The sequence below is a fragment of the Salvelinus namaycush genome, chromosome 22 (assembly GCF_016432855.1).
Source record: "Salvelinus namaycush isolate Seneca chromosome 22, SaNama_1.0, whole genome shotgun sequence".
NCBI classification, from domain to species: Eukaryota; Metazoa; Chordata; class Actinopteri; order Salmoniformes; family Salmonidae; genus Salvelinus; species Salvelinus namaycush.
Window position 1 is genome coordinate 7,074,760 of NC_052328.1, and position 63,434 is coordinate 7,138,193.

The 63,434-nt window shown below is 43.9% G+C and overlaps 1 protein-coding gene across 3 annotated transcripts; it reads right to left on the reverse strand.

Annotated features, from left to right (window-relative positions):
- Window positions 1-11,535: 11,535 nt before the first annotated feature.
- On the reverse strand, window positions 11,536-37,841 carry LOC120017501 (suppressor of fused homolog). 3 transcript variants are annotated; one of them, XM_038960292.1, is made up of 13 exons: window positions 37,467-37,841; window positions 36,900-37,034; window positions 25,490-25,626; window positions 22,732-22,874; window positions 22,512-22,597; window positions 22,326-22,398; window positions 22,012-22,168; window positions 19,447-19,549; window positions 18,786-18,920; window positions 18,397-18,535; window positions 18,241-18,309; window positions 13,296-13,433; window positions 11,536-13,083 (listed from the first exon to the last, which is right to left on the reverse strand). In XM_038960292.1, the coding sequence occupies exons 1-12, from the start codon at window positions 37,616-37,618 to the stop codon at window positions 13,344-13,346; spliced, it is 1,419 nt and encodes a 472-aa protein (XP_038816220.1). In that variant the 5' UTR covers window positions 37,619-37,841; the 3' UTR covers window positions 11,536-13,083; window positions 13,296-13,343. The 3 variants fall into 3 exon arrangements, with proteins under 3 accessions (XP_038816220.1, XP_038816221.1, XP_038816219.1); XM_038960293.1 differs by having other exon boundaries at window positions 11,536-13,433; window positions 22,012-22,165; XM_038960291.1 differs by having other exon boundaries at window positions 11,536-13,433.
- Window positions 37,842-63,434: the final 25,593 nt, after the last annotated feature.

The window sequence follows — 63,434 nt, forward strand, 5'->3', positions numbered from 1 at the left end:
CCTTTTCCAATGACCAACAGCCCCACACCTTAAACAGGACTCATAGAAGCGTCTCTTTCAGCGCTTCTATGGCTTTAAGCTTCTCTTCCCCTAGCCCCACTTTACAGGGAAAATCGGGGCCGCCGGTCAATAGTTAATATTCCAAAACCTCTACCGACGGTGTCCAGGGTGTTAAGGTCTTCACTCCGGGCTATAATACACGCCTTTCATTAACTATTTTCCAAGGTAGTGATATCCACGTCCCGGAAAGTAGTCACGGTATTGGTACCTATTAATTGGTCACGGCACTTCATACTTTGTATTAGTGTAACGGCAGTCTATTTCGTCCTCCTCATCGGACGAGGAGAGGCGAGAAGGATCGGAGGACCAATGTGCAGAGTGGTAAGTTTCCATGATATTTAATATACACGAACACAATACACGATACAAAACAACAAACGAACATACCGTAACAGTCCCGTGTGGCACAAACACGGACACAGGAAACAAACACCCACAAACCAAACGTGAAACCCCAGCTGCCTAAGTATGATTCTCAATCAGGGACAACGATTGACAGCTGCCTCTGATTGAGAATCATACCAGGCCGAACACAAAATCCCAACATAGAAAACACACATAGACAACCCACCCCAACTCACGCCCTGACCATACTAAATAAAGACAAAACAAGGGAAATAAGGTCAGGAACGTGACAATTAAAACCAATACTATAGCGTGAACAAATGTTTTACTGGAAAATACGGATGACCTAATGTCTTTTTCCAGTGTTGCGCCTCAAATATCACTGTTAACACACAGTACCAAAATTATTCAGTTGTCTTCCTAAACATTTTAATGCAACATGCAACCATTTCAAAAGATTTACAGTCCATATAAAGTTAATTAATTAATTAGGCCCTAATCTATCGATTTCAGATGACTGGGAATACAGATATGAACCTGTTAGTCCCAGATACCTTTAGAAAAAAGTTGGGGCGTGGATCAGAAAACCAGTCAGTATCTGGTGAGACCACCATTTGCCTCATGCAGTATGACACATCTCCTTCACATAGAGTTGATTGTGTCCTGTGGAATGTCGTCCCACTCCTATTCAATGGCTGTGCGAAGTTGCTGGATATTGGTGGGAACTGGAACACACTTTCGTATACATCGATCCAGAGCATCCCAAACATGCTCAATATGTTACATGTCTGGTGAGAATGCAGGTCATGGAAGAACTGGGACATTTTCAGCTTCCAGGAGTTGTGTACAGATCCATGCGGCATGGGGCCGTACATTATCATGCTGAAACATGAGGGGATGCCGGCGGATAAATGGCAGGACAATGGGCCTCAGGATCTTGTCACGGTATCTCTGTGCATTCAAATTGCCATTGATAAAAGGCAATTGTGTTCATTGTCCATAGCTTATGCCTGCCCATTCCATAACCCCACCGCCACCATGGGGCACTCTGTTCACAACATTGACATCAGTAAACCGTTCACCCACACAACGCCATGCACGCTGTCTGCCATCTGTCCGGTACATTTGAAACCGGGATTAATCTGTGAAGAGCGCACTTCTCCAGCTTGCCAGTGGCCCATCGAAGTTAAGCACTTACACGCTGAACTTGGTCACGACACCGAACTGCAGTCAGGTCAAGACTCTGGTGAGGACGACGACCAAGCAGATGAGCGTCCCAGAAAAGGTTTCTGACAGTTTGTGCAGAAATTATTCAGCACACCCACAGTTTCATCAGGGTGGCTGGTCTAAAACGATCCTGGAGGTGAAGAAAACGAATGTGGAGGTCCTGGGCTGGCGTTTACACGCGGCGTGATTACACGTGGTCTGTGGTTGCAAGGCCGGTTGGACGTACGGCCAGATTCTCTAAAACAATGTTGGAGGTGGTTTATGGTAGAGAAATGAACATTCAATTCTCTGGCAACAGCTCTGGTGGACATTCTTGCAGTCAGCATGCTAATTGTATGCTCTGTAAAAACTTGATACATCTGTGGCATTGTGTTGTGTGACAATTAGCCCAAACAGATATATTTGACTAAAACATAATAATTTCAAACCATGCCTACATTTGCATACAATCACATAGAGATCTCTATGTGTGGGAATATTTTGGAACAGATTTGCTGGTGTTTTTACAGTCTTTTATGTCCAACAAGTCCAGCACCCAGTGACACAGGAAAGCCAAGACAATCATCAAAGACCTCAGCCACCAGAGCCACGGCCTATTCACCCCACTAACATCTAGAAGGCAGAGACAGTACAGGTGCATCAAAGCTGGGACCGAGAGACTGATAAACAGCTTCTATATCCAGGACATCAGGCTGTTAAACAGTCATCACCAGCCGGCCTCCGCCCAGTACCCTGCCCTGAACCTTAGTCACTGTTACTAGCCGGCTCCCACCCAATAATCTACCCTGCGCCTTAGAGACTGTTGCCCTATGTACATTGTCATTGAACACTGGTCACTTTAATAATGTTTACATACTGTTTTACCCACTTTATATGTATAGTATATACTGTATTCTAATCATGGCTCATCCTATATAACTACATTTGTACACACATTTCCTGTTCATATACTGTATATACAAATTCCTAATATTGAGTTGCACCCCCACACCTTTTGCCCTCAGAATAGCCTCAATACGTCGGGGCATGGACTCTATGGTGTCGAAAGTTAGCTGGATGTCCTTTGGGTGGTGGACCATTCTTTATACACATGGGAAACTGCTGAGTGTGAAAAACCCAGCAGCGTTGCAGTTCTTGACACAAACCAGTGCGCCTGGTACCATACCCCGTTCAAAGGCACTTAAATATTTTGTCTTGTCTTCTGAATGCCACAAAACGCAGAGCGCTGTCTACTTATCAGAAAGTTGTACACAAGCAACTTCATCCGGATCGGTCTACACATTTTAAAGTTTGAATGGGGTTTCTAGTGTGTGTGTGTATGTGTGGAGTAGACTCCTCTCAGAGATACTGCTGGCCCCTGTTCTACACAGCTGGCCAGAGAGAGAATGTGAAAAGGAGAAAGGAATGGGCAAAGGATGTAGGGCAAGGTTCAGGGCCAACATTACTATGACTTGAACCCGGAGGAGAGGGATGTAGAGATGGATATAGGGGTGGGGGATGTAGGGGTGACGACTGACACTCCCTTCCATAGAAATCCAAGAAAAGAAAGAGAGAGGAGGGAGGAGTGTTGCTATGCAGTCTTGACGTGTCACCTTCTTAAAAATGTGTCTGTATGTGTGGGCGTGCAACCTTTTGTCCCCCATTTCCTTATTCATAAAGTCTGAGTAGTCCCGAGGGGTCAGGGGCAGACATGAATGAACCAGATAATATCCTGTTGCTACATAGGCCTACACACACACACAGTCACCACTTCCTGTTTGACTGATGACATCACCAACCCTAACTCATAGCACTGGGGTGATGGGGAAATGCTCAGAAGAAAGTGAAGTTTTCACAAATTTCCATAGACCTTGTTAGCCCACTGAGGTAAAGCTTGAGAACCAACATGAGTCTTTAGATATCAGATGACTAATTTCACGAACCACCGCTACTATAATGACACACTCAGTATGCTTTATTTCTCGATGCATCGGTGTAGATCTGACATTTACATAAAAAAATATGCAAACTTCAAGAGCATTCTGTCGGGCCGTATCGCCGCCTGGTAAGGCAACTGCATCGACCACAACCACAGGGCTCTCCAGAGGGTGGTGCGTTCAGCCCAACGCATCACCGGGGGCACAATGCCTGCCTTCTAGGACATCTACAGCACCCGGTGTCACAGGAAGGCCAAGAAGATCATCAAAGACCTCAGCCACTCGAGCCACGGCCTGTTCACCCCGCTACCATCTAGAAGGCGGAGACAGTATAGGTGAATCAAAGCCGCGACCAGGAGACTGATAGAAGCTATTTATCTCCAGGCCATCAGGCCATCAGGCTGCTTAACTGTCATACCCTGCCCTGAACCTTTGACTAAATTACTAGCCGGCTACTACCCGGTACTCTACCCTGCACCTTAGAGACTGCTGCCCCTTTGTACATAGTCATTGAACACTGGAAACTGTTGAGCATGAAAAACTCAGCAGCGTTGCAGTTCTTTACACAAGCCAGTGCACCTGCACCTACTTCCATACCCCGTTCAAAGGCACCTAAATCTTTTGTCTTGCCCATTCACCTTCTGAATGGCACACATACACAATCTATGTCTCAATTGTCTCAAGGCTTAAAAATCCTTCTTTAACCTGTCTCCTCCCCCTCATCTACATTGATTGAAGTGGATTTAACGTGTGACATCAATAAGGGATCATAGCTTTCACCTGGATTCACCCGGTCAGTCTATGTCACGGAAAGAGATGGTGCCCTCAATTTTTAGTATACTCAGTGTATACACTAGGTGGCCAGTTTATAAAGTACACCACCATGTTCATGAAAACGGTTCGCTCCTACAGATAGTGAGTCACGTGGCTGTAGTGTGCTATATAAAGAAGGCAGTTAGGCATCAAGTTACTCTTGGAATGAACGTTAGAATGAGGCAAAACGAGTGACCTAAGAGACTTTGAGTGTGTTGTATGATCCTCGGTGCCTGGTGCGCCGGTTCCAGTATCTAAAAAATGGCAGGCTCCTGGGCTTGTCGTGCACAAGTGTCTCGGGTTTACCAAGAATTGCGTGACAAACAAAAAACATCCAGTCAGCGGCAGGCCTGTGGGCAGAAAAAGCTAATTGATGAGAGGTCGAAGGAGAATGGCAAGAATCGCGGAAGCTAAGGCCACAAACAGGCAAATAATGGCACAGTACAATAGTGGTGTGCAGAACAGCGTCTCGGGAAACTCATTGGTCATTGTGACGAATGGGCTATTGCAGCAGACGACTGCACCGGTTTCCACTCCTATCAGCTTAAAACAAGAAGAAGCGGCTCCAGTGGGCATGCGATCACCAACGCTGGACGATTAAGGAGTGGAAGAGCGTCCCCTGGTCCGATGAATCCCGGTTCCTGTTGTGTCATGCTGACGGCAGAGTCAGGATTTGACATAAGCAGCATGAGTCTATGCCAACATCCTGCCTGGTGTAAATGTTACAGGCTGGTGGCGATGGTGTAATGGTGTGTGTAATGTTTTCCTGGCACCCTTGATACTAATTGAACAATGTTTCCATGCCCCAAAGAATTCAGAACGTTCTGGGGGCAAAGGGGGTCCAACTAGATGGGTGTACCTAATAAACTGGCCACTGAATGGATTCAGAAAGTATTCACACCCCTTGACTATTTCCAAATGTTGTTGTGTTATCAAGTGGGATTAAAATGGATGTAATTGTCATTTTTTGTCAACGATCTACACAAAATACTCTGATGTCAAAGTGGAGGAAAAATGTAAAATAAAACACTGTAGTAACCTGGTATATTTATCTTTACCAATATATGGCAGTATTGACTCAAGACGGGGGTTTGCTTTCCGCTATCCGTAGTCGTTTTCTGTGTCTGCCATATATAACCATGCTTGAAAAAGCCTCTGGTAGCTTACGCCAGGTGCATAAGGGGATGTTATTCTAAGTTACAATTAAATACTAAAACCGTACTTACGTGTACGGTGTCATCAATCTAAGAAGACTCTTAAGATACTACAAACACTAATATATAGTGCTTTCGGAAAGTACTCAGACCCCTTGACTTTTTACACATTTTGTTACGTTACAGCCTTATTCTAAAATTAATGAAATAAAAACATTTCCTCAGCAATCTACACACAATACCCCATAATGACAAAGCGAAAACATTTTTGCAAATGTATTGAAACAAAACAGAAGATAGACAGAAGCTCCATAGAGCTCTGAGACAGGATTGTGTCGAGACACAGATCTGGGGAAAGGTAACAAAAAATGTCTGCAGTATTGAAGGTCCCCAAGAACACAGTGGCCTCCATCATCCTTAAATGGAAGAAGTTTGGAACCACCAAGACTCTTCCTAGAGCTGGCTGCCCGGCCAAACAGAGCAATCAGGGAGAAGGGCCTTGGTCAGGGAGGTGACCAAGAACCCGATGGTCACTCTGACAGAGCTCTAGAGTTCCTCTGTGGAGATGGGAGAACCTTCCAGAAGGACAACCATCTCTGCAGCACTCCACCAATCAGGCCTTTATGGTAGACTGGCCAGACGGAACCCACTCCTCAGTAAAAGGCACATGACAGCCTGCTTGGAATTTGCTAAAAGACACCTACAGACTCTCAGACCATGAGAAACAAGATTCTCTGGTCTGATGAAACCAAGATTGAAATCTTTGGCCTGAATGCCAAGCGTCACGTTTGGAGGAAACCTGGCACCATTCCTACGGTAAAGCATGGTGGTGGCAGCATCATGTTGTGGGGATGTTTTTCAGCGGAAGTGACTTTGAGACTAGTAATGATTAAGGGAAAGATGAACGGAGCAAAAGTACAGAGGGATCTTTGATGAAAACCTGCTCCAGAGGGCTCAGGACCTCAGACTGGGGCGAAGGTTCACCTTCCAACAGGACAATGCAGGAGTGGCTTCGGGACAAGTCTCTGAATGTCCTTATGGCCCAGCCAGAGCCCGGACTTGAAACCGATTTAACATCTCCCTAGTGACCTGAAAATAGCTGTGCAGCAACACTCCCCATCCAACCTGACAGAGCATGAGAGGATCTGCAGAGAAGAATGGGAGAAACTCCCCAAATACAGGTGTGCCAAGCTTGTAGTGTCATAACCAAGAAGACTTGTGGCTGTAATTGCTGCTAAAATTGCCTCAGGAAAAAGTATTTTGTCTTGAAGAATCTATGCGTAATGCCAGGTAAATGAATTCTAAAGAGGTAGTTTTAATTTGTTTTCTGGCCAAACATTCCTTGCAAACTCAGAAAACCTTGGGGGGTTTTTAATCTCGTGAGACATGTTATGTTGTTTTATTATGAAATAGATTTACGTTTTAAGTCTTACTCTGAAATAGATTTATACAATGGACGAAATGGAGAAGGGGTCACGAGAAATTAGCATTGGGGTTACCAAAACTAAAATTAACTTAACATTTTTTTAGTTCATGAACATGAAGAGCAATGTGGTGCGGTGGATATGGAGAATCATGGGGAAAAGAGACCAGTGAAGGCGTCATTATCTCGCCACCGAGTCTAAAGGGTGGTACATGCCAAATAAGAGATACATAAACAATGGGGTGGATTAAAACAAACGTTTAATGATTGGAGTGAGGACAGTGGATTTACCATTATCAAGTTTGGTTTATAATTAATACTTTTGGATTGCTGATTAAGATGTAACATACATAGTGAATGCTAACGAAATGTACACTTTCTTTTCCAGAAGAAGAGGGGGATTCATTATCTCTCTTTGGAATGTTTCCTGAGACTATGGTCTTGGGGAGAGCAGTTAGTGATATTAGGCCGTTTTATAAGTATAAAAGTCCCCGGATTAGTCCGTAGAAGGGGCTCCCAGATAAGAAAGGCCTGTTCGTGTGTATGTTTTTGACCTATGGTTTACCACACACACACACCAGCTTGCACACACCACTCACCAGTTATGAATATTTGTTATTGCCGTTAATACCGTGGGATTTATTGTGTGGGGTCTTTTCAATTTGGTTTTAAACTGTGTACGTAGAATGATGGAAATGTTTGTAAATGGTTTCTGAAGAACAGTGAAATAAAATACTTAATGGTGTTGAATGACCTGTGTCCTGAATTTCTGATGATGCCTGATCAACCTCGCTAGAAATGATCGAGTCAGGTGGGATTTAATTATAATATGAAGGAGTGACATCAGTGTCTAGTCTATTTCACCATTACCTTACGGGATACCATTATTTCCTTATGGAGTTATCAAGAGTTGTAATGCTAAGTTGATTGGTTATTCTAATTTGTTTATTTTTTAGTTAACAGTGTCGTTTGTTTTTGAATCACGATGTGAATCATGTGTTCAAAGGGGAAATTACCAGTTCCCTGGAGCCCTGGCTCTTTGGTAAAAACACAAATGTATTTTGTTCAGTCTGCATATAGAAGGGAAAATATATGTTAACAAGGGTTGACAGTTACTCCAAATGGATTCAGATCTGTGTATTGCTGATTTCCTTTTTGTTTCGATACAAATTTCACCAGATTGGGTCTGCTGGATTGTTGGGATTTCCCTGATGAGTTGGAGTTTTAACTCCCTGATCTGGTAACTCTTCAGAGAGGTTGCCAGTAATATAAGGGCGTATGAACTAATTTTGAAAATGGTTTCAACAGTATGTTGTTATGCTCTTTGACATGTCTTAGAGATAATGGTATTAAGAAAATTGGGAATGTAATAATTTATCATACAGTGAATGGACGATCTGAATTTCCAGATTCAGAAGTGTCTTAAACTGTTGTTTTGCTCTGTCCTCTCTCAAGTAATGGCAAGGGTGGCGTCAGATGGTGTCTTAATTCATGGAAGGGATCATTTGACCACGAACAGTGTGTGAACCTCAAAACCCTCCCTAACCGGTTGAAGAAAGAGCGACAAAGGCGTTCAATACGACAGTGACTTTTAACACTCCTACCTGTGACCTGAGTCCGAGCCATAAACCTGGGTACGTGCGGCAGGAGTGCGCCATGAATCCTGAGACCATGAATGTGGAGTGAGCATAGAGAGAGAGATCACATTCAAACTTGTATAATACTGCTTGCATACTGGTGTAAAAATAGACCAGACAGAATGATGGTGGTGGCTCAGGTGAGAGACTCGTGTACTTGGGAAAAACAGATTAATTTATTTGGATATCAAATGTGACAGGCAAAAGTTACATGTGTGTCGTTGGGAAGATCAACTGTAACGCTATCTGAAGAAGAACCAATGAAGACACGCTAGAAGGATAAGTGCCGGGAGAAGAGGGGGGTGGTCAACCGTGCCCGTAATTGTTTAGTTGGGGTGTCAGGTTTATTAAGGAGGAATGCACACTGAGAAATTCATAGTCATTTATACTAAGAATGCATTGAGATACCGATCTTTCATTACCATGCCACTCGCAACAGGAAAACATGGACAAATGGGGGCTGTAAATGAGAAGAGTTATTACCGGTAACATATGGTCCCATTTGTAAATGTACATTGAAACCGTGAGGATGTGTGCTAGGTAGAGGGGCTTGAATTCGAGTGATAGACTCAAAGTAAAGCACTAAGGACTGTCATTCTAAATTTGGGTTGGATAATTTATCAAATGTTTTAATTATGATTTGGATACAGCGAGAGAAAGCACTGCTCTCAAACTGTGAGGGGTGGGTGAACTGCTCAACTGAGGGACCTTACAGATAATTGTATGTGTGGGGTACAGAGATGAGGTAGTCATTCAAAAATCATGTTTAACACTATTATTGCACACAGTGAGTCTACGCACACAGTCTATGAATACTTTTTGACATTTCAGGTTTTCATTTTGAATTAATTTAGAAAAACGTATAATCCTGAATGAATTGTGACTTATGAGTGAGAAAGTTAGAGGCATAAATATCATTCCCCCCAAAAACGCCAACCACCTCTGTTATTGTAATGTTGAGATGTTAGCATGTCTTGGGGGTATGATTTTTGTGCGTCTAACTTTCTCACTCATTATTCACAATTCATTTGAGACTATCCATAATCATGGTAGCATCCACATTAATGTAAGTGTTAAGAAACATATATTCTTATTTACAATAAAAGTGACTCCAAAATTACACAATACATTATTTACCATTCATTTCTATTGATGACAAATTACCTGAAACACAAACAAAACAAACAAAAAATGCATCCAACAAGTTTGTAGAGTCACAAGCATGATGTAATCATTGCTTGCTAGGAATATGGGTCCAAATACTTAACTTTTGACTACACGTAAGTGAATTTGTCCCAATACCTTTTGTCTCCTAAAATGGGGGGGACTGTTCAAAAAGTGGTGTAATTTCTAAACGGTTCACCCGATATGGATGAAAATACCCTCAAATTAAAATTGACAGTCTGCACTTTAACCTCAAAGTCATTGTATCATTTCAAATCAAAAGTGCTGGAGTACAGAGCAAAAATAACAAAAAAAAGTATGATTTTTATACCTGGAGAGACAGAGGTAGACTGCCTGCTTGTCTCAAACCACACAGTTCTAGGATCAGACAATATCCCTAATCCTAACCTTATCCATCAGGGGGATGATATACAGTATCTGACCCTTGACCAATGGTTAGTTTCAACTTCTACAGGCCTACTTCCTGCTTCCTTGCCACTTACAACTTTTTCCACCTCTTGATGACTTACCCGTAGGTCGTTGTGCCTGACCTCCGCGTCGCAGACAGCGTGTCCATCGCTGGAGGAGCAACGGGAGAAGCAGCAGTACTGACATACCTGCTCCACCTCGCAGTGGAACATCCGGTATTTGTTGTGCCATTTACACCCACCGACAACTTCTCACCTGAATGCATTACATTTTTGTTTTAAGGTGTTGGGCAAAGTCTGAAATCGGGGTTGGGAGTTACCCTTTAAAATAACAACTCATCTGCAAAATATCAGACAATATATGGCTCTGGGGCAACTCATCCCAGATTCTCATTATGATACCCAGGGGGGTGGAATCATATGAAAGTTATCTTTCTGCTTCAGTCTTTGTTCCTAAGTAGGCCTACCACTGTGAATGCATGTATCAGAGCGTCTCAAGGTGAAAATACTACAGAGGAAATCATTGGTAGATTCGCAATTGTTTTTTCTCAACTCCTCCATCCTCCTTTGGAAAAAGTTCAAAGGTAATCGAGGAGAGGGAGCGAGGAGAGGAAATGTAAGAGGAAATCCTTCACTAGCGGGTCATCATGCAAATTACATTTACAGGGGTGGAATCCCAAAATAAATGTGTTAAGTAGTAAACAAATGTAGCTAGTTGTGCTAGACATTTTATAGATAAAATGTATATTTTATATGCTACTTATTTTAAATATATGGATGCTTTTCTCCTCGGACAAAACAGGAGCTGATTCAAAGGGCGCGGCAGATTTCAAAACTCTTCCACGAAGGACTCTCTTGTGCTTCCTCGGCAGGAAGAGGCAAGGAGGACACTCCTCCATTCACCTACTAGCCAATTGACACCCTCCTAGACCACTTATTGGTTTCCCAGTCACAAAGTAAAGGAGGACGGAGTCGTCGACAAGAGGATGAACTTTTGCCCAATTGAGAATCTCCCATGTCAAAACAATACCAAAATATTCAATACACCTTTCTACATATCTAATTATATACTCAATATATGGAAACAATTAAAGAGATTCACCGGTACTTTTGGATACTTCTCAGCCAGTCATTCTGAAATTAGTGCCCAAAAGCGGTTACCGAAAATTGCATAGTTCATCACGTGTAGATATGCGCACCACGTTATTGCTCCCTCTCTCCCTCTACAGTGGATGCATCATGTGCATCTTGCTGGCTCTCACTCATATTTAAAAAATATATATATATACTTCGTAGTTACCAAAGCATGTCTTCCATTTATTTACACCGTAGTATGTCAATAGACCATTAGACCAAAAACCACTGACGTTAATGTACATTTACGTTTAATGCACTTGTGATTACATAGAAACAGGCAGTTCAGTAATTCATTCACTCATTATAAAATAACAGTACTACAAAACTCACCTTTCAAAAATGCCCTAATAAAAAGCTCTTTTACATTTTCACTCAGGAATAGAAACAGAAAGACATAGTAAAATACATAGTGAACAGGAGGCCACTGTAGAAAGAGAAGAAAGAGTTACTTAGCTCATGTTGACTATCTAGCTATGGAATGCAGTCATGGCATTAGAGATATCTGGGATGCTGTATGAAGACCGAGGCCCTTGATTGAAACCGATGTACATTAAAATACAGGAGCAGTAGGCAGTGGATAGTCTAGACAATACATTTAGTCTAAACACAAAGGCCTTGGTAGACTGAAACGGCAGCGAGAGTCAATCTACGAGAACACAATTCATGTAACAGTTGACACGCATTGTGACAGTGATAAAAGGACAAAGTATCACAAGTTTTGGCTTTGGTATCAAAACTAAAAGAATGAGTTCCCAAGAAAGTATTGATCAGAAACGTGGAGTCGACCAAGGGTTTGACAAGTTCTATTGGCCTCCTAAAAACAAACACAGAGATGGGGGGAATTAGCGTGAGTTCTATCAACTCCGATTCAATTAAGGACAAGAAACACAATACAGTAACTGTTAATCAGTGAGAAAGTTATACTAAACTTTGTGTGGCCACATGGGACGTTCTATGATACACTCTCCCGTGTTTCACTCTCTCTCAGCCCTTATAAAAACTCTTACAAACACAATCTTTCCACCGATAGTAGTTAAGTGGTCGTAGAGCTTTAGCCATACATTTCATGAGCAAGTCACAGAATAGGGTAATCTTGATCTAAATCAAATGAAGGGAAAACAATAAACACAAAAAATATTACTCAATAAAATAATTGGTCTCTCTTGGCAAAGAGGGAGAACTAAGATTTGACAGACACAATAGAATGAGAGGATTATGTGGTTTGATTGATTTTCACAGAGTCGGCATCCAAAATGGCACCCTTTGCCAGGGGTCAAACTTTTCTTGCCCAGACAAAATAAAAATAAGATCTCATCAGGTGAACGATAACGGCAAGGAGAGATGATCAACAATTAAAAATGAATCGATTTGGTATCGTTTTTCATCATTTTTTACCTCACCAGTTATAATTAGCGACATTCATGAACACATTGAAATAAACAAAATTCCACTGAAACAAACATATGTTTGAACTAAATCAACTGACACTGCATCTTTGCTTGTGTTACAAACTTATCGACTCTAGTGGATGTCTCATAACTAGACATTTGACCCATTCACAAGGCATGGCAACCACGTCTCATCTAACAAGGCAGCTATTTGGAGAAACAGGTTTCCAGAACATTTACAGATGTTTCTAAAGGGTTGAAAAACCCAGTAGAAAAAGGTGGGTTGGACAGAAGGCAGTAACAGTCTACAGTCAAAGGAAGATGTGATAGACATCCTGCAGTAGCTGGGTCAGGTTCTCTCGCCCTGGGTATACAAGGCAGACCAGAGCCCCTGGAAAAGAGCATGGTTGTGTTCAGTAGGCACAAAATGAGAGAGAAATGTCCGAAACGTGTGTGTTACAGGAGCTACTATCTGAACATGTCCAATATAAAAAAATAAAAACTTGCTTTCATATTCTGTTGCAAAACACTTTGCTACAATTTGTCCTAATGAACATGACACATTTAAAGGCTGGGTGAACAGGTCCATCCATGGGAACTGACTGTGTAAGGAGGTCCAGAGTATTCTGAAAAGAGGAGTGGATCCCAGTCTCACTGCAGAGGGTTGTCAAACACAGAGTCAGGCAGGACCGAGATCTTCAGTTTCTTCTCTGGCCAGCTATATTCTTTCGGTAACTTGGTCTGGAAGGAGGAATCAAAACAGGAGAAAAACATTTAATGATAGACCCAGAACAAAGTTAAAATTCCAGAAACTTTGCAGGGTTTTTCCTTCCCTGGTTATTACCGTAATCCTCAAACCAGGATTTCTGAAAAATCAAGGAACTTTTCTGTAATTTTGCAACCGTAATATTACAGAACAGCTTCTTTATAGGCCGAGGATGCAGATCCATAGGTAGTCCCCCCCCGGAAGCCTTCCCAAGAGCCAGAGATCCTAATCACATTCGGCGCATGCATTTCTTTACCTCTACTTTATGCACACATGTTCATGGTCACCCTCCCTTCACATTTCTCACCGTCAATCGTGAGTGATAATTCTCCAAGTTTTACTGGTGAAACGTCCATGCAGCATCTGCATACCAAACTTTTGACCTCAATCAGTTTCATGGAAATATGCATTTATGAGTGTTGATTTGAATTATAGTGCATTCGGAAAGAATTCAGGACCTTGACTTTTTCTACATTTAGTTATGTTACAGCCTTATTCTAAAATATATTAAATTGTCCCCCCCCCCCAATCTGAACACAATACCCCATAATGACAAAGCAAAAACAGGTTCCTAGAAATGTTTGCAAATGTATATACAGTACCAGTCAAAGGTTTGGACACACCTACTCATTCCAGGTTTTTTTTTTTTTTTTTTACTATTTTCTACACTGTAGAATAGTGAAGACATCAAAACTATGAAATAACACATATGGAATCATGTAGTAAGCAAGAAAAAGTGTAAAACAAATCAAAATATTTCATATTTGAGATTCTTCAAAGTAGCCACCCTTTGCCTTGTTGACAGCTTTGCACTCTTGGCATTCTCTCAACCAGCTTCACAAGGTAGTCACCTGGAATGCATTTCAATTAACAGGTGTGCTTTGTTAAAAGTTAATTTGTGGAATTTATTTCCTTATGTCAATCTGGGAAATTTCAATAACTTTGCAAGTTTCTTCATGTGCAGGTCGCAAAAACCATCAAGTGCTATGAGGAAATTGGCTCTCATGAGGACCGCCATAGGAAAGAAAGACCCAGAGTTACCTCTGCTGCAGAGGATAAGTTCATTAGAGGTACCAGCCTCAGACATTGCAGCCCAAATAAATGCTTCACAGAGTTCATCAACATCAACTGTTCAGAGGAGACTGTGTGAATCAGGCCTTCATGGTCGATTTGCTGCAAAAAAAACCACTACTAACGGACACCAATAAAAATAAGAATTTACTTGCTTGGGCCAAGAAACACAAGCAATGGATATTTGACTGGTGGAAATCTGTCCTTTGGTTTGATGAGTCCAAATTTGAGATTTTTGGTTCCAATCGCCATGTCTTTGTGAGACGCAGAGTAGGTGAACGGATGATCTCTGCATGTGTGGTTCCCACCGTGAAGCATGGAGGAGTCTTGAGTCAATAATTATTCAACTCCTTTGTTATGCCAAGCCTAAATAAGTTCAGGAGTAAAAATGTGCTTAACAAGTCACATAATACGTTGCAGACTCATTCTGTGTGCAATAACAGTGTTCAATATGATGTCAGAATGACTACCTCATCTCTGTACCCCACACATACAGATAACTGTTACCGTCCCTCAGTTTAGCAGTGAATTTCAAACACAGATTCAACCACAAAGACCAGGGTGATTTTCCAATGCCTTGCAAAGGGCACCTATTGGTAGATGGGTAAAAAAATATTTAAAAGCAGGCATTGAATATCCCTTGCTGTTGGTGTTAATTACACTTTGGTGTAATTAATTGTGTTAATTACACTTTGGATGGTGATCATTACACCCAGTCACTACAAAGGTAAAGGCGTCCTTCCTAACTCAGTTGCCTGAGAGGAAGGAAACCGCACAGGGATTTCACCATGAGGCCAATGGTGACTTTAAACATTTTATTGGCTGTGATAGGAGAAAACTGAGGATGGATCAACAGCATTGTAGTTACTCCACAATACTAACCTAATTGACAGAGTGAAAAGGAAGCCTGTACAGAATACAAATATTCAAAAACATGCATCCTGTTCGCAACAAGGCACTGAAGTAATACTGCAACAAAAAAAATGTGGCAAAGAAATTTACTTTTTGTCCTGAACATTAAGTGTTGTATTGGATTTGCACCAAACATAACACATAACTGAGTACCACATTCCATATTTTCAAGCATAGTGGTGACTGTATCACGTTAAGGACCGGGGAGTTTTTCAGGATAAAAAAGAAACGGAATGGAGCTAAGCACAGACAAAATCCTAGAGGAAAACATGGTTCAGTCTGCTTTCCACAAGTCACCAGGAGATCAATTCACCTTTCGGCAGGACAATAACCTTAAACACAAGACCAAATCTACACTCGAGTTGCTAACCAAAAAGACAGTGAATATTCCTGAGTGGCCACAATACAGTTTTGACTAAAACCGTTTGAAAATCTATGGCAAGACCTGAAAATGTATTTCTAGCTATGATCAACAATCAATTTGACAGAGCTTTAAGATTTTTGAAAATATATATACACTGCTCAAAAAAAATAAAGGGAACACTTAAACAACACAATGTAACTCCAAGTCAATCACACTTCTGTGAAATCAAACTGTCCACTTAGGAAGCAACACTGATTGACAATACATTTCACATGCTGTTGTGCAAATGGAATAGACAAAAGGTGGAAATTATAGGCATTTAGCAAGACACCCCCAATAAAGGAGTGATTCTGCAGGTGGTGACCACACACCACTTCTCAGTTCCTATGCTTCCTGGCTGATGTTTTGGTCACTTTTGAATGCTGGCGGTGCTCTCACTCTAGTGGTAGCATGAGACGGAGTCTACAACCCACACAAGTGGCTCAGGTAGTGCAGCTCATCCAGGATGGCACATCAATGCGAGCTGTGGCAAGAAGGTTTGCTGTGTCTGTCAGCGTAGTGTCCAGAGCATGGAGGCGCTACCAGGAGACAGGCCAGTACATCAGGAGACGTGGAGGAGGCCGTAGGAGGGCAACAACCCAGCAGCAGGACCGCTACCTCCGCCTTTGAGCAGGAGGAGCACTGCCAGAGCCCTGCAAAATGACCTCCAGCAGGCCACAAATGTACATGTCAGCATATGGTCTCACAAGGGCTCTGAGGATCTCATCTCGGTACCTAATGGCAGTCAGGCTACCTCTGGCGAGCACATGGAGGGCTGTGCGGCCCCACAAAGAAATGCCACCCCACACCATGACTGACCCACCGCCAAACCGGTCATGCTGGAGGATGTTGCAGGCAGCAGAACGTTCTCCACGGCGTCTCCAGACTCTGTCACGTCTATCACATGTGCTCAGTGTGAACCTGCTTTCATCTGTGAAGAGCACAGGGCGCCAGTGGTGAATTTGCCAATCTTGGTGTTCTCTGGCAAATGCCAAACGTCCTGCACGGTGTTGGGCTGTAAGCACAACCCCCACCTGTGGACGTCGGGCCCTCATACCACCCTCATGGAGTCTGTTTCTGACCGTTTGAGCAGACACATGCACATTTGTGGCCTGCTGGAGGTCATTTTGCAGGGCTCTGGCAGTGCTCCTCCTGCTCAAAGGCGGAGGTAGCGGTCCTGCTGCTGGGTTGTTGCCCTCCTACGGCCTCCTCCACGTCTCCTGATGTACTGGCCTGTCTCCTGGTAGCGCCTCCATGCTCTGGACACTACGCTGACAGACACAGCAAACCTTCTTGCCACAGCTCGCATTGATGTGCCATCCTGGATGAGCTGCACTACCTGAGCCACTTGTGTGGGTTGTAGACTCCGTCTCATGCTACCACTAGAGTGAGAGCACCGCCAGCATTCAAAAGTGACCAAAACATCAGCCAGGAAGCATAGGAACTGAGAAGTGGTGTGTGGTCACCACCTGCAGAATCACTCCTTTATTGGGGGTGTCTTGCTAAATGCCTATAATTTCCACCTTTTGTCTATTCCATTTGCACAACAGCATGTGAAATGTATTGTCAATCAGTGTTGCTTCCTAAGTGGACAGTTTGATTTCACAGAAGTGTGATTGACTTGGAGTTACATTGTGTTGTTTAAGTGTTCCCTTTATTTTTTTGAGCAGTGTATATTTTTAAATGGGCAAATGTTGTACAATCCAGGTGTGGAAAGCTCTTAGAGACTCTTAAAGACTCACAGCTGTAATGAATGCAAAAGGTGCCTCTACAAAGTACTGACTGAATACTTGTGTAAATTAGATATTTCAGTTTCAATACATTTGCTACAGTTTCTAAAAGCACATTTTCACTGTGTCATTATAGGTTATTGTGTGTAGATAAGTGGAAAAATTTAATTAATTTAATCCATTTTGAATTCAGGATGTAACAACAACATGTGGAATAAGTCAAGGGGTATGAATACTTTCTGAAGGCACTGTATTATGCCTACACTAGTGCACAGTTGAATTTTGGCCACATTAAAGAAAAATGCAACCACTCGCACAATCCATAAATCTCCTAAGAAAATGTGGTGTTTTTGTATTACAGTAATCTTATATTGTATTATATTCTCTTGTGTAGAATACTATCGTTGATCACGTAGACATTGATTGAGCTTTGATCTAACTTGATTAAACAAACACCATTCTCAATTCATCACACGGAGTAGCCTGTTCTCTGAGCAGACGAACGAGTAGAGCAGAGTGTGCTGTGCGTAAAGTAGAGAATCCCACACATGCGCAGAAGCTTCGTACCTTCAGCTGTCGGGAAGAGGGTTCCAGAGAACTCGGATCCGCAGCCACTCCATTCTTTATATTAACCCTGTAAAGAATGGTAAAAGGTGTTTCCCTCACCTCCTCTCGAGTGTTGAGCTCCGATAGGTCGCCAAGCATCTGTTCAACAAACTCTTCAGTCAGCAATATCTGAGGAGGAGATATGGTAACATAAGTACATGCAGCAAGTATGCACTTGAAGCAGTGTGTACCAGGAGCCAGTGTGTGTGTGTTTACCTGTAGCCAGGGTCCATGTGCTGCGTACGGGTGTTCCTCAGTAGCAAAGGCCCCCTCCACTCCAGTGGATACGAAGGTGATGGCCGTGTCTCCATTTATACTCTTATAGGTGAAGTGTCTACCATGGAGCAAACGACCCCTAATCATGGAAGATGACCAGCACAACAATCATTAAACGTCACTGAATACATACTTGTATGTAAGAAGTCTGCTGGATTGGAGAACCTGCTTCTTCTCACCCTTCGTCTCTCTCTCTCACACGCCACTCCCAATCTCACCCGCTTTCACACACAAAGGGCTCAGATGACCCTGGTCTTGTTTTAATGTAATCTGTATGTATGTGGGAAGACCCAGACTCACCCCCAACTCCAGTGTGTGTGTGTGTGTACCTGAGACAGAGGGGCAGCAGTGTTCCTGACTCCTGGTTGAATTTCAAATGAACACTTTCCAGTTGTCTGGTACGAACTAGCTCGTGAGGAACGATGGCCGCCGAACTCTCACTCTCCAGACTGTCCTTACGACTTCTAGAGAAAGAAGGGGAGTCAGAAAGAGATTTAAATGACCACTTTACGTTCAGGGGAAACAAGTCCCATGGTGGCGTGTAGCTCCCTATAAAGTGTGTGAACGAGTTTGCTGTGGAACTGGACATGTGCATAAGCACCTAACCCCTCATCTCGTCTTTCTCTTACCTGTGATACGGCTGGCGCTGCAAATGGCCATTGTTTGTCTACGGAGAAACCAGGGGGCGAATTCTACCACATACAATTTCACACACCTATCATGTGTTGTTCAATGTCCCAATACTGTGTGCACACTTGGGTCTCATGGCGTGGTCTCTGGCTGGGTTAAGGGGAGGTGTGTGCATGTGTACAGTCTACTCTAGAGAACACTACAAAGGAGGGGGTGAAAGCTGTTGATGTGACATCACCGCTTGAGAGGAAAGAGAGAAAAACAAGAGTGGCGTGTGTGTGCCTCAATGCTGACTCAGAATGAACATTTAGAGCGGGAAAGTGAGTAAACAGCAGCTGCACTGCGCGGGTATGTACTCACTGAGGCCTGTCGTGTCCTTGTTTCTGGGAGTTGATAGGGGGTAGTGCTGATTTGGTGTTGAACTCCAGGCCTTTCCTCAGGGCTTCTCTGATCTGCTCGGTATCTGCAGTGGACAAACCATTGGGTTAGTTGTTGGACATACAGTAACATTAGGACACAAAATCACTCCGTAAGGAGCAATAGATTTGCTGCAAAGAAACCACTACACCAATAAAAAGAAGAACAGACTTGCTTGGGCCAGGAAACACAAGCAATGGACATTAGACCGGTGGAAATCTGTCCGTTGGTTTGATGAGTGGAAATTTTAGATTTTTGGTTCCAACCGCCGTGTCTTTGTGAGACGCAGAGTAGGTGAACGGATGATCTCTGCATGTGTGGTTCCCACCGTGAAGCATGGAGGAGTGATGGTGTGGGGGTGCTTTGCTGGTGACACTGTCAGTGATTTATTTAGAATTTAAGGCACACTTAACCAGCATAGCTTCCACAGCATTCTGCAGTGATATGCCATCCTATCTGGTTTGCGCTTAATGGGACTATCATTTGTTTTTCAACAGGACAATGACCCAACACACCTCCAGGCTGTGTAAGGGCTATTTCACCAAATGAGATGGTTTGGGATGAGTTGGACCGCAGAGTGAAGGAAAAGCAACCAACAAGTGCACAGCATATGTTGGAAATCCTTCAAGACTGTTGGAAAAGCATTCCAGGTGAAGCTGGTTGAGAGAATGCCAAGAGTGTGCAAAGCTGTCATCAAGGAAAAGGGTGGCTACTTCAAATATATTTTGACTTGTTTAACACTTTTTTGGTTACTACATGATTCCATGTGTCATTTCATAGTTTTGATGTCTTCACTATTATTCTACAAAGTAGAAAATAGTAAAAATAAAGAAAAACCATTTAATGAATAGGTGTGTCCACATGTTTGACTGGCACTGTATGTATGTATGTATGTATGTATGTATGTATGTATGTATGTATGTATGTATGTATGTATGTATGTATGTATGTATGTATGTATGTATGTATGTATGTATGTACAGTTGAAGTCGGAAGTTTACATACACTTAGGTTGGAGTCATTAAAACTATTTTTTCAACCACTCCACAAATTTCTTGTTAACAGACAGATTATTTCACTTAAAATTCACTGTATCACAATTCCAGTGGGTCAGAAGTTTACATACACTAAATTGACTGTGCATTTAAACAGCTTGGAGAATTCCAGAAAATGATGTCATGGCTTTAGAAACTTCTGATAGGCTAATTGACATCATTTGAGTCAATTGGAGGTGTACCTGTGGATGTATTTCAAGGCCTACCTTCAAACTCACTGCCTCTTTGCTTGACATCATGGGAAAATCAAAAGAAATCAGCCAAGACCTCAGAAAAAACAATTGTAGACCTCCACAAGTCTGGTTCATCCTTGAGAGCAATTTCCAAACGCCTGAAGGTACCACGTTCATCTGTACAAACAATAGTATGCAAGTATAAACACCATGGGACCACGCAGCCGTTATACCACTCGGGGAGGAGACGCGTTCTGTCTTATAGAGATGAACGTACTTTGGTGCAAAAAGTGCAAATCAATCCCAGAACAACAGCAAAGGACCTTGTGAAGATGCTGGAGGAAACAGGTACAAAAGTAATTATATCCACAGTAAAACAAGTCCTATATCGATAGAACCTGAAAGGCTGCTCAGCAAGGAAGAAGCCACTGCTCCAAACCGCCATAAAAAAGACTACGGTTTGCAACTGCACATGGGGACAAAGATCTTACTTTGGAGAAATGTCCTCTGGTCTGATGAAACAAAAATAGAACTGTTTGGCCATAATGACCATCGTTATGTTTGGAGGAAAGGGGGGAGGGGGGGCTTGCAAGCCGAAGAACACATCCCAAACGTGAAGCACGGGGGTGGCAGCATCATGTTGTGGGGGTGCTTTACTACAGGAGGGACTGGTGCACTTCACAAAATAGATGGCATCATGAGGAAGTACAATTATGTGGATATATTAAAGCAACATCTCAAAACATCAGTCAGGAAGTTAAAGCTTGGTCGCAAAGGTGTCTTCTAAATGGACAATGACCCTAAGCATTCTTCCAAAGTTGTGTCAAAATGGCTTAAGGACAACAAAGTCAAGGTATTGGAGTGGCCATCACAAAGCCCTGACTTCAATCCTATAGAAAATTTGTGGGCAAAACTGAAAAAGTGTGTGCGAGCAAGGAGGCCTACAAACCTGACTCAGTTACACCAGCTCTGTGAGGAGGAATGGGCCAAAATTCACCCAACTTATTGTGGGACGCTTGTGGAAGGCTACACAAAACGTTTGACCCAAGTTAAACAATTTAAAGGCAATGCTACCAAATACTAATTGAGTGTATGTAAACTTCTGACCCACTGGGAATGTGATGAAATAAATAAAAGCGGAAATCACTCTACTATTATTCTGGCATTTCACATTATTAAAATAAAGTGGTGATCCTAACTGACACAACCCAGGTCAGATCTATGAGGGCCCATTAGAATTGTATAGGGATATAAGTTAGGTGTGTGTGTGTGTGTTATACCTTTCTCCGACAGTCTTCGTGGCTGAGATCCTATACAGATGGAGCGGCTGTCCTCTTCATCCTCGGACGGTCGGCTGAGGTCGTCCCACACACACTTTGCGCTCACGCCACTCAAGTTGGATCCCTCTGTCTCTATACCCTGGTCCACACGCTCCTGCTTAGGATGAGCAAACACACACGCAAACCTTAACACTAGCCCACACACACATTAACGCACACTCAAACACATTGTGGGGACTGAACCAGCAGGTGGCGCTGTTTGAATGAAAATACAATTTGAATTAATAGACAAAAGTAACTCATCAAAGCCTTACTTGTAAATGCGGGTCGATGTCAAACATGGTCTCTCCTCTCCTCATGTCAGTTATCAACCAGGGTCCTCCGGCACTGAACACAGACGGCATGGAGGAGAAAAGAGAATCATGGACTCGGTCACACTGGGTTAATGTGAAATAAGACTGGTAGTCTGGGCAGGGAGGTATCTCATATTTCAAACTCACACATGGACCCCTCGGAGAAGCTCCAGTATTCCCTGGCCGTTCCACTGTTGGGCCGCCTGCAACTCTTCTGTACACACACCCACAATCTACAGAGAGGAGAGGGAGTTAACACACAGAAAAAAAAGAAAGAGGGTAAAAGAACACACACAGAAGGCCATTATAGACTCAACGGAGGGAGTTGAGGGGGTAGACCGGAGAGCCTGGGGCTAGATTAGCTCACCTGCAGGAAGTTGACCAGGCCGAAGGGTGTGTGGACCGGCGATATCTGGGGGTCCTCAGTGAGCAGCATGTGTTGGATACGAGACTCACTGTTGTCCAGGGGACTGTGCCACGATATGTGGTCTCCACTGCAAAATGTGTTTTCTACAGGAGAGAGGAGAGACATGGATGTCAAAGACAACTCTGTGATATATTGGAAAATACGTTACAGTTTTCTCATCACTAGTCTAACAGCAAACGAGAAAAGACCATCAGACTTTTCTTTCAGTCTGATGGTAAGAATGATAGGAGAAAGTGAGGAAAAAAGGGAGTGTGTGTATACAGTGCATTCGGAAAGTATTCAGACCCCTTTACTTTTTCCAGATTTGTGACCGACCGGCTCAATTCTGCCTTATGTAGCAACTTTTAAACTGTGTTTTTTTACATTGGATAAAAGGAGAGACTCAGAGCTAGAACATGGTATATCATACACTACAGTTGAGGAACAATGGGAAAGTAATTCTGCTTTGAAAGTTGATAAACTTGTAACCTCACTTTCCAGAAAATGGCCCTTGAATGTTTTGGTACACTTACTGAAGAACTCTTCTTTGTCTACACCCATTGAGTATCGTTCACACCCTCTTAAGCTTTAACCCCACCCATCTCTAAGTATTTACATGCGAGGCCATTCACTAAACAACCAAAGATTTCAAGACTAAAGGCTGGTTTATACTACGGGTGTGTTCGTAAATTTAATTTGGAGCGCAAGAGTGTGCTCTGGGCGTTCGAAAACTAAGAGCGTTGTCAGATCGTCCGTTCGTAAATTCAGAGCGCTTCAATCTCGGAGCGTTCAGACCTAACAGCAGTAGTCAAGCACCCAAGCTAACTGGCTAAAGTTGGCTAGCTTGCTAGCTACTTCCAGAACAGCTCACTCTGACCATTTTACTCACACTAGCAGAGCTGGTTAGGCTGTTTTATGTGATCCAGAGTGTTGGAGCCTGCAACTGTGCTGCTGGCAACAATTGAATTATACTTTTTTTGCCAACGTTTACTGACACTGGCCATATTCAACGGGTGTTGAGCGTTCATAAATTCTAAAGTTATTCTGCACAGTCAGTGCTCTGAAATCGGAGTAGATAGCTGGTAAATTCGCTCTGGCTACGTCTATCGACAGTTGTTGCAGTGACATCATGAACATTCTATTGAAATGGTTACTTGCATAGTGGAGTCCATTGTTTAGATATTTAGCTAGCTAGCTAAACAATGAACCATAATCCCAACTCATAACATTACTACTCTGCATGAATCTGTAGGTAGCTAACCAACAAGGTTCATTGTTAGCTAGCTAACATTAGGCTATAAGTAGCAATGCAAATGGCTCTGAGATATGAATAATATTACTGCACAGATCATACACGTAACGTTAGCTAACAAGCCAGCCAGCTAATGTTAGCTAGCTAGCTAACAGTACATTAACTTGAAAACGACTTCGATGAAATGTGTAATATATGAAAATGTAGCTAGCTAGACTATCTTACCCGTAAACATGGAAGGACGCTTCTCCCTCTCTATCACGGATGCCATGGTTGACCTTAGAGCGAAAAGTCTTTCATACAACAGCCTTCTATGTTGTCTTTTCGACAATCAAACGCCAGAATTAGCTATCATACCCTAATTACACTGATTTAAAAACTCGGTCCTCCTGAAAGTGGAGAGCAACCCTTATGCAGTTGTACTATGTGATATCTTTCCAAAAAAGCCGTGTTAAAAAGGATTACCTACACATACCGACTAGCTCATGTTATCGACAGAAGCGTGCTACATGGCAGACCAATCCGAACTCATCTCTCGGCATGTCCAGCCCACTCATCTCAGCCAATCATGGGTGAGGTGGTATACTCCTCAATGCCATTGGATGAATAACGGAACATATTCCAGTCTGTTCTAGGAAAACAGTCCTGTAGTGTAGCATCCACGTCATCTGACCACTTCCGTATTGAGCGAGTCACTGGTACTTCCTGCTTAAGGAGGATAGAATCATGGGCAGATTTGCCAAATGGAGCGCGGGGGAGAGCTTTGTATGCATCTATAGTCGGCAGCGTAGCCTAGTGGTTAGAGCGTTGGACTAGTAACCGAAAGGTTGCAAGATCGAATCCCCGAGCTGACAAGGTACAAATCTGTCGTTCTGCCCCTGAACAAGGAAGTTAACCAACTGTTCCTAGGCCGTCATTGAAAATAAGAATTTGTTCTTAACTGACTTGCCTAGTTAAATAAAGGTAAAACAAAAATAAAATAAAAATCTGTGTTTGTGGAGTAAAGGTGGTCTAGAGTTTTTTTCCCCCCTGGTTGCACGTGACATGCTGATAGAAATGAGGTAAAACGGATTGAAGTTTGCCTGCATTAACTTGTCCCCGGCATTTACTTCTATTTGGCCGTTATTCTACCAGGTAAGCTGACTGAGAACACATTCTCTTTTACAGGCTACATGAGGAAGTTGAGGTGGAGAAGCAAGGCGTTGAAAGGAGTCAATTGGAAGCTGGAGTGCTCCCTTTAAGCGAAACGTCACTGACGTAGAGCGACATAAGGTTACAAATATTGACATGCGTCAAACTCTCAATATGGGGGTAGCGGAGCCCTCTGTGCTGTGTGTGGTGGAGAGTAACAAAACGGTCCGAGCGCCGGGTTTATAATTGGTGGATAACTGACCATCTCCCATCCTTCCTTCCGTAATTACTAAATCCCTTGCACACTAGACACAAACACAGAGCCTGGGTTCTTACCTGATTGGAAGACGTAGCGGGCCAGGCCCTGCATGAGTTCAGCCGGCCAGGTAGGGGGTGCGGTCTCTCCCACCTCTCTCTTCAGCCTGAACGTCAGCTCAAAGCCAAAGCCACTGGGGCCTTCCTGACCTGTAAACCTGACAATACACATATGGAATACACACACTTAATTCAAGCTGTCTAACCCACCTCTCTCTTCTGGTGTGCATGTGTGTGTCTTCCTCTCAAAAATAACAAACCCTGGGCCGTCCTTATTTGACCAAGAGTCAACACAACCCACGACAACACAAACCCAATACAGATTAGCCTTCCCGTTAGCTTAATTCCATTACTCCAATAGGGATGTGACAAATGAAAAAAGTTCTTAACGTTTAAACTATAAGAACATTCGTAAAATTACACATTAATTCACAATGCAACGGTTTGGGTCTCTTCCAAATAGTTAAACATTGCACCTGTACTACCATTACTGTACCTCACTTCCACCGCGCAAAGTTTACATTTCCTTGTCATTTAACTTCTCAAAGTATTCGCCTTCCTCTGTCATTTTTCCAACTGTTAACGATGGTAACGTAGTGAAGAGTCTACTCCAAAATAATTGATTCCTTGCGCATCAACTCCAGTCATGTGCATTTTACAGGGTTTGTAGGTCTTTTTCAAAGCACTAAAATGTATTTACAAGGACCATCAATATGTAATAGTTCCTATTATGCAATTGTTTCTAGTCGCCACCAGAAGGCAGTATATCACCACAACCTAATAAAAAAAAAACACTATTCATCTACTCAATAATACAAGTTTCACTACATAGTGAGGCAAAAAAGTATTTAGTCAGCCACCAATTGTGCAAGTTCTCCCACTTAAAAAGATGAGAGAGGCCTGTAATTTCCATCATAGGTACAATTCAACTATGACAGACAAAATGAGAAAAAAAATACCATAAAATCACATTGTAGGATTTAAAAAAAAATATATAAAATACATTTTACCCCCTTTTCTCCCCAATTTTCGTGGTATCCAATCGCTAGTAATTACTATCTTGTCTCATCGCTACAACTCCCGTACGGGCTCGGGAGAGACGAAGGTCGAAAGCCATGCGTCCTCCGAAGCACAACCTAACCAAGCCGCACTGCTTCTTAACACAGCGCGCCTCCAACCCGGAAGCCAGCCGCACCAATGTGTCGGAGGAAACACTGTGCACCTGGCCCCCTTGGTTAGCGTGCACTGCGCCCGGCCCGCCACAGGAGTCGCTGGAGCGCGATGAGACAAGGATATCCCTACCGCCCAAACCCTCCCTAACCCGGACGATGCCAGGCCAATTGTGCGTCGCCCCACGGACCTCCCGGTCGCGGCCGGCTGCGACAGAGCCTGGGCTCGAACCCAGAGACTCTGGTGGCACAGCTAGCGCTGCAGTGCCCTAGACCACTGCGCCACCCGGGAGGCCTACATTGTAGGATATTTAATGAATTTATTTGCAAATTATGGTGGAAAATAAGTATTTCGTCAATAACAAACAAGCAAGATTTCTGGCTCTCACAGACCTGTAACTTCTTTAAGAGGCTCCTCTGTCCTCCACTCGTTACCTGTATTAATGGCACCTGTTTAAACTTGTTATCAGTATAAAAGACACCTGTCCACAACCTCAAACAGTCACACTCCAAACTCCAATATGGCCAAGACCAAAGAGCTGTCAAAGGACACCAGAAACAAAATTGTAGACCTGCACCAGGCTGGGAAGACTGAATCTGCAATAGGTAAGCAGCTTGGTTTGAAGAAATCAACTGTGGGAGCAATTATTAGGAAATGGAAGACATACAAGACCACTGATAATCTCCCTCGATCTGGGGCTCCACACAAGATCTCACCCCGTGGGGTCAAAATGATCACAAGAACGGTGAGCAAAAATCCCAGAACCACACGGGGGGACCTAGTGAATGACCTGCAGAGAGCTGGGACCAAAGTAACAAAGCCTACCATCAGCAAGGGCATTGAAGATGAAACGTGGCTGGGTCTTTCAGCATGACAATGATCACAAACACACCGCCCGGGCAACGAAGGAGTGGCTTCGTAAGAAGCATTTCAAGGTCCTGGAGTGGCCTAGCCAGTCTCCAGATCTCAACCCCATAGAAAATCTTTGGAGGGAGTTGAAAGTCCGTGTTGCCCAGCAACAGCCCCAAAACATCACTGCTCTAGAGGAGATCTGCATGGAGGAATGGGCCAAAATACCAGCAACAGTGTGTGAAAACCTTGTGAAGACTTACAGAAAACGTTTGACCTCTGTCATTGCCAACAAAGGGTATATAACAAAGTATTGAGATAAACTTTTGTTATTGACCAAATACTTATTTTCCACCATAATTTGCAATTAAATTCATTAAAAATCCTACAATGTGATTTTCTGGATTTTTTTCCCTCATTTTGTCTGTCATAGTTGAAGTGTACCTATGATGAAAATTACAGGCCTCTCTCATCTTTTTAAGTGGGAGAACTTGCACAATTGGTGGCTGACTAAATACTTTTTTGCCCCACTATACATGAGTGATAAGTCAGTAATGATGAAGTTGACTGATTTCCTTATATGAACTGTAAATCAGAAAAATCTTTGAAATGGTTGCATGTTGCGTTTATATTTTTGTTCAGTGTACATGATAATATTAAATTGTCTTTATAAATAAATTGTCTTTATATTTCACAAAATGTTAGGTCCCACAGGCTGTCCCAACACAATGACATGGTAGTGAATTCTGACAGTGTAACAGGCCCTTAGTTGACTTTAAAATATTGTATTCTATACCCATTTGAAGAGAAACAAGTTACTAATGTGTTTGAAAAGATGAAAGACTCTCTCTGGGGCCTCAAGTTTGGGTACCACTGTACTACTAACCTAGGCTCTCTGTGGTGGCCACCAGCTGCATTAAGTACTGCAATGCATCTCCTCCTCATGGACTGCACCAGATTTACCAGTTCTTGCTGTGAGATGTTACCCCACTCTTCCACCAAGGAACCTGCAAGTTCCCAGACATTTCTGGGGGGGAATGGCCCTAGCCCTCACCCTCCGAGCCAACAGGTCCCAGACGTGCTCAATGGGATTGAGATCTGGGCTCTTTGCTGGCCATGGCAGGTCACTGACATTCCTGTCTTGCAGGAATTCACGTACAGAACGAGCAGTATGGCATTGTCATGCTGGAGGGTCATGTCAGGATGAGCCTGCAGGAAGGGTACCACATGAGGGAGGTCTTCCCTGTAACGCACAGCATTGAGATTGCCTGCAATGACAACAAGTTCAGTCCGATGATGCTGTGACACACCGCCCCCAGACCATGACGGAACCTCCATCTCGATCCCCCTCCAGAGTACAGGCCTCGGTGTAACGCTCATTCATTGGACGATAAACGCGAATCCGACCATCACCCCTGTTGAGACAAAACCGCGACTCGTCAGTGAAGAGCACTTTTTGCCAGTCCTGTCTGGTCCAGCGACGGTGGGTTTGTGCCCATAGGCGACGTTGTTGCCTGTGATGTCTGGTGAGGACCTGCCTTACAACAGGCCTACAAAGCCCTCAGTCCAGCCTCTCTCAACCTATCGCGGACAGTCTGAGCACCGATGGAAGGATTGTGCGTTCCTGAAGTAACTCGGGCAGTTGTTGTTGCCATCCTGTACCTGTCCCGCAGGTGTGATGTTCAGATATATCGATCCTGTGCAGGTGTTGTTACACGTGGTCTGCCACTGCGAGGACGATCAGCTGTCCGTCCTGTCTCCCTGTAGCGCTGTCTTAGGCGTCTCACAGTACGGACATAGCAATTTATTACCCTGGCCACATCTACTGTCCTCATGCCTCCTTCCAGTATGCCTAAGGCACGTTCACGCAGATGTGCAGGGACCCTGGGCATCTTTCTTTTGGTGTTTTTCAGAGTCAGTAGAAAGGCCTCTTTAGTGGCCTACGTTTTCATAACTGTGACTTTAATTGCATAAGCTGTTAGTGTCTTAACAATCGTTCCACAGGTGCATGTCCATTAATTGTTTATGGTTCATTGAACAAGCATGGGAAACAGTGTTTAAACCCTTTACAATGAAGATCTGTGAAGTTATTTGGATTTTTACTAATTATCTTTGAAAGACAAGGTCCTGAAAAAGGGACATTTCTTTTTTTGCTGAGTTTAGTAACCCATTTTGTGATTCTAGCTAGCTTAATTTCAGCAAACTGCTCCTGCTGAGGTCAGGCTCCGTTCAACTTTAGCTTCTAACGTCATCTTTCTAGCCAGCTAGTTATAGCTAGCTACCTGGCTAATAGCCAGAGCCCTTGAGCTGCCTAGCTAGCTAGACATTGACTGAATTATCAGCGACTATTTACCAGTTATACACTTATTCTCGAGAGTCAGGGGTTTTTGTTTGGGGGATGTCTGTTGAAACGGCAGGAGTCGAGGTATCTCTCGCCACTGTAGGCCTGGGCTAAGGTAGTTCGTTTCACATCTTGGCCTATGTCGTGGGTGGAGTTTTCCATTGGGCAGAGTGGTGAATGAATGCACTGCTAACAAGAAAAATCCGGGGGAGCAGGCAAACATAATGAGGATACATGAATCATTCATGATTCCACTCATTCACAGAGGGAAGCGCGATTAGAACTCAGATCAAGAAGCCTTCTGAGCGTTGATCAACGCTGGGAACACAATAAAAAGTGGGTAAATGATAATTAACTAAATAAAAAGTTGAGTAAACTAATTTACAAATAAAAAGGTGCATATATGGCATTTACTCTCCACTAAATCCCTGGTTGGGTCTGGCAAAACCCATTAATAAACATCAATTTCCTGCCAGGCAGGATTGAATGTACATTCCAGCTGTCAATGTGACGTTTGGCGGCGCCTAATCAGTCAGTTCTGTACCTGCCTGGCTGAGTGGCAGTCTGGGTGGATTAAGCGAGCTCACCTGGCAACCAGCGTGCAAAACACGTGAGGAAATAAAACTTGGTTGGCTGCCTGGAAATTAATTTGCAAGACCAATACATTTCTAATATTTTCCATATTAACATATTTGATAATTTTCTGTTCTCCATTTTAATTCAAGTAGTTTTCAAGAACCAACTTGAGAAAATGTCTGATTTTCAAGGTACATGAATTTCAGAGTTTAAGCACCTTGTGCAAACTAGAGGTCGACCGATTATGATTTTTCAACGCCGATACCGATACCGATTATTGGAGGACCCAAAAAATCGGATAGCGATTGAATCGGCCGATTTTTTTATTTATTTATTTATTTGTAATAATGACAATTACAACAATACTGAATGAACACTTATTTTAACTTAATATAATACATCAATAAAATCTATTTAGCCTCAAATAAATAATGAAACATGTTCAATATGGTTTAAATAATGCATTAAACAAAGTGTTGGAGAAGAAAGTAAAAGTGCAATATGTGCCATGTAAAAAAGCTAACGTTTAAGTTCCTTGCTCAGAACATGAGAACATATAAAAGCTGGTGGTTCCTTTTAACATGAGTCTTCAGTATCCCCAGGTAAGAAGTTTTAGGTTGTAGTTATTATAGGACTATTTCCCTCTCTACCATTTGTATTTCATATATCTTTGACTATTGGATGTTCTTATAGGCACTTTAGTATTGCCAGTGTAACAGTATAGCTTCCGTCCCTCTCCTCGCCCCTACCTGGGCTTGAACCAGGAACACATCGACAACAGCCACCCTCGAAGCATCGTTACCCATCGCTCCACAAAAGCCGCGACCCTTGCAGAGCAAGGGGAACAACTACTTCAAGGACTCAGAGCGAGTGACGTCACCAATTGAAACGCTACTAGCGCGCACCCCGCTAAATAGCTAGCCATTTCACATCGGTTACACCAGCCTAATCTCAGGAGTTGATAGGCTTGATAGGCATAAACAGCTCAATGCTTGAAGCATTGCGAAGAGCTGCTGACAAAACGCACGAAAGTGCTGTTTGAATGAATGCTTACGAGCCTGCTGCTGCCTACCACCGCTCAGTCAGACTGCTCTATAAAATATCAAAGCAGACTTAAATATAACATAATAACACACAGAAATACGAGCCTTAGCTCATTAATATGGTCAAATCCGGAAACTATCATTTCGAAAACAAAACGTTTATTCTTTCAGTGAAGTACGGAACCGTTCCACATTTTATCTAACGGGTGGCATCCATAAGTCTAAATATTGCTGTTACATTGCACAACCTTCAATGTTATGTCATAACTACGTAAAATTCGCAACGAGCCAGGCGACCCAAACTGTTGCATATACCCGGACTCTGCGTGCAATGAACGCAAGAGAAGTGACAATTTCCCTAGTTATTGCCTGCTAACCTGGATTTCTTTTAACTAAATATTTAGGTTTAAAAATATATACTTCTGTGTATTTATTTTAAGAAAGGCATTGATGTTTATGGTTAGGTACATTCGTGCAACGATTGTGATTTTTTCGCAAATGCGCTTTTGTTAAATCATCCCCCGTTTGGCGAAGTTGGTTGTCTTTGTCAGTAAGAAACGGTCTTCACACAGTTCGCAATGAGCCAGGCGGCCCAAACTGCTGCATATACCCTGACTCTGTTGCACAGAACGCAAGAGAAGTGACACAATTTCCCTAGCTAAAAGAAATGCATGTTAGCAGGCAATATTAACTAAATATGCAGGTTTAAAAATATATACTTGCGTATTGATTTTAAGAAAGGCGTTGATGTTTATGGTTAGGTGCACATAGGTGCAAAGACGGTGCTTTTTTCACGAATGCGCTTGTTAAACCACCCGTTAAACCACTCGGCCATGATCAGTGTCCAAAAATTGCGATTACCGATTGTTATGAAAACTTGAAATCGGCCATTCCGATTAATCGGTCGACCTCTAGTGCGAACCCTGATTTTAGTCATTTGTTTCACCGACTGAGATATGGGTTTGACCTACTAGCGCTGGCCGCAATGAGTCCTACAGCTGGATCAATAGCATTGCACATTCCTCCGGCTCAGCGACTCCAGAGACATGATCTGACCACCAACTATCTGCCATATACGCACAGGAAAATAGATCATGAGCATAAAGAAACAAAATACATGTTTAGAACAGCTAATTTATCGCATGGTCCAAGAATGACTGCAATTAATTGATTATTGAATTTTATGGACACAGCTTTGTAGAACAAAAACAGTGCCTTCAGAAAGTATTCAGACCCCTATACTTTTTCCACATTTTGTTACGTTACAGCCTTATTCTAAATTTAATTAAATTGTTTCCCCCCCTCATCAATCTACACACAATGACAAAGCAAAAACTAGTTTAGAATTTTTTGCAAATGTATCAAAAATAAAAAACTGAAATATCACATTTACCTAAGTATTCAGACCATTTGCTCAGTACTTTGTTGAAGCACCTTCGGCAGTGATTACAGCATCGAGTCTTCTTGGATATGACCTACAAGCTTGTTACACCTGTATTTGGGGAGTTTCTCCCATTCTTCTCTGCAGATCCTCAAAGCACTGTCAGGTTGGATGGGGAGTTTTGCTGCAGAGCAATTTTCAGCACTCTGGAGCAGGTTTTCATCAAGGATCTCTCTGTACTTTGCCGGTCTCCCAGTCCCTGTCGTTGAAAAACATCCACACAGCATGATGCTGCCACCACAATGCTTCACGGTAGGGATGGTGCCAGGTTTCATCCAGACGTGACCCGTGGCATTTAGGCCAAAGGGTTCAATCTTGGTTTGATCAGACCAGAGAATCTTGTTTCTCATGGTCTGAGAGTCTTTAGGTGCCTTTCATGTTTTTTTTTATTTTTAATACATTTGCAAACACTTCTAAAAACCTTTTTCACTTTGTCATTATGAGGTATTCTGTGTAGATTGCTGGGGAAAATACATTTTTGAATAAGGCTGTACCATAACAAAATTTGACTTGTTTCAAGAAACTAGGTGTATGTCGCGCGTCACTACTTCACAGGAGTGCCATTTGAAGGTAAACATGAACTTTCATAACAAACTTGTTTAAGGCACATTTTAGAATAAGTAACAAAATTTGGAAAAAGTCAAGGGGTCTGAATACTTTCCCGAAGGCATTGTACACAGCCTCTGCTTAACAAACTCAAACTCATCGTTTGGGGGGCTGCAGTTCGCAAACGACTGATTGTCACCATGCCTGGTTACCCAGGCTCCGGCCAAACGCTATGCCACAGACGTTACTTTCTTCTCTGCAGCAGTATGTAGCGAACGACGGTACGAGTCGTCAGGCTACTTTTCACCCTCACGGCAGTCAAGCAATGCATTCCGCCAAGAGTCGTTCACAATCTAGTCCGGTTGCAGCCACAACTGGACCTTGTTTCAAACGTATTAAGAAATCATCTTATTTGTATGCCTAGCAATCAATACTTTAGAGTCTAAGCCCGGAGGGGGAGATTGTTTTAAAAGTCATACCAATGCTCACAGAACAGGGCTCCGGGCAGCCGAGCGGAAATGGAGGAGAACTCGCCTCCCTGCGGACCTGGCATCCTTTCACTCCCTCCTCTCTACATTTTCCTCTTCTGTCTCTGCTGCTAAAGCCACTTTCTACCACTCTAAATTCCAAGCATCTGCCTCTAACCCTAGGAAGCTCTTTGCCACCTTCTCCTCCCTCCTGAATCCTCCTCCCCCCCCCCCCCCCCCCCCTCCTCCCTCTCTGCGGATGACTTTGTCAACCATTTTGAAAAGAAGGTTGACGACATCCGATCCTCGTTTGCTAAGTCAAACGACACCGCTGGTTCTGCTCACACTGCCCTACCCTGTGCTTTGACCTCTTTCTCCCCTCTCTCCCCAGATGAAATCTCGCGTCTTGTGACGGCCGGCCGCCCAACAACCTGCCCGCTTGACCCTATCCCCTCCTCTCTTCTCCAGACCATTTCCGGAGACCTTCTCCCTTACCTCACCTCGCTCATCAACTCATCCTTGACCACTGGCTACGTCCCTTCCGTCTTCAAGAGAGCGAGAGTTGCACCCCTTCTGAAAAAACCTACACTCGATCCCTCCGATGTCAACAACTACAGACCAGTATCCCTTCTTTCTTTTCTCTCCAAAACTCTTGAACGTGCCGTCCTTGGCCAGCTCTCCTGCTATCTCTCTCAGAATGACCTTCTTGATCCAAATCAGTCAGGTTTCAAGACTAGTCATTCAACTGAGACTGCTCTTCTCTGTGTCACGGAGGCGCTCCGCACTGCTAAAGCTAACTCTCTCTCCTCTGCTCTCATCCTTCTAGACCTATCGGCTGCCTTTGATACTGTGAACCATCAGATCCTCCTCTCCACCCTCTCCGAGTTGGGCATCTCCGGCGCGGCCCACGCTTGGATTGCGTCCTACCTGACAGGTCGCTCCTACCAGGTGGCGTGGCGAGAATCTGTCTCCTCACCACGTGCTCTCACCACTGGTGTCCCCCAGGGCTCTGTTCTAGGCCCTCTCCTATTCTCGCTATACACCAAGTCACTTGGCTCTGTCATAACCTCACATGGTCTCTCCTATCATTGCTATGCAGACGACACACAATTAATCTTCTCCTTTCCCCCTTCTGATAACCAGGTGGCGAATCGCATCTCTGCATGTCTGGCAGACATATCAGTGTGGATGACGGATCACCACCTCAAGCTGAACCTCGGCAAGACGGAGCTGCTCTTCCTCCCGGGGAAGGACTGCCCGTTCCATGATCTCGCCATCACGGTTGACAACTCCATTGTGTCCTCCTCCCAGAGCGCTAAGAACCTTGGCGTGATCCTGGACAACACCCTGTCGTTCTCAACTAACATCAAGGCGGTGGCCCGTTCCTGTAGGTTCATGCTCTACAACATCCGCAGAGTACGACCCTGCCTCACACAGGAAGCGGCGCAGGTCCTAATCCAGGCACTTGTCATCTCCCGTCTGGATTACTGCAACTCGCTGTTGGCTGGGCTCCCTGCCTGTGCCATTAAACCCCTGCACCTCCGTACCTTCAGGCTCTGATCAGGCCCTACACCCAAACAAGGGCACTGCGTTCATCCACCTCTGGCCTGCTCGCCTCCCTACCTCTGAGGAAGTACAGTTCCCGCTCAGCCCAGTCAAAACTGTTCGCTGCTCTGGCACCCCAATGGTGGAACAAACTCCCTCACGACGCCAGGACAGCGGAGTCAATCACCACCTTCCGGAGACACCTGAAACCCCACCTCTTTAAGGAATACCTAGGATAGGATAAAGTAATCCTTCTAACCCCCCCCCCCCCCCCCTAAAAGATTTAGATGCACTATTGTAAAGTGGCTGTTCCACTGGATATCATAAGGTGAATGCACCAATTTGTAAGTCGCTCTGGATAAGAGCGTCTGCTAAATGACTTAAATGTAAATGCAATGATTCCGTGACACTTGTGGGGGTCGAAGAGCAAAACGGAGAACACCATCGTGTTCGTGAGAGTCTCATCTCTCCATGGAGTGGTCATAGTAGTTTGTGGGCCTAACCATAGTAGATCATGGGCCTAATAGCCGTAGCTCGGCCACCTTGCACCGCAGATGCTGAAGGCCGCCATTGAGACACAGCCCCATGCAAAAAACAGATATCTCTATCTTAGTCAGATTTTTACATTATGTATTATGCAAATTAGATTTGATCAGAATTTCTTGGCTTTTAATGTCTTGCAACTTCAGTAAAGCACGGCCTATCATCAATGAATAGGCTAGGAAATTCTAAAACGCAACAGACCGAAAACTGAACACACACTCGGCATCATTAGCGAAGAGAAAGAGCAGGTGGGCCAGCGCGAGGCTGTATTGCATTACTGGAAACCAAGACTATTCTGAGGACGGGTCTCCCAGTTTTGAGTAGCATAATTGCCTTTTTGTAGCAGGTTAGGAGAACTTACGCAGCAGGGTAGGAGAATTAGGTTAAGGTTAGCTAAAATTGTCCCCGACAATCAGGCCTGCCCAGAGAACGGTCTTGGTTTCCACTAATGTGATGCTGCCAGCACAAGGGAGAAAGAGGAGGGGGCAGGCAGAAAGAACCACGGTATGCCTATGTCTTGGTAATCTGTATCTCATCTTGTATGCCTCGTAAATTCACCAGAGTAGCCTAAAGTTTGCCTCTTCCTCTCTGGTTTTATTTAAATTACACCACTTTCCTGAGGTCTTTCTAGACCTGGAGAAAGTTGTGTAATTTATATAACAGAAAATAATATGTTCAGCGCTGGCAAGTCTAATCAAGAACACTACAAACGGGGGTGAAAGCTGTTGGCTTGACATAACTGCTTTAGAGGAACAAGAAAAATACAAGTGGAGTGTGTTAGTGTCTCAATGTTGATTCTGCAGGATGATACAAAGGAGTGAAAATGAGTTAACAACAGCTGCACAAACCATGTGTGTGTGTTCTTAGTAACCTGGTCTGATGGAGCTTTAACCTGACGTACAATACTTACTCATGTACTCGGTTGTCTCCATACAGGTCACTGAGTCCGAAGCTGATGTAGTGCCAGTGCTCCTGTACATCCTGCGCTGCACAGCCCACGTTACGGTACATACTGATGTAGTCCAATGGATCAGGACCCCCTAACCTGTAGAGACACACCACTGATAAGTGCGATCTGCAATATTTACTCCCATTTTAAATAATTATATAACCATTGATTATTTAATGTCTAATAAGCTTAGGACAACTATCTAATAGTTGCACTCACAACCCAAAATATGAGGCGATTTACACACCATTGTTTGTTTACAAACTCTGTAGGCGTTTAGTGGTTAATGTTAAATTTCTCCAGCCCCATTCCTCACTGGTAATTTGGTCAACAATAAAGAGTAATCACATCACATGTTTTCTCTGACTAGCAAGCTAGGTAACTAACCGTAGCGTTTTCAACATATATTATGTTAGCTAACGTAACTAACAACATTGCAATCCAAGTTAGCCTAGCTAGCTTTCGAGGAATCCAACGTTGTTGCAAAGAAATGTATCCATAATAAGACGTCGTTAGCCATCTCCTCACCAGTATTTGACAATGGCTGTAACTTGTAAGGGGTTGGCCTGGTCGGGGTAGAGGCGCCTGCATTCCCCGTAGATTGCCTGCAGACCCGGGGGGAAGATTGACGCCAACCCAGGGGCTGCTGCTGGTCCGTTGATAGGCCGCACCTCGTCCATCCCAGCTTTTTTTAAAATGTGGTAATACCTGAAAGGGCGACAGAAATTACTTTCTTCGCGAAGATAAGAAAGGGTCCCTTGGTTTAGTGTTGGTTGATGAAACAGTCCCTGTATTTTTTGTTTTTGTTGATATTGCTTCCAATATGTTTTTTTTACTATCGGCCCCCTGTTCCTTGCCCTACTCAACTGCGTGACTTGTTGCTCGCTCCACCTATGAAAACTTTCCCTCATTGGTTGGAGCTGTTGAAAGGAAGGGAGGAACGGCTTGAGTGACATTTGCTTAATCCAATCAAAGTGCCAGTTTTTGGTAGGCGGATCCAAATACAGAGTTGTGTTTGGCTAAATAATTGTCAATCAATATGTTAGAACCTGTTTAAGACCTGTTTAAGAGATTGATGGATTTAAAAACTATCCCCAGTTTTTGATCGTATTGAAATGTATCATATTGTGTGTGTGTTTATTAAGTTGCAGTTATTTTCTCACCTATGCCACATATGATATTTGTTTCCAATACAGAGTTATTTCCAATGTAAATTGACTGTGAAAATAAGTATTATCTTTTAAAGCAAAGACCTGGGGAAGAGTTACAGGTGGGAGGAGAAGTGATGAATGCGCCAATTGGAAGCTGGAGTTGAATAGGTGGCCATTATGGCATGAGGACCAGATTGGTAATTTAGCCAGGACCCCAGGGTTAACACTACTCTTTTTAGGATAAGTGCCATAGGATCTTCAAATCAAATCAAATGTTATTGGTCACATACACCTGTTTAGCAGGTCTTATTGCGGGTGTAGCAAAATGCTTGTGTTTCTAGCTCCGACAGTACATTAATATCTAGTAATGTCTAACAATTTCACAACATATCCCCAATACACACAAATCTAAGTAAAGGAATGTAATTAAGAATATATAACTATATATGGACGAGCAATGTCAGAGCGGCATAGACTAAGATACAGTAGAATAGTATAGAATACAGTGTATACATATGAGATGAGTAATGCAAGATATGTAAAAAATATTAAAGTGACTAGTGTTGCATTTATTAAAGTGTCCAGTGATTTCAAGTCTATGTATATAGGCAGCAGCTTCTATGTGCTAGTGATGGCTATTTAACAGTCTGATGGCCTTGAGATAGAAGCTGTTTTTCAGTCTCTCGGTCCCAGCTTTGTGGCACCTGTACTGACCTCGCCTTCTGGATAATAGCGGGGTGAACAAGCAGTGGCTCGGGTGGTTGTTGTCTTTGATTATCTTTTTGGCCTTCCTGTGACATCAAGTGCTGTAGGTGTCCTGGAGGGCAGGTAGTTTGCCCCAGTTGATGCGTTGGGCAGACCGCACCACCCTCTGGAGAGCCCTGCGGTTGCGGGTGATGCAGTTGCCGTACCAAGTGGGGATACAGCCTGATAGGATGCTCTCAATTGTGCACCTGTAAAAGTTTGTGAGTGTTTTAGGTGCCAAGCCAAATTTCTTCAGCCTCCTGAGGTTGAAGAGGCGCTGTTGCGCCTTCTTCACCACACTGTCTGTGTGGGTGGACCATTTCAGTTTGTCAGTGATGTGTACGCTGAGGAACTTGAAGCTTTCCACCTTCTCCACTGCGGTCCCGTCGATGTGGATAGGGGGTTGCTCCCTCTGCTGTTTCCTGAAGTCCACGATCATCTCCTTTATTTTGTTGACGTTGAGTGAGAGGTTATTTCCCTGGCACCACACTCCCAGAGCTCTCATCTCCTCCCTGTAGGCTGTCTCATCATTGTTGGTAATCAAGCCTACTACTGTTGTGTCGTCTGCAAACTTGATGATTGAGTTGGAGGCGTGCTTGACCACGCAGTCATGGGTGAACAGGGAGTACAGGAGGGGGCTGAGCACGCACCCTTGTGGGGCCCCAGTGTTGAGGATCAGTGAATTGGAGATGTTGTTCCTACCTTCACCACCTGGGGGCGGTCCATCAGGAAGTGCAGGACCCAGTTGCACAGGGAGGGGTTCAGCATTCTTACATAGGTATTCTTGTCCAGATGGGATAGGGCAGTGTGCAGTGTGATGGTGATTGCATCGTCTATGGATCTATTGGGGTGGTAGGCAAATTTAAGTGGGTCTAGGGTAGAGGTGATAGAAGTGAGTGCTACGGGGCGATAGTCATTTCGTTCAGTTTCCTTTGCTTTCTTGGGTACAGGAACAATGGTGGCCATCTGGAAGCATATGGGGACAGCAGACTGGGATAGGGAGAGATTGAATATGTCTGTAAACACAGCTAGCTTGTCTGCGCATGCTCTGAGGACGCGGCTAGGGATGCCGTCTGGGATTTCCTTTTGGGACTACAGAGAGTCAGGACCCCCGTTTTAACGTCCCATCTAAAAGACAGCACCCTACGCAGGCCAATATGCCCTTCACTGCCCTGTGGCATTATGATTTCCTTAGACCAGAGGGAAGCGTGGCCCGTACTTGCTCTCCAACACCACTTCCAACAGCATTTGGTCTCCCAGCCAAGGACTGACCAGGACTGATCCTGCAGCTTCACAGGCATGTCAGCAATGGGATGCAGTGTGGTATGATGCTGGCAACTTGCAAGTAACCCATCTGACCTCTCACTGCAATCAATGCTTGTCACAAGGAAAATTAAATATCAAATTTGTCACAGTCGTATGTTTGGGCAGGGTTGCAAAAGTCTGCCTAGTGTGCAATTGAGTACCACAGTATGAGTCATAATACTCATCAAATCTAGCGGTAAAACCCGGAAATGTTTCCAATAGTTTTTCCAGCATAATTTTTTTCTCCACAGGGGATTTTAGAGCTACTTCATGTAAGGTCATTGTTTCGTGTAGGCTTACCCTGGTGTGACGTTTCGATAATCGCGTAAATCTCTCTCGGACAAGGTAACTTTTATCAATATATTCGCCTGTAATTACCCCCCCTAAATGAAATGCTAATTAGCCACAATGTGGCTATCATACAGAACTACACATCCTGTCGCAAGCTTTGACGTCATCGCTCAAGGCGCAGGATACTTTCATGCCATCCTCTTTGTTATATTGCCCCACTTTACAGACAACACCCCATCTAACGACTGTGATCTGAGGACTCTCTTTTAGCAGCGACAGAGTAACGCACTTGGCCCTAACCACTGCTCCATAATTGCTGCCCGTCAAACTCCCTCTCCTCATGGTGTGCTAGTTGGGGTTGGCGCACTGTCCAACTGTTGCCTGCCATATCGCTTCCTGCTGCTCCACCGACAGCTCCATGCCAGCCAGGATCCCTGCAAGCCCCAGGTGCCCTTGTTTTTAAAATAATGTCCAGTACAGACAGGGATGACAGGGAGGGTAGCGATTGTTCTGGCTCAAGTTCAAAGAGACATGCCATTCCACTGAACCTGCCTTGGAGACGGTTCCTTAGCCACTGAAGATGCTCCTCTGTGGGCTCTTGGGACAGAGGGTTGTAGTCTTCTCCCGGGTACAGGTCCTCCACAGACTGCACCTGGTTGGCCACGGCTGGCTTCCTCCATTCGCATTCCACATTGGTATGGCCGATATTGTGAGCTGCCAAAATAGGCTGCATGGCCACACTTATGAGCTCCACAGATGCATTTGCAAGTGGTAGAGAGAATTCACTGGTCACCTATAAGAGACCTGTCAAGTGGAAGGATATTAAGTGCCACATGCCTTCAATGCATGACTTTAAACACCTTGAAATGCATTTGTTGTAAGAAATGTGCTATATAAATAAGGTTTGATTCGATCGATGACATTACATGTTGTAGAATATTTAATAAACTGTAATTTTCACATGAGGATGAGTGCAGTTTTTCCATAAACCTCTAATTGATTACTTGGGATTGTATCACTTGACATATCAATCATATACTGTGGCGGGAAGGATCCTACAAATCAAGACTGTGTGAATGCATGTACCACTCTGAAGACATTAGATCTGTGCCTTTGAAGATGTGTCTCTGGTCATGAAACTACAATACAGGCTGGATGTCAAAACAAAGTCAATTCTGAATGTCAATAGATTTTTAGATTCATTCTCATCAATAACAACGTTATAGAACTGAGTTATCACTCATTTAAGTCCGGTACCTGGAGTATTCTGATTAACCTGTACTGCTCTGGCGTTCCGCCAGCGGAACTCCTCCCACATTCCACTGAAAAGGCAGAGCGCGAAATTAAAAATATATTTTTTAGAAATATTTAACTTTCACACATTAACAAGTCCAATACAGCAAATGAAAGGTACACATCTTGTGAATCCAGCCAACATGTCCGATTTTTAAAATGTTTTACAACGAAAACAGCACGTATATTTATGTTAGCTCACCACCAAATACAAAAAAGGACAGACATTTTTCACAGCACAGGTAGCATGCACAAAGCCAACCTAACTAACCAAGAACCAACCAAACTAACCAACAAACAACTTCATCAGATGACAGTCTTATAACATGTTATTCAATAAATCTATGTTTTGTTCGAAAAATGTGCATATTTCAGGTATAAATCATAGTTTACATTGCAGCTACAATCAGAAATTGCACCGAAAGCAGCCATAATAATTACAGACACCAACGTCAAATACCTAAATACTCATCATAAAACATTTCTGAAAAATACATGGTGTACAGCAAATGAAAGACAGGCATCTTGTGATTCCAGCCAATATTTCCGATTTCTTAAGTGTTTTACAGCGAAAACACAATATAGCGTTATATTAGCTTACCACAATAGCCAGAAACACAAGCCATTCCCCAGTAGTAAAAGTTAGCGATCGTGACAAACCAGCAAAAGATATATAATTTTTGACTAACCTTGATAAGCTTCATCAGATGACAGTCCTATAACATCAGGTTATACATACACTTATGTTTTGTTCGAAAATGTGCATATTTAGAGCTGAAATCAGTGGTTATACATTGTGCTAAGGTAGCATCTTTTTCCCACAACGTCCGGATATTTTTCTGACACTTTTTCTGACACACATATTCTGACCAAATGACTATTCATAAACATAACAAAAAAATACATGTTGTATAGGAAATGATAGATACACTAGTTCTTAATGCAATCGCCGTGTTAGAATTCTAAAAATAACTTCATTACGACATCCAGCTTAGTTATAGCGAGAGAGTACCCAAAAGCTGGGCGCAAACGACTAGCACAACATGTTCGACAGATATATGAAATAGCATCATAAAATGGGTCCTACTTTTGCTGATCTTTCATCAGAATGTTGTACAAGGGTCCTTTGTCGGGAACAATCGTTGTTTGGATTTAGAACGGCCTTTTTCCCTCTCGATTTAGCAAGCACACTTGCCAAGTGGCGCGAATCTCTCTATGTCAACAAACGGAAGAGAACGGAACACGGCAAAACTCCCGAAAAAATTTCAATAATCTGATTAAACTATATTGAAAAAACATACTTTACGATGATATTGTCACATGTATCAAATAAAATCAAAGCCGGAGATATTAGTCGTCCATAACGGCAGCTTATCAGAAGGCAAATCCAGGTCCCTGCTCGCGCTCTCCAGAAAACAGGAAACTGGTGACACGTCATGCCAAGAGCTATGATTCGAGTCCAGATCAAGTTACACACTCCATTTCTTCTCTCACTCCTTGTCGACATCTAGTGGAAGACGTATGAAGTGCACCTAACCTAATAAATAACAAGGACTTTAATAGGCAGCCCCTAGAAGAGTGCATCGATTTCAGATTTTCCACTTCCTGTCAGGAAGTTTGCTGCAAAAGGAGTTCTGTTTTACTCACAGATATAATTCAAACGGTTTTAGAAACTAGAGAGTGTTTTCTATCCAATAGTAATAATAATATGCATATTGTACGAGCAAGAATTGAGTACGAGGCCGTTTAAATTGGGCACGATTTTCCCCCAAAGTGAAAACAGCGCCCTCTGTCCTCAACAGGTTTTAATGAGTATATAATTGATTAAGTGGCTCTTTTCTAGTAGAAGCTGTATAGAACACATTGTATTGCGAAGATGCTCAAATGAACTTAACAGCGACACCTACTGACACAGGATAAACTTTATCCCTCATGCTGGCCCTGACCAAACCAGTAAGTCGCCCCTCACTATAGCTGCACTTCTCCACAAGGCCTGTAGAGGTCTTCTCCCATTTTAATGCTCTTATGCTCATCCTTGAAAAACGCCATGTTTGAAATAGACAGGGGCGCAACTTTCACTGGGGACGGGGGTGACATGTCCCCCCCACCCCACATTCTGAAATGAAATTTTTGTCCCCCTCCAGTTTTAGTATTGGGATGTGATACAAAACGAGGCAACGGTGGCCTTTAGGACCATGCGGATGCCTCAGAGCGGACGGCTAGGCTGTTTGGAATGTTTATCCGACCGGATAAAAAAAATTATAATAATGAAAAATAAGTTACAACCAAAGATGCGCCCCTGGAAATAGACACCAAAGTCGACAGACTGTGCAAACAATTATCTAGGCCCATTTTTTGATCTACTGCTCTGCTAACGCTATGAACTATGCCTATGTAACGTGTCTGTAACCAGTATATAAGGGAACTAAACAGGGCTGCCCGGTTAGAGCTTCTGACAGACATTCACTATGGTGCGTCAAGTTTGTTGGAACCTCTCCAGCGCGCTGACAATAAACAATGATTCATTTAAGATTGACTTGGAGTGTCCCTGTGTAAGAATTTCCACAGCAATTTGGCGTCAACGAACAGGATCATTGATTCTGCCTGCGGAGCTTTCAAGTGAGCGTCCGCAAGGAAAACCGGTGGTGCATTTTATTAAGTGTGAGGGAAATTCCCGTCTGACTAAAAGACGACGAGATCCGCCCAGACCAGACCCTTTCTGTGATCTGCCCAGGAGGAGACACATCATCCGCGAACAACTGAGGGATGGCAACTGATTTCAGTAAGTCAATTTAAAAGAATCTGTATAAAAAATGTAAAATAAGATAAAAACAAAAATCAAGGCGAGTAACGTATACAAAGTTACTCATAGTCTTATAGAGAGAAGGCTATTCACTAGTTTTATGAAGACTTGAGCGAGGACGTAACGGTACCATGGGAAGCCCCGCTGACAGCTGTCTGTAGGCATTTATAAAAAACATCATCGTGGCCTGCAGCCACTACAAATAACACAAGGTGTTTTTGAATACGGTGTGTTATTTATATTTATAGCAAGATACATATCAAACAATGACAAGAATCTTTGAAGATGCACATGGGGTAATGAGGGAGATTACTGAGTGTGTTTGGGAATAGTACTAAGTATGTGGATGTGAAAGCTGTGTGATTGTGAGATATGACATATTAAGCTGATTGACATTTGGATAATAAATGGATTTAAATTATTACTATTGAGATTGGAATTTGGAAAATAAGATCAAAATTTGAATAGTAGGCTGATTGGATAATAAGATTGAGTGAAATGTGGATATTAAGCTGATTGAAATTTGGAAAACAAGATTGAAATATGGATAATAAGCTGATTGAAATATGGATAATAAGCTGATTGAAATGTGGATAATAAGAGGATTGAAATTGAGCTATAAAGTATTGAGTGAATGAGAGCTGTCAGGGGACTAGCTCACGTGTGAAAGAGGTGAATGAATGCCCCCACCAGTTCTGTGAGCTGAGTTTTTTTGTCTGTAACTGTCACGCCCTGGCCTTAGTTATCTTTGTTTTCTTTATTATTTTAGTTAGGTCAGGGTGTGACATGGGGGATGTATGTGTTTTGTATTGTCTAGGGGTTTTGTATGTTTATGGGGCAGTGTCTAGTCTAGGTGTTTGTATGTCTATGGCTGCCTAGATTGGATCTCAATTAGAGGCAGCTGTTGATCATTGTCTCTGATTGGGAACCATATTTAGGCAGCCATATTCATTGGGTATTTTGTGGGTTATTGTCTATGTCTATGTGTAGTGTTTGTGTTAGCACTATTTGTTTATAGCGTCACGTTCGTTCATTTGTTGTTTTGTATAGTTTGTATAGTGTTCTTCGTTTCGCTTTGTATAGTGTTCTTCGTTTCGCTTAATTAAAGGAAGAATGTATTGTTATCACGCTGCGCCTTGGTCCTCCTCTCTTCCACCATATAATGATCGTGACAGAATAACCCACCAACCAAGGACCAAGCAGCATGGTAAAGGACAGCAGCAGCAGCGACAAAATACACAGGACTCCTGGACATGGGAAGAAATTCTGGACGGTAAGGGACCCTGGGTTCAAGCTGGAGAATATCGCCGCCCTCGTGAAGAGCTGGAAGCAGCTAAAGCCGAGAGGCGGTGGTATGAGGAGGCAGCACGGAAGCGCGGCTGGAAGCCAGAGAGGCAGCCCCAAAAAATTATTGGGGGGGGGGGGGCTCTCGGGGAGTGTGGCAAAGTCAGGTAGGAGACCTGCGCCAACTCCCCGTGCTTACCGTGGAGAGCGAGAATACGGGCAGACACCGCGTAATGCGGAAGAGCGCACGGTGTCTCCTGTACGTGTGCATAGCCCGGTGCGGTACATCCCAGCTCCTCATATCGGCCGGGCTAGAGTGGGCATCGAGCCAGGTGCCATGAAGCCGGCTCAACGCATTTGGTCTCCAGTGCGTCTCCTCGGGCCGGTGTACATGGCACCAGCCTTACGCATGGTGTCCCCGGTTCGCCAGCACAGCCCAGTGCGGGCTATTCCACCTCGCCGCACTGGCCGGGATAAGGGGAGTATTCAACCAGGTAAGGTTGGGCAGGCTCGGTGCTCAAGAGCTCCAGTACGCCTTCATGGTCCGGTATATCCGGTGCCACCTCCTCGCACCAGCCCAGTACCACCAGTGCCAACACCACGCACCAGGCTTCCTGTGCGTCTCCAGAGCCCTGTTCCTCCTCCAGCCCGGTACCACCAGTTCCGGCAACACGCACCAGGCCTACTGTGCGCCTCAGCCGGCCAGAGTCTGCCGTCTGCCCAGCGCCGCCTGCGCTGCCCGTCTGCCCAGCGCCGCCTGCGCCGCCCATCTGCCCAGCGCTGTCAGAGCCGCCCGTCTGTCCTGAGCCGTCAGAGCCGCCCGTCTGTCCTGAGCCGTCAGAGCCGCCCGTCTGTCCTGAGCCGTCAGAGCCGTCCGTCTGCCCAGCGCCGTCAGAGCCGCCCGTCTGTCCTGAGCCGTCAGAGCCGCCCGTCTGTCCTGAGCCGTCAGAGCCGTCCGTCTGTCCTGAGCCGTCAGAGCCGTCCGTCTGTCCTGAGCCGCTAGAGCCGTCCGCCAGTCAGGAGCCGCCAGAGCCGCCCGCCAGTCAGGAGCCGCCAGAGCCGCCCGCCAGTCAGGAGCCGCCAGAGCCGCCCGCCAGTCAGGAGCCGCCAGAGCCGCCCGCCAGTCAGGAGCCGCCCGCCAGTCCGGAGCCGCCCGTCAGTCCGGAGCCGCCCCTCAGTCCGGAGCCGCCCCTCAGTCCGGAGCCGCCCCTCAGTCCGGAACTGCCCCTCCGTCCAGTGGCGCCCTTTACGAGGGTCTTCAGTCCGGGACTCGCTGCAAGGGTCCCCGCTCCAGAGACGCCACCAAAGCGGGTAATGACTATGGTGGAGTGGGGTCCACGTCCCGCCGCCGTAAGAAGGCCCACCCGGACCCCCCCCTTCAGTGTCAGGTTTTGCGGCCGGAGTCCGCACCTTTGGGGGGGGGGGGGGTACTGTCACGCCCTGGCCTTAGTTATCTTTGTTTTCTTTATTATTTTAGTTAGGTCAGGGTGTGACATGGGGTAATATGGTAATACTATCATCATAGGTTATACTTCTATTAATGGGAGTGCATTTATCAAAGACTGGAGACATCGGCGGTGGTCGGCGGTGTTGGACAGAACCCCTAGACAACGTTACTGTCACGATCGTTATATGGTGGAAGAGAGGAGGACCAAGGCGCAGCGTGATAACAATACATTCTTCCTTTAATTAAGCGAAACGAAGAACACTATACAAACTATACAAAACAACAAACGAACGAACGTGGCGCTATAAACAAATAGTGCTAACACAACACCGCCGATGTCTCCAGTCTTTGATAAATGCACTCCCATTAATAGAAGTATAACCTATGATGATAGTATTACCATACTAATTGGATTGTACAACCCAGATGTGTATGTGTTTGTATTGTCTAGGGGTTTTGTATGTTTATGGGGCAGTGTCTTGTCTAGGTGTTTGTATGTCTATGGCTGCCTAGATTGGTTCTCAATTAGAGGCAGCTGTTGATCATTGTCTCTGATTGGGAACCATATTTAGGCAGCCATATTCATTGGGTATTTCGTGGGTTATTGTCTATGTCTATGTGTAGTGTTTGTGTTAGCACTATTTGTTTATAGCGTCACGTTCGTTTGTTTGTTGTTTTGTATAGTTTGTATAGTGTTCTTCGTTTCGCTTAATTAAAGGAAGAATGTATTGTTATCACGCTGCGCCTTGGTCCTCCTCTCTTCCACCATATAACGATCGTGACAGTAACGTTGTCTAGGGGTTCTGTCCAACACCGCCGACCACCGCCGATGTCTCCAGTCTTTGATAAATGCACTCCCATTAATAGAAGTATAACCTATGATGATAGTATTACCATACTAATTGGATTGTACAACCCAGAATGGGTTTGAAATGATGAAGTGTCTGGTTTTATGTGTTGATTTACCTTACTTCAATAGAAATTTAAGGAGTTAAACAATGCTTGCCTTACAATTTCATCATTATTATCACTCAAGTGATAAAAGGATGGAATGTAAAGGACATTTTACTTAGTGCATCTCGTCTTTTGTGTCATAAACAATCCTTGGTTCCTGCCTGTGCCTGGTAAAGATGGGGGGGGGGGGGGGGGCGTCATGATCTCCTCCTTTAGACTATTTGGCAGAATGCCCAGAATATGTTCTTTAAATTAAGATAGGAGACGGTGCCAGACACATGCCGGAAACAACGCTATGAACTATACCCATGTAATGTGTCTGTAACCAGTATATAAGGGAACTAAATGGGACTTCCCGGTTAACGCTCCTGACAGACGTTCACTATGGTGCATCAAGTTTGTTGGAACCTCTCCAGCGAGCTGAAAATGAACAATGATTCATTTTAGATTGACTTCGAGTGTCCCTGTGTAAGAATTTCCACAACAATACTCCTGGATACTCCTGAGCCCATGCAACTGGGAAGAGCTAGGTTATCAGTTGGGGAATGCTCACATAGGCTGAATTCTAACTGTTGTCTGTACTGTGGAGGGGCGGGACATTATATAGCCACTTGCCCAGTTAAGAAACCCTTTTCTTTAGTGGGTACAAGTACTCTGGTGAGCCAGACTGGGAGTCCCCTAACTTTCATCACCCGTCCACCTTTTTTGTGATTCTTCTGTGGGGAGACCAGTCTAAGTCTCTCTGGGTGCTCATTGACTCTGGGGCTGATGAAAGTTTTATGGATGCTACCATGGTTTCTGAATTAGGTATTCCCACTCAACTTCTCTCTGTCCCCATGGATGCAAGGGCACTGGACTTCCGCTCTATTGGAAGAGTCACCCATAGCACTGTACCCGTTCAGATACGGGTATCAGGAAACCACAGTGAGACCATACAGTTTCTCCTCATTGTTTAAAAAAAAGTTTTTTTTTTTTTTTTTTAAATCCCCCCATGTTCCTGTGGTTTTGGGATTTTCTTTGCTCCAAAAACACAATCCTGTTATTGATTGGACCACGAGCTCCATCCTGGATTGGAGGCCGTTTTGTCATTCTCATTGCCTAAAAGCGGCACAGCCGTCCTTGAGACGTTCCCCTCAGGACGCAAGCAAAGCCACGGATGTCTCTGCCATCCCCACTGAGTACCATGACCTCCTGGAGGTCTTCAGTAAGGTACAAGCTACTTCGCTTCCCCTGCACCATCCTTATGATTATGCCATTGATATCCTCCCAGGCACCACACCACCTCGTGGTCGGCTATATTCTCTATCCGGCCTGGAGACCAAGGACATGAAGGAGTACATTGAGGATTCTCTGGCTAGTAGAGGCATCTGCCTGTCTGCATCTCCTGCCGGCGCAGGGTTTTTCTTTGTGGAGAAGAAGGACAAGACCCTGCATCCATGCATTGACTACCGGGGTCTGAATGATATAACGATCAAGAATCGTTACCCCCAACCACTCCTCTCCTCGGCCTTCGAACCTCTCCAGGGTGCTACCATTTTTTCAAACTGGATCTTCGGAATGCCTACCACCTGGATCGGATACGCGAAGGAGATGAGTGGAAGACAGCCTTTAACACAGCCAGTGGACATTATGAGTACCAGGTTATGCCGTTCGGACTCACCAACGCCCCCCGCTGTCTTTTAGGCTCTGGTAAACGCTGTGCTTTGGGACATGCTAAACCGTTTGGTGTTCGTCTACCTCGACGACATCCTGTTTTTTTCCCGGTCTGCCCAAGAACACATTCTTCATGTCAGAGATGTCCTTCAGTGCCTCTTGGAGAACCAATTGTTCATGAAAGCCGAGAAGTGTGAGTTCCACCGCTCTACAATCTCCTTTCTGGGATATGTCATCGCTGATGGAAATGTCCAAATGGATCCTGAAAAAGTGAAAGCAGTGGTAGAGTGGCCTCAACCTACGTCCAGGGTGCAGTTACAACGTTTCCTGGGGTTCGCTAACTTCTACCATCGTTTCATTCGGGGCTACAGCACCCTGGTGCCCCCCCCTCTCAGCACTCACCTCTCCCAAGGTACCGTTCACATGGTCTCCAGCGGTCAACAGAGCCTTCGTGGACCTGAAGCATCGGTTCACCACAGCACCCGTCCTCGTCCATCCGGATCCGTCCCGTCAATTTGTGGTAGAGGTTGATGCTTCTGATGTTGGAGTGGGGGCCATCCTGTCCCAGCGATCTGCCCAGGACTAGAGGCTCCATCCCTGTGCCTTCCTGTCCCATCGTCTCAATCTGGCAGAGAGGAACTATGACGTAGGCAACCGAGAACTCCTGGCGGTCAATATGGCACTGGAAGAGTGGAGGCACTGGCTGGAAGGAGCAGAACAGCCATTCTTGGTTTGGACCGACCATGCATTTTTTAAATATCTCCGTACAGCCAAGCGCCTTAACTCCAGGCAGGCCCGGTGGGCTTTATTGTTTACAAGATTCAACTTCACTATTTCCTACCGCCCAGGGTACAAAAATGTGAAGCCTGACACCCTCTCCCACCTATACAGTTCCTCTACCATAACCTCGGTCTCCGAAACAATTCTCCCTTCCTTATGCCGCAAGGCACAACGTTCCCAGCCTGAACCTGAAGGGGGCCCAGTTAATCGGATGTTTGTCCTTAACTCAGTCCGGTCCCGGGTCCCGGAATGGGCTCATGCCTCCAGGCTGACCTATCATCCAGGTTCCCGTCATACTCTAGCCTTCCTCCGACAATGTTTCTGGTGGCCCACAATGGTTCCTGATATCTCTGTCTTCGTCGCTGTGTGCAAAGTGTGTGCTCAGAACAAGACTCCACGGCAAGCTCCTTCTGGCCTCCTTCATCCACTACCTGTCCCTCATTGTCCCTGGTCCCATATATCTCTGGACTTTGTCACTTGGCTCCCTGCGTCTGATGGCACCACTGTCATTCTGACGGTAGTGGACCAGTTCTCCAAGGCCGCCCATTTCATCCCTCTCCTCAAACTACCCTCTGCCAAGGAGACGGTCCAGCTTATGGTGCAAAATGTTTTCCGGATCCATTGACTCCCGGTGGACATGGTCTCCTACTTGGGTCCTCAGTTCTCGTCTCAGTTATGGAAGGCGTTCTGCACCCTTACTGGGTCATCGGCCAGTCTGTCCTCCGGATTCTATCCCCAATCCAACAGCCAGTCGGAGCGAGCTAACCAGGACCTAGAAACCACCCTAAGATGCCTGGTCTCAACCAACCCCACTACTTGGAGCCGACAACTGGTCTGGGTGGAGTATGCCCGGAACACCCTTCCCTGTTCAGCCACGGGACTCTCCCCTTTTGAGTGCTCTATGGGGTATCAACCTCCAATCTTCCCAGAACAAGAGCAGGAGGTCAACGTACCCTCGGCCCAGATGTTTGTCCGCCGCTGTCGACGTACCTGGAGAAGAGCTCGGGCGGCACTTCTCAAGACCAACTCCAGGTATCGTCGACAAGCGGACCGCCTCCTGACTCCAGCTCCCCGCTACCGAATTGGGCAGAGGGTATGGCTTTCCACTCGGGACATGCCCCTTCGGGTGGAGTCCCGCAAACTGTCCCCCCGTTTAATTGGTCCTTTCCCCATCTCTAGGGTCCTTAGTTCCACTGCTGTCCCTCATATGTTACCCCTTACCCGTCGTATTCACCCGAATTTCCACGTGTCTAGGATTAAGCCTGTGTCTCACAGCCCTTTGTCTTCTGTCTCCGCCCCCCCCCCCCCCCCCCCCCGTGTCATCATCGATGGCCATCCGGCATACACGGTGAAACGACTCCTGGGTGTTCGACCACGGGGAAGTGGTTTCCAGTACCTGGTTGACTGGGAGGGTTACGGCCCAGAGGAGAAGTGCTGGGTTCCCTGGGTTCCCATCCTGGACCCGGTCCTCATCGCCGACTTTCACCGCCGACATCCCGGTAGGCCAGGTATGCACCCAGGCAGGATGCCAGGTGGTGTCCCTAAAGCGGGTGGGGGGTACTGTCAAGCCCTTATCTGTTTCACCTGTCTTTGTGATTGTCTCCACCCACCTCCAGGTGTCTCCTCTTTTCCTCATTAGTCTCTGGTGTATTTATACCTGTGTTTCCTGTCTCTCTGTGCCAGTTCGTCAAGTTTTGCCAAGTCAACCAGCGTTTCTCCTAGCTCCTATTTTTCCCAGTCTTTGTTTTTTCCTAGCCCTACTGGTTTTGATCCTTGCCTGTCCTGACGCCGAATCCGCCTGCCTGACCACTCTGCCTGTTCTGACCTCGAGCCTGACTATCCCCTTGTACTGTTTGGACTCTGACCTGGTTTATGAACTCGCCTGTCCCCGACCTGCCTTTTGCCTACCCCTTTTGGTACAATAAATATCGGTGCTCAACCATCTGCCTCCTGTGTCCGCATTTGGGTCTCGCCTTGTGCCCTTATAAAACTCACCTTGTCCGAGAGATAATTACACGCTTAATAAAACATCCCGCCAAGGTAAGCCTACACCAAACATATACTTAATTTGAAGTGTTTGTAAAATTCACTATGTGAAAAAAGAATGATGGAAAGACGATTGGAACAATTTCTGAGTTTGACCGCTAGATTTTATGGGTATTATGACACATCCACTGTGGGGCTCTATGCAAACACACATTTTACTAGGCCTATGGTGCTCACTACTGTTTGAGCTCCATGTAGTATAGGAGGAACAGCAAGGGAACTCAAAAGTGCCACAGGTAGGCTGTCATAAAATGCAATTTGGTGTTTAGATTTTATTACCTGACAACGACACTGACTTATTATTTACCCATTGAGCATAACGTAGTTCATTGAGATAATATATAGTCACCATCTTATCAAGATCTATGTACATAACTGTTGTTACCTGCAGCCTAGATACTGTAACAAAGAGTCAGGTGACAGGCTTCTGTGCCACAAGTTATGTCTGAATGTAGGGAAGATATGGCAGACACTTTCTATACTTAATTGAAGTGCATTTCATTTTCTGACAAAAGAACACCAAACAACAATGGCTTTGCGAGTTTATCACTTCATATTCCTTCAGGTGAGCAACATATTGTTGATTTATTTTAATCTTCTTGTGCAAGTTGTCCACAGTCTTTTCACAACTTTTTAGATTTCCTGACAAAGTCAGCATTTCTGTGTTTCTTTTTTCAGAGTTGAGTTTTACTGGAAATGGGAGCCAGCTACATTGTTGAATTGTGAAAGTGCTTTTCATATACCTTTAATGTGAGTGCTTTTCACCTCTTTGTTTTGAGTGAGATCCCTGTATGGACGAAGACAACCCCAACCTTCCTCTGAGGCCAAGGGACCATCTACCATTCTCTCCACACCGCCTGTCTCTTAGAACATGAACTCTCACTACTTTTACACATCACCTCGACCTGCACACCACTTTTACAGATCTATGTATCCCACCGTCATCACCCCACCGATGCAGTGGCCCAACAACTACAGTCTCTACCCTCCATTTATCCCCACCCAGTATCAATTCCCCTTAAACTTGGTCTCCAGGAGCACTAGGGGATTCCAGGGATCTGATCCCAGCGCGTTCCACCACTATCATCAACCTTCTCCCCTGCCCTGGTGTAACTATAGACGTATGTCTAACCCTTACTGGAACTACCACCAGCGCCTGTATGCCAATCTTTCTGCTCCAGTGGCTCCTGTGGCCCCTACTCAAACCAGGCCCCAGAGGTTCCAGAACCAAGGAGGGACCTGGCCCGAGGGCTTCACCCTGAGAGGAGAGCTTGGCTGGGGCAGGCTGGAGAGGGTGTATGGCCCCCGCAGGGAGCTGCCTGAGTTTGTGAGGGAGGACCTGCGGAGGGTGTACGGTACCTATCCCCGGACGGATGTTAGTATCACCTACCAGGGAGGGGAGTACGTGGTGCGAGGGGAGACCCATGTTGGGGAACAGGAGTACAGAGTGGAGAGGAGGATAGTGAGGCAGCAGGAGAGTCCTGAGGGGGATAGCATGAGTGAGGTAGTAGAGAAGAGGAGGAGAAAGATGAGATGATTGTAATGGAGGTATGGCTAATAAATGCCAACTTTGTTGACATATGAAAATGTATTTACATAATGTGATAATTTTTCCCATAAGCATTGAACAAAAGTATAACTGTTATATAGCAGTCACTGTATATTAGTAAATGTTAATAGTAGAAATGCTATTGATAAATATTCTACATAAAATGTTCACCTTACAGTGAAATGCTTACTTACAAGCCCTTAACCAACAATGCAGTTTTAAGAAAATACAACAACAACAAAAAGTAAGAGATAAGAAACAAATAATTACGGTAAAGTGCAAACTCCAGATAAGTAGCATTTGACTGCTTTGTACTAAACGTATTTGTTAATATTCTCCATCTCATTATATGGGGCTACCTCAGGCAACTACAATGCTGGAGTCATTCTGGTCTAGTATTTTCATTAGGTGGTGTGCTACCGTGTACTACTATGATTTCCAGTATCAAGGTTCCCGTAACATTAGCATTAACATTAGCAAGTTTGCTTAAGGAAAGTGCTTTCCCACTCTTGTTATAAACTCCTGTCATGTCTCCTATCTCTTACTGAAGAACCCATGTCATGCAGTTAAAACTTCTCTCATAACACACTGATGTTCTAACCATTGTCTATCATATTAGTAATTTCTCATCTCTTACACTATAACCCTGTGTCATATTGTATTAAACCCGGTCCAATCTCTTGTATCTCATCACTCTTGTCACAGTAGACTTTGTCCATCAGCATAGAAATATAATTACTAGAATGGACATTCTCATTCAAGTCAATAACTAGTAACTCTGACTAGTATGACTAGTCATTCTGTTTCTGTCTGTCCTACCAGTCATTGACGTTTATGGACCCTGCTCTTCTCTCTGTCGTCTCCATGACTCCAGGTTCTATGGAACAGGCTTTGGGTCTGAGTCACCTCTCGCAGTATAGAGTGATAAGACATAGCTGTGGCCAGGGTGTGTGGGTTGGGTATGCTGCATTCTATTACTTCACTTTAGAATGTTCCTTGTACTGCACAATTTCCAGTAATATCTATGTGATTGAGCACACATCCTGTTTCTCTATAAATAAGTGTCACATATGATTTTACAAAACATGGATGTCCGACTTTTCATTTATAATCCTAAATATTAATGAGACAAAGTGTATTTTCTGAATAGGAAAAGTTTATTCATTTACATGATATGTATACATACAAAATACATACCCCAATTACAGACTTTAACAGTTTATTACAACCCACAATGCTGAACTGTAACACGCTGAATACATGTAATCTACAGAAGGACACAATAATGATTTTATTTGAAACCACAAGTTTGCCGTAGAAATCCAGATAACCCATATTCCTCATATAAAAGTATAGGTGATGTCTTATTATGCCGATAAGCAGTGCCTTGCCAGAAGAACTGAGCCCATAGATGACATCTCCAGTAGCCACCATCTATGGAATTCAGTTCTCAGGGCACAACACCTCTCACACCTCTCACTCTCCTCCCATACTGTGTCTTCTCTCTCCATTTAGGCTTTAGCACCTTTCCAATCCATACAAATTGCTTCTGTAACACCTGGCTCAAAATAGTATTTGTTTTCTTTCAAAGAAATAAGGTGCTCTTGTTCAATTGGTCCCATCAGGCAATTTCAATTAAGCATACCTTAACTATTTTAAAGACAACTAATACTATCAAAAACTATTTTGACCCAGGTATTAAACAATAGTGTAGTGAAAATTGTTTCAATACCATAGTTTCCTCGTCTCAATAGCATAGACACTTCTGTGTCTACCTCTCTACCTTGTTGACACGTCTTTTAAAACCTCAGTAAACAGAACTGCCCAGGCTCCTATTCAGAATGAGACCCGAGACTGATAAAAGCCAGGGGAACGACAAGCAGTAGACCAGTGGAGACATTGCTCAACCTCTTATCACCCCCAGCTTCGCCCTGTGGTGACCTTCCCTATTTCTAGAAAAAGTCACTAAGATGGCGACGAGAAGATGGTGATAGTAGATACCAGCACCTCTTCCTTCTAAGAGTACAACACTATATGGTTGAGCACTATATGGTTGAGCCTGTTTATTAGAGGTGGTATGAAGTTCATGAATCTAGATCTGTACCTAAGGGTTACGCCTACGCTTAACCTTGCTAAAGAATGTTGAAAGGATCCATCTGCAGCATACAAGATTCCTGGAAGTGTTTCACAACTTCTCTGATGGCAGTTGGCGGGGAGGAAAGGAAATATTTTGTGGTGGGGTGATGCAGGGCCTGATTCAGATCGCACTGAGAGATACTGTACAGCACTGGTCAGTTGCACGCACGCACACACACACACACACGCACGCACGGCACTGGTCAAGCCGAGAGATGACTCGTCACATACAACAGTTTCACACAAACCAGGGAGTATTCAGGAAGGTGAAACGTTCAGACAAAGAAAGGAAATCATATCTGTTCTAAGTCGCTTAGTATATCTTTAAATCCTCAATAATAGAAATACATGGTTTGTCACTCATTGTAATCTGAACAATTGAAATTGCAGGAATATAACCCATTCAAATAACTAGAGTCAATATTGACAGTGTGAGTACGGTTTGAGGAACCTTCAGCGTTATCTCCTGGTGGTTTATAGTGTATTCCTGAGTGGGCGCACACGCACACACACAGAGAACATTGTGAGGAAGAACACAACTCAACCAGCTAGCATATTTGGTTCCTTGGAAGTTGTTTGAACATATGTTTTTGGTATCAATTGGCTGTGGGAAAAAAGTTTGTTATTTTGAGGTTTTTGAATAACTTCCTTAAAACTTGTGTGTTTCAATTAGACGTTTAATTGTGCTAGCTCGTTTTGGATCTCCAAGCACAGATAGGACACATAGAAATTCATTTCCTTAGGCATTAATCAAGCAAATACATTTATTTTTTCATTATGACACGGCAGCAGTGAGATTCAAATCTAGGATCATCTGTCCTCTATCCATGGAATTAGTTCACTACGCCACCAGGATGGAGCGATCATATCATGTTTTTTTTAAGCATACAAAGCTGTTCATTTTAGTCTATTTAAACAGACCCCATTTCAGAGGAAGCTAGCACTCATTAAAAACAGGTGTGGCCACCACACCTGAACACACTTAACAAGATAGAGGGAGAGAGAGAGTTTTGTTCACGCTGAGAACGAAATGTATATGTTTTTAAATAACATTCTTAGAACGTTCTCTGAACGTTACAAACATTTTCTTGTGGTTTTGATGGAAAGTTTTCTTAAAGCTCTGAGAACGGAATGTATGTTTTTAAATAACATTCTTAGAATGTTCTCTGAACGTTACTAAAGTTTTAAAGTGGTTTTCTTAACTTTCTCGGGACAATTTGAGAACATTACTTTCGCGTAGCACCCCGTATTATCGGCATATTCAACAGGGTTTAAGAAATATATTACCTTCAACAGTGTTATCTTGTGATCAAGCCATCAATGTTTTGTGATTATTGGTGTTGTAAAAATGTTAGCTAAGGGGTTAGCAATTAGCATGTTTGACATTTCAGTGGAAATACTACTACTATCAGCTTTTTGATAAGCAGTTTAGCAAAAAAAATACATCCTGTATTATCGGCATACGGTCCCCAGTTGTTGACCACCTTACTATTTTGTTCAATTACAAAATAAATCTGTTTAATTTTGTTAAAAAAAGAGACACCAACCTCGTATCCGAAGTGTTTACTAGTTGACTAGTTGGCTAGCCTTCCGGTTAAAAAAAAACAACAACTTGCCTGTCAACTTTTCATTGCGTAGCTCGGTGCACCCTCCTGTACACTCTTAAAAATTCTGTGTTGTAACCAAATAATGTTTCATTATTTGTTTTACTGATTAATCTTATGTTTTGAGAAAGTAGATAACAGTTTAATACTAACTTTTAAATTAGTATGAATAATTTAGGTCAAAAGTTGGATATTAAATGATGTGTGTGTGTGGTCTGTCGCGCATTCAAATGTTTAAGTATACAACACGTCCCACAAAATCTGTATATGTATAACTTTTTTGAAAACTCTCAAAACCTAACTTACATAAACTGCAATGAAAATCGGTGGTCAGCTAGCTAGAAGGGTGTCCTTAGTCGCAAAACGTACTGTTATTTTCCAGGCCATTTAAATGTTGAGCTCGAGGTGATTTAATCCTCCAATCGCTAGTGAGTGTCCGACGTTAGGGATGTCCTATGGTGGGGGAAAATTTGTTAAATAGAACCATTACAAAAAACCTGTAGGAATTGTTATGCTAAAATACACAAATTCACACAGAAGAACGTTGTTTCTTAACGTTCTTGGAACAATTTCAGAACATGACTTTAAATAGAACCATGAGAAAACCTGTAAAAACCATTACGCTAAAGTTCCCACAGAAAAACTTTTTTTTAAAGTTCTCTAAACTATTTTATAACATTCCCAATGTCAAACCAGTTGGGAGAACATTCTTAGAACATTACCAAAATTAAAATGGAATGTAACCATCTTTGAACTTTTAGGAAACTTTCTGTTAAAGTAATAAAATACCAAGAAAAAACATTTTTGTGCTTAGAATGTTCCAAAACCAAGCAACTATCCTGCACCATTCCCAGAAAGGTTGTATACAAAATAACCACAGGACAACCATGCTCTCACCAAGCTCTAAGAATTATATGGTTCTCAGAATGTTATGTGCTAGCTGGGTAATATATGCTCAGGAAACTCCAGTCTTCCTGCCAGTCAGCTGAACTGAGCAACAACCGGTTGAACTGCCTGGTATTTAACTGGAATAAAGAAATAGTTGAAATACAGAGGAACTGGCTAGAGAGTCGCAGTGTAGTGGAGATGGTTCAGTGAACCATGCTCACATTATGATTAACCTTGTCTGAGGCCTTGAGACTTGTGTTAGCTCACAGAGCTAATGCCTAGGCTTTAGATCATTGGGCTAACACATTTAAACCCATTTGGTCACTTACTAGGGACTTTTGTTATTAAAAAAGTAAATGTAAAAATAGGAATCACAAACATATGGGGTAGACTAAAGCAGAGACAGATTTGGCTACCAGGCAAAGTCCAACACAGTCTCTAATCTCTGATCAACCTCCAGCATCTGTAACCCAGACAGACTAGCTAGTACATAATGTTCTGAGAACCATATGTTTGTTAAAGCTTGGTGAGAGCATGGTTGACCTAGGGTAATTTTGTGTACAACCTTCCCACAACTTTCTGGGAATGGTGCAGGATACCCAGCTAGCACATAACGTTCTGAGAACCATATGTTTCTTGGGTGGGAATTTCAGTTTCCTCATGGTTCTATTTAAAGTAATGTTCTCAAATTGTTCCAAGAACGTTATGAAACAACGTTCTTCTGTGGGAATGTCAGTACTTCAGCATAACATTTTCTGCAGGTTTCTTCATGGTTCTATTTAAAGTCATGTTCTCAGAATGTTCAGAGAATGATAACAAAAAAACAAAAGTTCTATTGTCACATACACTGGATAGGTGCAGTTTTACAGGGTCAACCATAGTAGTACGGCACCCCTGGAGCAAATTAGGGTTAAGGGTCTTGCTCAAGGGCACATTGACAGATTTTTCACCTTGGGGATTAAAACCAGCAACCTTTTGTTTAGTGACAGCACTCTAACTGCTAGGCTACCTCACAGCCAACAACATTCTTCTGTGGAAATTTCAGTACTTCAGCAAAAACATCAAGGGCACCTTCCTAATATTGCGTTGAAACAGCGCCACATAATCTCTTATTCCAATACAGAAATTATACTCACACAGATGAAGACGTTTGTGACTCAAATACTTACATCAGACTTAACACTGTCCCATTGATTAGGTACATCTGAGAAATTCTGCATTGTGGCTATCCTAGAAACAATGTTCTTGCTAATAGTGAAATGAAACTCACAATAGTGATATGGCCCTCACCCAACAAATAGTGGTATAGCTCCCATTTTGGCATCTGATATGTCCAGTTAAAACACCATTGAGGATATTCTGTTTCGGTCTGAAATCCTACTGGAGCTGAGCCCATCATCCGCATTTCTCTCTCCACCAGCCTCCGCCGACATCTACCTGTACTGTCCAGACAGGTCCTCACTGTCTTCCCTATCCCAGTCACACCACTCACTGCCTGACATTCAGAGTTGAGACTCGCTTAAATACACTCCCCTCCACACAAGCCTCCCGCCTCTCTCCCCTCCTTCTGCTTTTCTCTCTTTCTCTGAATGATAAGCCAGCCAGGCAGTCACTTCCCAGTAAGGAGGAAATAGTGGGAGTGAGGCTCTCACCCACACACAGTGATTAAACAGAGCTGCTTCTGAGGAACTCCATTAAACCAGCCCCCCCCACACACTTCTCTTCAGAAAGACTGGGGAGGGGCTAGGGGGTGGCTTAATAGTCTACAGTGGCTTCCTCTGTCTCTTCTTTTCTCTCACCTTAATCTCTCACTTCTTTCCCTTTACTGATCTTGGACCAGGTTAAAAAATGCATGTTGCATGCCTACGAGGGACTGCGTAGTCAACTCCTCTGTCAAATAAAGGAGGGGAGACAAGGGTAGGAGAGCAGGAACCAGTGTTAGAGTATTGATGTGCAGCCGTGGAATGGTGAAGAAAACAGGAATTCCCCCTCAGTCCCAGAACAGCTGCCGAGAGTAGGTGATGAGGCACAGGGAAACAATTCTTGCTCTGGCATCTGTGTGTGCGTGCGTGCGGGTGCATTTGAGTGAAAATTAGGTGACTTTTTGAAGTGCACTTTTTTTAACCTTTATTAAAAGAAGAACAGTCATGCTTCAAAAGTAGGTGTCATACAATAAGGTTCCCATTAGACCACAAACCTGATTCAAATCATCAAAGCCTCATGATGAGTTGATCATTTGAATCAGCTGTGTAGTGCTAGGGCAAAAACAAAAATGTGCACCCCTTTGGGTCCCCAGGACCAGGTCTGAGAACCAGTGATCTAGACCAATCTAGACAAGCCCGAAGGCTAAAAAAGAACATTGTCTCCACTATGTGCATGTCGAAACCCATGATGTCATGGATGAAAGGGCACTCGAGGGGTAGTGTGTACAAGTGTCAACAAGTGGAACAGATCAGTCATATAGAGATGAATGTGACAGACAGTATATAGATGAATGTGTACACAAACTATCGGTAAGTGAAACATGACACATATGATAACCGGAAAACCCACATGAATCCTTCTTCCTCATCATGTTATATTGACAGCTACTCAGGTGTAAGCAGCTGGGTGGTTCTGCCTTGTTTGTTATTCTTCCTAGGAAATCCCCCTTTCTCTCCCACGGGTTTTACTGTGTTTCCCTCCCTTCTCTACGTCTTTGTTACAGTATTTCCGTGATGAAGCTAAAAAGGGGATTCCACTCTAGCTATACCGATATGTCAGCATGCTTGACTTCTCTTACTCTACATAATCTACCCTGGTTGGTCCCCACTCATGGGGTTACTGTAATAACCCAGTTAGCACATTTGGTTCCTTGGAAGTTGTGGCAACGTGCATTTTTGGTTTCCCATTAGTTCTGGGAATGAAGCCAGAAGTTTCCTGAATGGTAAAACGGTGCAAGAGGTGTCCTTACAGTCCTTGGTTTGAATCTAAGCTGAATCACATCCGGCCGTGATTGGGTGGCGCACAATTGGCCCAGCGTCATCTGGGTTAGGCCGTCATTGTAAATACGATGTGGTTTTAAAGTCGGCATGTTTTGTTTATTGGGTGTGTGGTGTAAAATTAAAATAATAATATATATATATTTTTTCACCAACAGGTTTTTGCACCACACAACCAATAAACAAAACATACCGACTTCAACACCACAATAAATAGAATATAGTGCCTTGCAAAAGTATTCATCCCACTTGACGTTTTTCCTATTTTGTTGCATTACAACCTGTAATTTAAATAGATTTTTATTTGGATTTCATGTAATGGACATACACAAAATAGTCCAACTTAGTGAAGTGAAATGGAAAAAAAAACACGAAAAAGTGGTGCGTGCATATGTAGTCACCCCCTTTACTATGAAGCCCCTAAATAAGATCTGGTGCAACCAATTACCTTCAGAAGTCACATAATTAGTTAAATAAAGTCCACATGTGTGCAATCTAAGTGTCACATGCTCTGTCACATGATCTCAGTATACAGTTGAAGGCGGAAGTTTACATACACTTAGGTTTTTCAACCACTCCACAAATGTCTTGTTAACAAACTATAGTTTTGGAAAGTCGGTTAGGACATCTACTTTGTGCATGACACAAGTCATTTTTCCAACAATTGTTAACAGACAGATTATTTCACATATAATTCACTGTATCACAATTCCAGTGGGTCAGAAGTTTACATACACTAAGTTGACTGTGCCTTTAAACAGCTTGGAAGTTTCCAGAAAATGTCATGGCTTTAGAAGCTTCTGATAGGCCAAGTGACATCATTTGAGTCAATTGGAGGTGTACCTGTGGATGTATTTCAGAGCCTACCTTCAAACTCAGTGCCTCTTTGCTTGACATCATGGGAAAATCAAAAGAAATCAGCCAAGACCTCAGTAGAAAATGGTAGACCTCCACAAGTCTGGTTCATCCTTGGGAGCAATTTCCAAGGTACCACGTTCATCTGTACAAACAATAGTACGCAAGTATAAACACCATGGGACCACGCAGCCGTCATACCGCTCAGGAAGGAGACACGTTCTGTCTCCTAGAGATGAACGTACTTTAGTGCGACAAGTGCAAATCAATCCCAGAACAACCTCAAAGGACCTTGTGAAGATGCTGGAGGAAACAGTTACAAAAATATCTATATCCACAGTAAAACGAGTCCTATATCGACATAACCTGAAAGGCCGCTCAGCAAGGAAGAAGCCACTGCTCCAAAACCGGCATAGAAAAGCCAGACTACGGTTTGCAACTGCACATGGGGACAAAGATCGAACTTTTTGGAGAAATGTCCTGTGGTCTGATGAAACAAAAATAGAACTGTTTGGCCATAATGACTATCGTTATGTTTGAAGGAAAAAGGGGGAGGCTTGCAAGCCAAAGAATACCATCCCAACTGTGAAGCACGGGGGTGGCAGAATCATGTTGTGGGCGTGCTTTGTTGCAGGAGGGACTGGTGCACTTCACAAAATAGATGGCATCATGAGGAAGTACAATTATGTGGATATATTGAAGCAACATCTCAAGACATCAGTCAGGAAGTTA

Excerpts from the sequence above, each read along its gene's own strand:
- LOC120017501 (XM_038960292.1), bottom strand. The coding sequence starts at position 37,618 with ATGGACGAGGTGCGGCCTATCAACGGACCAGCAGCAGCCCCTGGGTTG. Across the intron at positions 22,169-22,325 it reads ACATCGACCCGCATTTACAA|CAGGAGCGTGTGGACCAGGG; the intron begins GTAAGGCTTTGA and ends GCTCATCCTAAG. Across the intron at positions 19,550-22,011 it reads ACGAAGACTGTCGGAGAAAG|ATACCGAGCAGATCAGAGAA; the intron begins GTATAACACACA and ends TGTCCACTGCAG.